Genomic DNA, 72,089 nt, shown 5'->3' on the forward strand with positions numbered 1-72,089 from the left:
TCTTTGACTTCAGTGGCTCTTTCCTTTTCTGGGATAGAAGCTAGAACTGCTCTGCTGTTGCTTATCCACTTAGTCAGATGGAATCCTCCATTCGAACACAGAGTTCTAAGGTCTCTTGACAGTGCGATGGCACCGTCTTCTGTTGACACGGACTTCAGACAGTCATCGACATAAAAGTTTCTGAAGATTGTCTCCACAGCCTCTGATGGTGCTTTGCCTTTGCCATCTTCTGCAGTTTTTCTGAGAGCGTAGCTTGCACAGCTGGGAGATGATGTGGCTCCGAACAAGTGTACGGCCATTCTACATTCCACCATCGCTTGACTAACGTCGCCATCTGGCCACCAAAGGAAACGCAGAAGATCAGCATCTTCATCAGGGATTCTGACTTGGTAGAACATTGATTCTATGTCTGCCATCATGGCAACGAGCTCTTGTCTAAACCTAGTCAAGACGCCAATGAGGGTATTAGTAAGATCAGGACCTTGAAGCAGCTGGTCATTCAGTGAAGTTCCTCTGAATGAGGCGGCGCAGTCAAACACTACACGGATCTTTTTCTTCTTTGGGTGATACACACCGTGATGAGAAATGTACCAGACTCTTCCATCGTCTCTGTTCAGCTGTTCCTCGGGCACTTTTACAGCATAGCCTTTCGCTATGATGTTTCTCATGAAGCCTTTGTAGTCTTCGTGAAAGTCGGGGTTCTTGTTCAGCTTTCTCTTTAGACTGATGGCGCGTTGCTCTGCTATGCAGCGATTGTTCGGCATCTTCGCGGTCTGTCTTCTCAGTGGCAAACCAATGTGATAGTGGCCATCAATGAACTGTGTAGACCTTGTCATCAAATCCATGAACTGATGGTCTTCTTGTGACATCTCTGTCTTTTCCTCACAGCTGCGTTCTGAAAAGTTTGCGTTGAACTGCTGTATCAACAGCTCTTCAATGCTTGCGATAGAGATGCGATTAACTGTGACATGTTGTCGTTCCTCCTTGTTCGACTTGTTGCCATCATCTCTCCTTACCGGTCCATTGACTACCCATCCAAGGGCTGTCCTGACGGCGTAGGGTCCATCATCCTTGCTGTTTATCACCTGCCATGGCTCCATAGTTTTGTAGGCATTGGTTCCAATTAATAGGCCAATTTCTGCTTCAATGTATGGGAGACGCACCTTTTCTAGATAAGGCCATCTATCCACATCCTTCTGCAGGGCTAAGTTCCCTATTCTAACAGGAATCTCCCTCTGTGTGAAAACATTAGGCAGGTCTATGAAGTCCTTCTCTTCAAGTCCACACACTTCTAAGTCTGACAGGATATAACTTTGCATTGACTTCTCATGACCCATGGTGCGTAATAGGATTTCTGTTCTTCTGCCTCTAACGTTCAGCTGTCGCATGAGTGATTCTGTGCAGAACGTTGCTGAACTACCTGGATCCATGAAGGTGTAAGTCTCCACAAGCTTCTCGCTCCTCTTAGACTTGATCTTTACTGGTACGATGGCAAGAATACAATCACTGTCACCGGCCCCAGTGAGTCCACAAGTCTCTGGTTCTAGCGACACCAGAGCACTTGAAACAACCTTCTCGTCGGTATTGTTTTCTTCACTCTTCTTAGAGACTTGTTCTTCTTTATGGATATGCAGCAGACTGGGATGTTTCCGAGTGCACTCTCTGCATGTTGTTCTTTGCTTACAGTTTCTACTCAGGTGCCCCTGAGAGAGACATCCAAAACATAGGCCGTTGTACTTCAGGAATTCGATTCTGTCCTTATGTGGCTGTGCTTTGATGTCGCTGCAGAAATCCAATGTATGATTCTTCTGGCAGAATAAGCATGGCTTCTGAAAGGCATTAGCAGGCGTCACTGTGCTGCTCTTTTTGGGAGATGAGTTCTGGGGCCTTTCTTCCTCGGCCTGAGTGACGATAGTTGCAAAGCTGCTTCCCCTGGAACCACCTTTCCTGAGAGTCTTTGATTCAACAGGCTTGGCTTTCACACTTCCATCGGTGGTCGGGCTGGCGTCCTGGATGTTTCCAAACAATGGGTCCCTAGCAATTTTAGCCTGTTTGTCTATGAAATTCACTAAGTCTGCAAACCTGGCTCTACTTTTCCGTCTCTCCATTATCTCAAAGGCTGTTCTTCTCCATTGTTCTCTCATCCTGTAAGGAAGCTTAGAGATGATGATTCTCATAGTCGTAGGATTGTCCATCTCTTCCATGAATTCAACATCCTCCATGGTGTTGCGACATCCTATGAGGAAAAGAACATATGCGTTCAATGCCTCTCCGTCCTCCGATCTGATCTGTGGCCACTTGGTAGCCTTTTCAATATATGCAGTGGCTATCTTCAGCTCGTTACCATAGTGCTCCTGCAGCAACTTCCTGGCTTCTATGTATCCCCGGTCCGGTCTCATGTGTTCACAGCTTCTGACCAGGTCTTGTGGTTTACCACTGGTGTACTGTCCCAGGTAGTACAACTTATCACTGCTGCTCTCTGTTTTGGAGTCAATGGCTTGTTCAAAGGATCTGATGAAGGGCTTATACTTGAGTGGGTCGCCTTGGAACACTATTATGTCTCTTTGAGGGAGTCGAAACAGATTCTGTTGTTTTACAAGCATCTCTGTAATTTCGTTCTGACGTTGCATCACTCGGTATAGGCTTCTCCCTGTGTCTTCAGGCCTCTGGTGGTCATCAGCAGGGTCTAGTCTAGACCGTCTGACGTCTGGGGTAGCATCACGTGCTCCTGTTAGTGGAGAGGCCACTCTTCCATGCTGTAATGCCAGGGGATTGCCTTCGGACTCTCTTGTAACTCTTGAAGGTGCCCTGGATCCAACTTTATGTGACAACATTGACTGGCAGTATTCGCTCCCGCCGTCCCGTGAGCCTTCATAATCTTCATACGCACTCAACCTGGCATCTGAGACCGCGATAGCTGTTTTTATCTCCAGCTGTTCTTTCTTTGCCTGCACCTGGGCCTGTTGGGCCTGCAGTTGGGCCTGTTGGGCCTGCAGTTGGGCCTGTTGGGCCTGTTGGGCCTGCAGTTGGGCCTCTTGGACCTGCAGTTGGGCCTCTTCCCGTTCAAGAGCTTGCTTCTCCGCTAAGGATGCTGCGTGCGCCATCAACGCCGCCCGTTCAACCTCCTCTCTCATGCGTCGCGACGAGCTTGTGGTAGAAGCGACTGACCTGCGTCCAGAAACAGAGCTACCTTCTTTTCGATTTTTGCTCGGTCTGGCGGAAGTCTCTGAAATGCTATCGTCTGGTCCGACTTCATCGTCAACTTTATCTTTCTCTGCTGTATCAGCATCTTGACGAATCTTTAACATCCACTGTTCTGTGGCCTTGATATAGTCCTTAATGCTGGTTGATTTAAGATCAAACCAGTTGTGCTGATCAGCGTTTCCCTCTTCTTCAGACAGAAGTGCTAATACATCTTCATTGAGTACATTAAATTCTTCATGCAGCTTGGAGAAATCGTAATACATTATGTCTTCAGCTTTCTTAATATTAGCATTATCTTCCATGAGACGATCAATTATCTTCATTTTTCCAGTTATCTGAGCTAATTTAGCCTTCCTTGCACCTATGCTTCTATGTAACTTCTTTTCCATTGCCTTTGCGGGGAGCTTTATTTCCCTCTTTTGGCCAGCAATCCTTCTGGCTGGGGGAAGCTCCTGGCTCCGTAAGGCCTCGGCCATTTTACCCGCAGCTCTTATTTAGCTTCTCAATAGAATGAACAAAGCAAGTAACAGTCACTGTACCTTCGCTTTCTTATATTGTCGTCTGGCTCCGTGACCATTCATGTATACGTTCGCCGACAATTCCGTCCTTTCCTTCTTAGGGAGCTAGTTTTTGACTAATGTAGTGGCGCTTCTTAGTTTCCAAACAGGCAGCCACTGAGCTGTGGGGCTTTTAACAACGAGTAGACGCGTGTCGAAATAAAACGTTCCCAAACGTAGCTTTGTCTTTTAAACTGTTTACTATAACACTTTACGAACAGAATTACAAAGCAAACACGTATAAACGAACACGTTCAAAAACTGTATTGCTCCAAACCTCACAACTTCTGCCTCCTTCAGCCACGTGGAGTTTAAACTGTAAAATGGCTGCATACCATGTGTGGCTTAGGGACTGTACCATTGTGGCAAGAATGAAGGGGGTGTCTCGGACTATACTACTGGAGCAAGAAAATAGGGGGTTTCTTAATACAATAAGTCAATCAGGTAAATTAACTGTATTATGCTATTTAACCAATATTTTAAAGTATGTTCTTAAGCTTTTATGGCTCTTACACCATCAATCAATATACTGACTTGGACGCCTACCCATTGCCACGCATTGATGATATGGTTAATAAACTGGCCGAATACAAAGTGTTCTCAACTTACGATTTAAAAAGTGCTTATCATCAGGTACCCTTGAAGGTCTCAGATAAGCAGTACACGGCCTTTGAGGCTAATGGACGGCTGTACCAATTTCGTCGCCTCCCATTCGGGGTTACTAATGGAGTGGCTGTCTTCCAACGGGCAATGGATGGCCTGGTTAAACAGGAAAACCTAAGGGACACTTTTCCCTATCTTGATAACATTACGATTGCAGGTCACGATCAACAGGAACACGACGCCAACCTCCAAAAATTTCGGGATGCCCTCCATCGCCGTAACTTAACCTTGAATGAATCTAAGTCTGTTGAGTCGCAACCGACCATCAACATCCTTGGCTACTGCGTAGGCAATGGTATCATTAAGCCAGACCCAGAAAGACTTCGCCCGCTCCAAAAGCTCCCGTCACCTAAGAATCCGGCTTCTTTACGTCGGGCTCTCCATCTGTTTGCATACTACGCTAAATGGATTCCTCATTTTTCAGACAAAATCCAACCCTTGCTGCATGCGAGATCATTTCCATTGGAAACAGCGGCTGTTGCAGCCTTTAACCTTCTCAAAAAACAGTTGGAGAAAGCGGCTCTTCACTCCATCGATGAGAATCTCCCTTTCATAGTCGAATGTGATGCCTCGGAGGTGGCGATCTCGGCTACTCTAAATCAGGAAGGTCGTCCTGTAGCATTTATGTCCAGGACCTTACAAGGTGCCGAGCTACATTATCCTCCGGTTGAGAAGGAAGCCACAGCCATCATAGAGGCAGTACGGAAGTGGAACTATTTTCTAGCTCGCCAGCACTTTACATTAATCACGGACCAGCGATCAGTCGCCTTCATGCTCGATAATCGGAAACGAACCAAAATTAAGAATAATAAAATACAACTTTGGAGGATGGAACTGGCCTCTTTTGGTTATACTATTCACTATCGACCTGGCAAGGAGAATGTGGCCCCGGACACCCTCACACGGGCATTCTGCTCCGCTATGTCGTCCTCTACTCTCATAGATGTCCATAATGGATTGTGTCATCCTGGCGTTACGCGCATGCTACATTTCGTACAATCACGGAATCTCCCTTTTTCTACTGGAGATGTAAAGAAAATATGCCCAGAATGCTGGCTTTGTGCGGAATTAAAACCTCAGTTCTTCCGCCCCTCAGATGGTATGCTCATACACGCAACCCAACCGATGCAACGGCTTAGCATCGATTTTAAGGGCCCAGTGCCCGCTTCCACTCGGAACACATATTTGCTCACCATGATTGATGAATATTCACGTTTTCCGTTTGCCTTCCCCTGCTCCAATATGCTGGCATCCACAGTGATCTGTTGCCTTGAGCAGGTATTTTCTCTCTGTGGCATGCCAGCTTATATTCACTCAGATCGGGGTCCATCCTTTATGTCAAAGGAACTCAAGGACTACCTCTCAGAATGGGGAGTTGCTACAAGCAAAACAACACCATACCAGCCCATCGGAAATGGGCAGGTAGAGAGGTATAACGGTATCATCTGGAATTCCGTACGTCTTGTTTTAAGATCTCGGGGCCTACCAGACCAGCAATGGGAAGCAGTGCTTCCGGATGCATTGCACTCTATACGGTCCCTTCTTTCTACAGCCACAAATACTACACCTCATGAGCGGTTCTTTGGATTCCAGCGTCGCTCAGCTCATGGGACATCACTCCCATCATGGCTAACTACTCCTGGACCTGTTCTACTCCGAAGATACGTTCGGACGTCTAAAAATGACCCTCTCGTAGACGAGGTCGAACTAACCGATGCCAACCCCACCTATGCAAACATACGATATCCCGACGGCCGAGAATCTACCGTATCATTACGGGATCTGGCTCCCTGCCCACCAGGACCTAGTGGGACATCGGGTGATGGTATTTCACCAGGAAACTCTTGGAACCTATCGGGTACCCCTCTCCAGGATCCTGATCGGACACCAACTAGCTTGGTGCCGGTAGAACCACGTACTCAAAGTTGCGATCCTCCCAGTACCACGCACGAAAGTACTGATCCGCCACAGACCAGCTCTGCACCTCCCTCTGAACAGAGGCAGACCGACTTTGAACCTATTGGGGCTCGTACGCGAAGCCATGACCTCCCCGACCCTTCACAGGGTAATCCAGGCCACACAGACTCTGACCAATGGCCAACCGCATGTAAGCGGACCAGCGACCCTCTACGACGGGAACCCAAACGGGTGCGACTCTTCCTTTTGTTCCGCAGCCGCCGAACGAGGAAGACCACAGCCTTCTAATCCTGCAGGAGGGAAGAATGTGATAATAATGATAACTTCCGGGAAGTTATGTGTCACTTCCTGTGAACTGTGAACTGTGAAACTATGAACTGTGAACTTTGTACATACATCACGTCCTGTCATACATCACTTCCTGTTGGACTGGTATAAATACTGAACTGTTCAGTATTGTAAGGGGCTTCTACCAGAGGCATGGTGAAGACCTCTCCTGTATATAGTGTGATTTATAAGTTGCTTAAAGCTTACTTTAAAGTTACTTAATGTGTGAGACTCCTTTTTCTTACATCACACTGCACCAATACAATTACACCAATTACAGATCTTAGATGTACCTTAGAGGTCAGGTATAAGGGACTGATCAGGTAACATTTTTAACAGCGACACAAAACTAACCGAAGCGAAGCTAACGATTTCTTACTCTGGATTTCTGGATATTTCATCATTAGAAGAAGCCCCCAGCAGATGGTAGTGGAGGTAGTTTCCGTGCCAGCAGAAAACAGGTCACTGATTGTAACCACCAGGTCGCTTTTCTGAATTTCTAAATCTTGGCCTCCTGATTCCTTCAACACAAATTAGAATAAAGAATAATGTACCACATCTTCAGACAAATATTTGGACACATAAATTGCTGGACTAATCTGTGTAACTGAGAGTGGTAGATCTCCAACCTCTGAGTCAGAAGGTTGTGGGTTCAAGCCCCACTCCAGAAACTCGAGCACATAATCCAGACTGACACTCCAGTGCAGTACTGAGGGAGCGCCGCACTGTCAGAGGGGCAGTACTGAGGGAGTGCTGCACTGTCAGAGGGGCAGTACTGAGGGAGCGCCGCACTGTCAGAGGGGCAGTACTGAGGGAGTGCTGCACTGTCAGAGGGACAGTACTGAGGGAGTGCCACACTGTCAGAGGGGCAGTACTGAGGGAGTGCCACACTGTCGGAGGGGCAGTACTGAGGGAGCGCCGCACTGTCAGAGGGACAGTACTGAGGGAGTGCCACACTGTCAGAGGGGCAGTACTGAGGGAGTGCCGCACTGTCAGAGGGGCAGTACTGAGGGAGTGCCACACTGTCAGAGGGGCAGTACTGAGGGAGTGCCACACTGTCAGAGGGGCAGTACTGAGGGAGTGCCGCACTGTCAGAGGGGCAGTACTGAGGAAGTGCTGCACTGTCAGAGGGGCAGTACTGAGGGAGTGCCACACTGTCAGAGGGGCAGTACTGAGGGAGCGCCGCACTGTCAGAGGGGCAGTACTGAGGGAGCGCCGCACTGTCAGAGGGGCAGTACTGAGGGAGTGCCACACTGTCAGAGGGGCAGTACTGAGGGAGCGCTGCACTGTCAGAGGGGCAGTACTGAGGGAGTGCCACACTGTCAGAGGGGCAGTACTGAGGGAGTGCTGCACTGTCAGAGGGGCAGTACTGAGGGAGTGCTGCACTGTCAGAGGGGCAGTACTGAGGGAGTGCTGCACTGTCGGAGGGGCAGTACTGAGGAAGTGCTGCACTGTCAGAGGGGCAGTACTGAGGGAGTGCCACACTGTCGGAGGGGGAGTACTGAGGGACTGCTGCACTGTCAGAGGTGCCGTCTTTAAGATGAGATGTTAAAATGAGGTTCGATCTGCCCTCTCAGGTGGACGTAAAAGATTGCATGGCACTAGTTGATGAAGTGCAGGGGAGTGCTCCCCGAAGTCCAGGCCAATATTTGTACCTAAACCTGGAATAGATTATCTGGTCATTATCACTTGCTATCTGTGGAACCTTGCTGTGTGCAAATTAGCTGCCAAGTTTCCCTGCGTTACCACAGTTACTACACTTCAAAAGTACATAATTGGCAGTAAAGTGCTTTGGGACGTCCTGGGATCATGAAAGGGGCCATATTACTGAACTGGACTTGAAAATACAGGGCCTAATTTCAATGGTTGCAGAAGATACGAAAATTGGAAATGTAGTAAACAATGAGGAGGATGGTACCAAACTTCAGGAGGACATAGACAGACTGGTGAAATGGGCAGAAACTGGCACGTGAAATTTAACGCAGAGAAGTGTGATATTGTGGCGACACGCCACCACTGGACATAATCCACTCACGGCGGCACGGACAGTTTAAGCAGACGCCCCCAGCCGGGGGCCCTTTCCTCCAGCAACTTGTTTCCCGCAGGGACAGGCTGCCGGGAGCACTTCCTGTCTGGGAAGTATTTAAGTGGATGCGCGGGCTTTTCCAGTTCCTCTTTGTCATGAGGTAGAATAAAAGCAGTTGTGTTTTACTAGCTCTGGTCTCGACTCCCACGTTTGCCGCGGTATCTCAACACTGGTGACCCCAACGCTCAGGACGAATCCTAAGCTAGCATGGCGGATACAAACACAGTCACGGTTAAATTACCGGACTTTTGGGAGAACCTGGCCGAAGCCTGGTTTGTTCAAGCTGAGTCCAGATTCCGGCTGAAACACATTACAGTCACCGACGACAGAACCAACCGCCAATTTCTGTGCGACACGGGCCCAGCACAGCATCACCCCCGCCTCCGCCCTCGAAATCCAACGCGGCACACGGGGTATCCCGCTGGCCGCAGCCAATGGCTCTGACATCCGCACATATGGCACCCGCATGGTCACGCTCGACCTCGCGGGCCGCCGCTACCGCTGGGAGTTCCTCACAGCCAAGGTCCTCTGCCCACTCCTCGGCGCAGACTTCCTACGCGCCCACGGCCTCCTTGTCGACATTCCGAGGCACCGCCTCGTCGACACCAACACTATGGCCCCCATCCCCGGCGCATTTACCCCGGCCCGTTCGGCCGGCCTGACGACCTACTGCCTCGCCAGAGCCACGGACGACTACTCGGCACTCCTAGCCGAGTTTCCCGCCCTTACTAACCCGACCTTTTCGGCAAAAGCCGCCAAACACGGTGTGGAGCACTATATCCCCACGCCTGCAGACTCAACCCGGCCAAGCTGGAAATCGCGCGGGCCGAGTTCACCACCATGGAACAACTCGGCATCATCCGCCGCTCCAGCAGCCCTTGGGCCTCGCCCCTCCACATCGCCCCCAAGCCTGGCGGAGGCTGGCGCCCTTGCGGGGACTACCGCCACCTTAACGACGCCACCACCCCCAACCGATACCCGGTGCCACACATCCAGGACTTCTCGGCCCGACTGGCCGGACGAACCGTCTTTTCCAAAGTCGACCTAGTGCGCGGTTACCACCAAGTCCCCATACACCCCGCAGACATCCCCAAAATGGCCGTCATCACCCCATTCGGCCTGTTCGAATTCCTGAGGATGCCCTTCGGCCTCAAGAATGCAGCCCAGGCTTTCCAGCGCCTGATGGACTCAGTCCTCCGGGACCTAAACTTCCTATTCGTCTATCTAGACGACATTCTCGTGGCCAGCTCCTCCAAACAGGAACACCTCAAACACCTTCGCATCTTGTTCGGGCGCCTAGCCCAACATGGGCTCATCCTCAGCCCGGCGAAGTGCCAATTCAGCCTAACCGAGATCGATTTTCTCAGTCACCACATCACCCCTGCTGGGGCCGTCCCCCTGCCCAACAAGGTGCAGACCGTCCAGCAATTCCCCCGCCCCACAACCATCAAGGGCCTCCAGGAGTTCCTCGGGATGGTGAACTTCTACAACAGGTTCATCCCCAGAGCGGCAGCCCTCATGAAGCCCCTATACGACTCCCTCCGAGGTAAATCCGGCAAGATGGACGTAGCCTGGACCACTGACACGTCAGCCGCCTTCGACACCACCAAAAACGCGCTTGCCGACGCCACCCTGCTCGCGCACCCGAGGGCCGATGCCCGGGTCGTGCTCACCACCGACGCCTCCGACCACGCGGTCGGCGCCGTGTTCGAGCAGTGGGTCAATGGCGCGTGGCAGCCACTTGCCTTCTACAGCCGCCAACTGCGCCCCCCGGAGGTCAAATACTCCACTTTCGACCGCGAGCTTCTCGCGCTCCACCTGTCGGTCCGCCATTTCAGGTTCCTCCTGGAAGGCCGCCCCTTCACCGCGTATGTGGACCACAAGCCGCTCACATACGCGATGGCCAAGCACACCGAACCCTGGTCCGCTAGGCAGCAACGCCAGCTCGCGGCCGTGTCCGAGTTTACTATGGACATCCAGCACATCTCCGGTAGAGACAACGTTGTCGCCGACTGCCTTTCCCGTCCCGCCATCTGCGCGAATCACCTCGCGGTCGACTACGCACAACTAGCAGCGGCCCAGCTCACGGACCCAGACCTCCTCTCGGCGGCTATCAGCCTGCCAGGGCTACGCCTAGTCAAGGTCGCGCACGGGCCCGAAGCCACGGCAGTCACTTGCGACGTCTCACTCGGCCAACCCAGGCCAGTCGCCCCTGCAACCTGGCGCCGCCGCATCTTCGACGCGCTTCACGGGCTCTCCCACCCGGGTTTCCGCGCATCCGCCAAACTCCTCTCCCAGCGTTTCATCTGGCGCGGCCTCAGCAGAGATGTTCGGACTTGGGCCACCTCCTGCCTCGCCTGCCAATGGGCTAAGGTACAGCTGCACACAAAAGCACCCCTGGGAGACTTCGAGGTACCCAGCCGTCGCTTCGACCACGTACACGTCGACATCGTCGGCCCTCTGCCGCCATCGCAAGGCCAAACTTATCTCCTCACAATGGTCGACCACTACACACGCTGTCCTGAGGCAGTGCTGCTGACCTCCACCACCACAGCCGACATCGCCAGGGCGTTCGTTAACACCTGGGTTGCGAGGTTCGGCGTACCGGCCGATATAACCTCCGACAGAGGCGCCCAGTTCACCTCCGAACTCTGGACGGCCACAGCACGCAACCTCGGGGTGAGGCTCCACCGAACCATGGCGTACCACCCGCAGGCCAACGGGCTTTGTGAACGCTTCCACAGGTCACTCAAGGCCTCACTCTGCGCCGGCCTGCAGGACAGTACCTGGACTGACCGCCTACCATGGGTGCTACTAGGCCTACGCACCGCGGTCAAGGAAGACCTCCAGTCCTCGGCAGCGGAGTTAGTCTACGGACAACCGCTGTGCGTCCCAGGCGAATTCCTTCCGGAGGCTACCACGCCTTGGTCGGCCGAACAGCAGCGGCTCAACTCTTTCTCTTCCGCTCAGCAGTTCGCCCCACTTCCGGTCAACCGACACGGCGAACTCGCACCTCACGTCCCGCCAAATTTACAGCAGGCACGCTTCGTCTTCGTGCGACACGACGTGCACCGCGGGCCCCTGCGACCCCCGTACGACGGACCGTATGAGGTGCTGCAAACCGGGGACAAGGTCTTCAAGCTGCGACTCGGCGACAGGGTCGACACAGTCTCCATCGACCGGCTCAAACCAGCACACACAGAACCAGGGGAACAGGTCCCCGTGGCACGGCCTCCAACTAGAGGCCGACCCGCCAGCAAGCCAGCACAGCCGGCGGCAAACCACCCGGCCCCACCAACTAGACCGGCGACCACTCAGAGCCGCTGCGGCAGAACCATTAGACCACCATCACGACTCGTCCACTCCTCCTAAGCGGATTCTGGGGGGAGCTCTGTGGCGACACGCCACCACTGGACATAATCCACTCACGGCGGCACGGACAGTTTAAGCAGACGCCCCCAGCCGGGGGCCCTTTCCTCCAGCAACTTGTTTCCCGCAGGGACAGGCTGCCGGGAGCACTTCCTGTCTGGGAAGTATTTAAGTGGAGGCGCGGGCTTTTCCAGTTCCTCTTTGTCATGAGGTAGAATAAAAGCAGTTGTGTTTTACTAGCTCTGGTCTCGACTCCCACGTTTGCCGCGGTATCTCAACAATATGACATATTTTGGTAGGAAGAATGAGGAGAGGCAATATGAACTAAATGGTATAATTTTAAAGGGGGTGCAAGAACAGAGAGACCTGGGAGTGTATGTACATAAATCTTTGAAAGTAGCAGGACAAGTTGGGAAGGCTGTTAAAAAAGCATACGGGACCCATGGCTTTATAAATAGAGGCATAGAGTACAAAAGCAAAGAAGTTATGATAAAACATTAGTTAGGCCACAGCTGGAGTATTGCGTTCAATTTTGGGCACCGCACTTTAGGAAGGATGTCAAGGCCTTGGAGAGGGTGCAGAAGAGATTTACTAGAATGGCACCAGGGATGAGGGACTTCAGTTATGAGAGTGTGGAGAAGCTGGGGTTGTTCCCCTTAGAGCAGAGAAGGTTAAGAGGAGATTTGGACAGGTTGGGTGATTGGGCAGAAGCATGGCAGATGCAATATAACGTGGATAAATGCGAGGTTATCCACTTTGGTGGCAAAAACAGGAAGGCAGATTATTATCTGAATGGCAATAGATTGGGAGAAGGGGAAGTGCAACGAGACCTGGTGTCCTTGTGCACCAGTCGCTGAAGGTAAGCATGCAGGTGCAGCAGGTGGTTAAGAAGGCAAATGGTATGTTGGCCTTCAGAGCGAGAGGGTTTGAGTACAGGAACAAGGATGTCTTGCTGCAGTTGTACAGGGCCTTGGTGAGGCCACATCTTGAGTATTGTGTGCAGTTTTGGTCGCCTTATCTGAGGAAGGACTGGACCGACTAGATCCAGGAAGGATGTTCCCGGTGGTCGGGGAGTCCAGAACCAGGGGTCACAGTCTAAGGATAAGGGGTAAGCCATTTAGGACAGAAATGAGGAGGAATTTCTTCACCCAGAGAGTGGTGAACCTGTGGAATTCTCTACCACAGAAGGCAGTAGAGGCCAATTCATTAAATATATTCAAGAAGGAGTTGGATATATTTCTTAAGGCTAAAGGGATCAAGGGGTATGGGGAGAAAGCAGGGACAGGGTACTGAATTTGGATGATCAGCCATGATCGCATTGAATGGCGGAGCAGGCTCGAGGGGCCGAATGGCCTACTCCTGCTCCTATCTTCTATGTTTCTATGTTTCTATTTGGTAGAGGCATTCAAAATCATGAGGGGTCTAGATAGAGTAGGTAGAGCGAAACTGTTCCCATTGCCAGAAGCATCGGTAACCAGAGGACACAGAGTTAAGGTGATTGGCAAAAGAACCAGAGGGGAGATGAGGAAACATTTTTTTTACGCAGCGAGTGGTTGTGATCTGGAATGCGCTGCTGGCAAGGGCGGTGGAAGCAGGTTCAGAGTAACATTCAAAGAGGATTGGATAAATACTCAAAGGGAAACAAATGACAGGGCTATGGGGAAAGGGCTGGAGTCTGAGCTTCAGACACTGCGACACATCAGGGAGGGGGAGAAGTACCTGGACTCTGTGTATCAGGAGGTGGTCACACCTATGAAGTTAAGTAATTCAGATGTAGCCCATGGTCAGGGACAGGACGGTGTGACTACGAGTGAGGCAGGTACGGGGATCCAGGAGGTAGAGCTGGAGGAGCCGCAGCCCTTGCTCTTGACCAACAGGTTCGAGGTTCTTACTCCCTGTGGGGACAGGAGCAGGGACTGCAGGGAGGATGAGCAACCTGGCCACAGCACCGTGGAATGGGGGGCCATTCAAGAGGGGGGAGTAAATAGAAATGTTGTAGTGGTAGGGGATAGTATTATTAGGGGGATAGATAGAGTTCTCTGCAGCCGAGAGCGAGAGTCCCAAAGGCTGTGTTGCCTACCCGGTGCCAGGGTTAAGGACATCTCCTCTGGGCTGGAAAGAAACTTGCAGTGGGAGGGGTGGATCCAGTTGTCGTGGTCCATGTTGGTACAAATGACGTAGATAGGACTAGGAAGCCGGTTCTGTTAAAGGAGTATGAGCAGCTACGGGTCAAATTAAAAAACAGAACCTCAAGGGTATTACCTGAGCCACGAGCGAATTTGGCTAGGACAAATAAAATTAGAGAGTTAAACGCGTGGCTCAAAGACTGGTGTGGGAGAAATGGGTTTTGCTTCCTGGGACACTGGCACCAGTACTGGGGCAGGAGGGAGCTGTTCCGTTGGGACGGGCTTCACTTGGCCAGTGCTGGGACTAGAGTCCTGGCGGATCGTATAACTAGGGCTGTAGAGAGGGCTTTAAACTAACTAGTGGGGGGAGGTTCCTAGAGAGCGAATAATAAAAATGACAACAGAGAAGGTCATAGACTCAGGTAGCAGTGGGGAAATTAAAAACCAGAGTGTGTCAGGAAGGGGCAGAAGGTATGGAGTAAAAGGTAAAGTAATAAAAAGGGCAAAAGCAGGAACTAAGTGTCACAAAACATATTTGAAAGTTCTCTATCTGAATGCACGTAGCATTCGTAACAAAATAGACAAGTTAATGGCACAAATAACTACATATGGGTATGATCTTGTGGCCATTACAGAAACATGGCTGCAGGGTGACAATGCCTGGGAATTAAACATACCAGGTTATTTAACGATCAGGAAGGACAGGCAGGAAGGAAGGGGAGGTGGGGTGGCTATGTTAATAAAGGAAGGAATCACTGTAATACAGAGAAATGATATTGGGTCAAAAGATCAGGATAATGAAACAGTTTGGGTGGAGGTAAGGAATAATAAGGGGAAAAAAACATTGGGCCAGAAATTCGCGGCCAAAGGCGTGAGTGCGCTCGGGGTACTCACGCATCTGGCCGTTGGAAATGCCGGCGTTCAGCATGAACAGCGCATGCGGGGAACGCCGGCATTTCCAGACCTTGAGCGCGTGCGACTGCACAGGCAGCGCTTGCGCAGTGAACTTCGTAGATTTCATTCATGAAATCCGTGAGGGTAAGTCCTCAGAATTTACACTTGAAAAAAGTAAGTGTAAAGTGGTTCATTGGCTGCGGAGGAAGAAACATTTTATCGTGGAGCTTCTGAAATGCAATATTTTTGTTTGGGAAAGGGAGGGAAGTTATTTTAAGAAATTTTAAGTAAGTTTTAAAGTTAAAATTTTTTTTTTTTTTTAAAGGGTTTACAGAACGGTAGGTAGAAGGAGCAATTGTGGGTGTGTGAATGGAATGTGAGAATGAGGTATGTATGTATGTCCACATATATTCCTTTACGTATATGTATGTATGTTTTATATTCCTTTACTAATGTGTATGAATGTATGTTTTTAATTATGATTTTCCAATAAGTTACTTTCTCTGAAAGTCATAATTAAATAATACATTCACACACATAAGTAAAGGAATATATACATAACATGCAAAGGAATATATACAGACATACATACTTTCAGAAGCTCCACGATAATAAATATCTTCCTCCGCAGCCTCTGGAGCAACTGTACCCATGCTTTTTTCATGTGTAAGTTGTAATGACTTGACCTCACTGAAAGCATTAATGAAAGCGGCGAATTATACTGCGCACGCGCTGCCTGTGCAGTCGCACGCGTTCTGCCTCTGAACCCCTTCATTCAGAGGACAGGAAATGCCGGTTTTCCCCACATGCACTGTGCATGCTGAAAACCGGCATTTCATCCAGCCAGATGCGTAAGTACCCCAACCGTACTCGCGCATTTGGAAGGGAATTACTGGGCCAACATTTTACATGTCAATAAAATGAAAAATTTAACAATTGCACGACTTGCCCCCTCGCATCTGCGACTGAGGGTCCAAGGAGGTGCATTGCGCAAGAGGTCATCATCGTACGTATCCTCACACTGTTCCCTTTGGGGAACTGTATGAAGTGGTGGAAGGATTTATGGCCGTGATTAACGCTCATTCCGTGACCGTAACCATCTTTGAACCAGCCATTAGGGTGGTTAGTCCTATGGCGGGAGGGTTTTACGGGCTCCCACAACCCATCTGAGGGGGGGGGGGCCACCAACACCCACGGACGCAAGTATCCCGCTGGATGTCCACCCAGAATTTAAAGTTGGAACTCCGACTCCACTTGCCGGGACTGTCTGGAGTGGGGTTCAAAACCCTACTCCTTCTGGTCCAGCGGCGGGGATGCTTACTGCTACGCAAAAGGCCCATTCCGCACAAAAGGTGACACCCATACGTTTCCTGCGCCTTTTCCCTCCCCGTGACTGGAGCCCTATGCTGCCATTTCACGTTGCTAATCGGATTGGGCCTTTGTCATAGCGGTAGGATCCCCGCCGCTGGGCCAGATCAGGGTAGGGTTTCGAACCCCGCTCCAGACAGTCCCGGCAAGTGGAGTCGGAGCTCCGGCTCTAAATTCTGGGTTGACATCCAGTGGGATATTTGCGTCCGTGGGTGTGGGTGGCCCCCCCTCCTTGTATAGCTTGTGGGAGCCCGTAAAACCCTCCCGCCATAGGACTAACCGCCCTAATGCCTGGTTCAAAGATGGTTACGGTCACGGAATGAGCGTTAATCATGGCCATAAATCCTTCCACCACTTCATACCGTTCCCCAAAGGGAACAGTGTGAAGACACGTATGACGACGACATTGCTAAATAAATAAATGGAATTTAAAAAATTCTTTTAGGGCTTTTAAAAGTCTTTAAATTGCTTTAATTCTGTTTAAAACTACTTCAGATTACTCAAAATAATGTAAACATTTTAAAAAGTTTATAAAAGTTACCAAAATCTTCAAAAAACTTCCAAAAACCTATTTAAACTGCTGCTTTGCATGTAAAAATGGTTAGCAGCTTGACAGAAACATTGGGGGCGTGTCCAGTGAAACTGAGACCTCAAGGGGCGTGTCTCACTTGCACTGCACGCTCCTGGCTTCGCGCTGGCTGCACTCCTGGGCGGCGTGACGTCATACACTGCCCGGGATTCTTCTTCTGGAAACACCAATTCCAGGCGTCCCTGGAGCTGATCGGCAGTAGCGCGGGGTAAGTGTAAATACGGGGCTTGCACGCGCTGCAAGCCCCGTTCTGGAATTTCTGGGCCATTAGTGGGCGTAGTCTATAGGCCTCCGAACAGTTGCAACTCTGTTGGACGGAGTATCAATCAGGAAATAGTTGAGGCTTGTAATAAGGGAACATCTATAATTATGGGGGATTTTAACTATCATATTAATTGGACAAATCAAATTGGGCAGGGCTGCCTTGAGGATGAGTTCATTGAGTGTATTAAGGATGGGTTTCTTGAGCAGTATGTAACTGAACCGACCAGGGGGCAAGCAACCTTAGATCTGGTCCTGTGTAACGAGACAGGATTAATTAAAAATGTCCTAGTAAAGGATCCCCTTGGAATGAGTGACCATAACATGGTTGAATTCCATATTCAATTAGAGGGTGAGAAGGTTGGATCTCAAACAAGCGTGCTAAGCTTGAATAAAGGAGACTATGAAGGTATGAGAGCGAAATTGAGTAGAGTGGATTGGGAAAATAGATTAAAGGGTAAGACGATACATGATCAGTGGTGTACATTTAAGGAGTTATTTTACAACTTCCAAAAAATATATATTCCACTGAGAAGAAAAGGGTGTAAAAGAAAAGACAGCCATCCGTGGCTAAGTAAAGAAATTAAGGATAGTATTCGACTAAAAACAAGGGCATATAAGGTAGCCAAATCTAGTGGGAGGATAGAGGATTGGGAAAACTTTAAAAGACAGCAAAAAGTAACAAAAAGATTGATTAAGAAAGGGAAGATAGATTATGAAAGTAAATCAGCAAAAAATATAAAAACAGATAGTAAGAGTTTTTATAGTTATATAAAAAGAAAAAGGGTGGCTAAAGTAAATGTTGGTCCCTTAGAGGATGAGACCGGGAAATTAATGGTGGGAAATATGGAGATGGCAAAAACACTGAATGAATATTTTGTATCAGTCTTTACAGTAGAGGACACTAAGAATATCCCAACACTGGACAAACAGGGGGCTATGGGGGGGAGGAGCTAAACACGATCAAAATCACTAAGGAAGTGGTACTCAGTAAAATAATGGGACTCAAGGCAGATAAATCACCTGGACCTGATGGCTTACATCCTAGGTGTAAAGTCTGTGTGTTCTAGTTGTAATTAATAACACACAGGCTACAAGATTAAAGTTCAACAGGTCTTTACTGGTTGGAGGTCAGGACGATATGAAATACAATCTTACTACACAGTGCTTATATACCGGTGGTCACCACCGGTATTACGTATACAGCAGCCAGAGAAAGTAGTACATCTCTTAAAGTGGAACAGGCTTAAGTTCTCTTAAGGTGGAACAGGTTACATACACCACAATCCTCCCTTTTTAGCTTAATAGTCATATCCCCATTTAACATAACATCATAATTATTATTTAAATGGCAATAGATTGGGAGAGGGGGAAGTACAGAGAGACCTGGGTGTTCTTGTACACCAGTCACTGAAGGCGAGCATGCAGGTGCAACAGGCGGTCAAGAAGGCAAACGGTATGCTGGCCTTCATAGCAAAAGGGTTAGAATACAGGAACAGGGATACCTTGCTGCAGCTGTACAGGGCACTGGTGAGACCACACCTCGAGTACTGTGTACAGTTTTGGTCGCCTCATCTGAGGAAGGATGTTCTTGCCATGGAGGGGGTGCAGCGGCGATTCACCAGGCTGATACCAGGAATGGCGGGAATGACCTATGAGGAGAGACTATGTAGTTTAGGGATGTACACACTGGAGTTTAGAAGATTGAGAGGGGACCTCATAGAAGTGTATAAAATTCTGACAGGTCTAGACAGACTGGATGCAGAAGGAATGTTTCCCTTGGCGGGTGAGAACAGAACTAGAGGACATAATTTAAGGATAAGGGCTAAACCATTTAGGACAGAGATGAGGGGGAATTTCTTCACTCAGAGAGTGGTGAACCTGTGGAACTCATTGCCACAGAGGGCAGTGTACGCCAGCTCATTAAATATATTTAAGAGGGAATTAGATATATTTCTACGGGCAAAAGGGGTTAAGGGTTACGGAGAGAAGGCGGGGACGGGATACTGAATTAAAGGATCAGCCATGATCTCATTAAATGGCGGAGCAGGCACGAAGGGCCGAATGGCCTACTCCTGCTCCTATCTTCTATGTATCTATGTATCTATAACATATATACATATATAACTTCAGGTATAAACAGTTCAAAGGTTCAGTCTCTCAGGAGGCCTTCTGATTCGGTCTGGATAACGCCTTTCAGTGGTCTCTGATTCTTGTTGCTGAGGTGACTCTTCTTGTTGGTCTCCTATGTATTGGACGTCATCATCAGGCACAGTCACTGCCGAGGTAGATGCTTCAGGTTCATTAACGTCTTCCACAGTTGTCTCTGTCGCAACCATGGGTTCGACCCTTGCTCTTGATTCTACCAGTTGATCCGCATGACGCCTTATCACATTGTTACCAATATCTACTGTGTACATCAGAGGTCCTTGTCTGGCCCGGATTGTTCCGGGCTGCCATTTTTTGTTTCCATAGCCCCTTGCCAACACTGGTTGTCCTACTTCAAAACTTCGAGTGGACTTGTTATTAATATGCCGGAACTGTTTGTTTTCCACTTCCCTCCGCACATTTGGTTTTAACAAGTCCAACCTGGACCGCAACCTCCTGTTATAAAACATCATGGCAGGACTTTGGTTAGTCACTGCATGAGCGGCGTTTCGATACGCCATTAGGAAATTGTCCACCTTGTGCTGTAACGGAATCTGGTCATCGTTCATGGCCTTTATTGCCTTTTTGAATGTTTGGACAAATCTCTCGGCCAACCCGTTTGTCGCCGGATGATATGGGGCAGAGGTATAATGTTTCACCCCATTCTTCTTTAAGAATTTTTGGAATTCTTCCGACACGAACTGTGGTCCGTTGTCCGAACAGATCTGTTCTGGCAATCCGTTCCTTGCGAATATTGTTCTTAACACCGCAATTGTCTTTTCTGAAGTAGTGGTATTCATCTTGATCACTTCTGGCCATTTGGAATGTGTGTCCACCGCAATTAGGAACATGGAGTCCATGAATGGACCAGCAAAGTCAATATGTACACGTTGCCATGGGGCTGAAGGCCATTCCCATGGGTGTAGTGGTGCGATCGGAGGTGCATTTTGCACTTTTTGGCACCCAGCGCAGCTTTTCGTCAACTCCTCTATCTGTTGGTCAATACCCGGCCACCATACATAAGCCCTAGCAAGACTTTTCATCTTAACTCCCCCCAGATGACCTTCATGCAGTTCTTTTAGAACTCTTTCCCTTAACTTGGGAGGAATAATCACTCTTGTCCCGTACATCAAAGTACCATGGCAGACGGACAGCTGGTCTCGCCTTGCCGAGAATGCCGGTAACAGAGGATCACCACGTGTTGGCCATCCTTTCACTGTCACCTCGTAGACTCTGGACAGTGTCGGGTCGTTCCTGGTTTCTCTTTCAATACTTGCATTGGTGACTGGTAAACACTCGATGATGGTCGAATGAAATAACTCAACAGGGTCAACTTTCGTCGTTTCTTCTTCTTCAGGTAGTGGCAGGCGCGACAGCCCATCAGCATTGCCATGCTGCTTCGTACCTTTGAATTCTATTTGATATTGATGTGCCCCTAGGAAAAGGGACCATCTCTGGAGACGCTGTGCTGTCATCACTGAAACACCCTTCTTAGGGTTAAAAATGGATACCAACGGCTGATGGTCTGTCAGAAGTGTGAATTTTTGGCCCTGCAGGTAATGATTAAACTTCTTCACTCCCCATACAAGGCTGAGAGCCTCCCTATCGATCTGCGCATAGTTGCGCTCAGCGGAGGTCAATGATCTGGATGCAAACGCGACTGGCCTTTCCGTGCCGTTTGGCAACTTGTGTGAGAGTACTGCCCCAATACCATATGGAGAAGCATCACAAGCCAACCGAATAGGCAGTGCCGGGTTGAAGTGAGCCAACATTTCCTCTGAGGTGATCAATTCTTTGCTTTTGCGAAATGCCTTCTTACAGTTTTTGCTCCATTCCCATGGTACCCCCTTCTGTAAAAGAGCGTTTAGCGGGTGCAGTACCGTGGATAGATTTGGTAGAAATTTATGGTAATAGTTAATCAATCCTAGAAACGACCTCAACTGAGAGACATTATCTGGAGCGGGAGCCTTTACAACTGCCTCTATCTTGTCAGGAGACTTATGAAGCCCCTCCCGGTCAATGACATGACCACAGTACGAGATCCGCTTCTGGAAGAACTCGCATTTCTGCCGATTAACTCTAAGTCCATACTCTTTCAGTCTGTTGAGCACCAGTTCCAAGTTTGCGAGGTGTTCTTCATCACCATCACCTGTAATCAGGATATCGTCCAGGTAACATTGTGTGCCTGGAATTCCCTGTAATACCTGCTCCGTGGCCCTCTGCCAAATTGCTGGAGCCGATGCCACTCCAAAAACCAGTCTATTGTACCGGTACAAACCTCGATGCGTGTTGATCGTGAGGTATTGGCGTGACTCTTCTTCAACCTCCATCTGCAAGTACGCCTGCGCCAGGTCTATCTTGGTGAAGTGTTTCCCGCCAGACAACGAAGCAAAAATATCCTCAATCCGCGGAAGCGGATACTGCACCGTGTGAAGCACCGGATTAACGGTGATTTTGAAATCTCCACAGATGCGAACCTTCCCTGGTTCTCCTGGCTTGTTGCTCGAAGGACGTTTCATAACGGGAACAATGGGTGTAGCCCACTCACTCCAATCTACCTTAGACAGTACACCTGAACGTTCTAGCGCTTCCAGTTCCGCTTCTACAGTAGGTCGTATTGCATAGGGTACCGGTCTGGCTTTAAAAAATTTTGGTTGTGCATGTTCATCAATCTTGATGTTTGCCGTAATTCCTCTCAGTGTTCCCAGTCCCTGCTGGAACACCTCTTTAGCATCATCCAATATTCTGGACAATCGTTTAGGTTTGACATCTGTTTCCCCGGAATCTACCGTTAGTGCCTTCAAGGAATGCCAGTCCATATTCATTTTCCTAATCCACTCCCGTCCCAGTAGTGGTGGACCTCCTTCAGGTAGCACATATAAGTCCATTACTTGGCTTTCTTCGCCCTTGTGGACCACTTTTACCTCTATCTTTCCGACGGGGTACACTCTTTGCCCCGTGTATGTTTTCAATATAATCTCCGTATCCCGTAGGGGAATATGTTGGAATAACCTTTTGTAATCTTTCTTATTCATGACCGTCAATGCCGATCCAGTGTCCAATTCCATCTTTACTTGGACTCCTGCTATCTGAAGGGTGACCCAAATTGTCTGGAGATCTGCATCCTTACCAACGTTGTGTACTCTTAAGCTATCCAGTTCATTACTGCTAGCGTCTGAATCTGACTTCTGTTCGGTCGAACTGTTCTTTGTCACCTTGTGTACCTTTATGTATTTTCCTTGCGGTGACTTTTTGTTGCTGGTCTTCTTTCCTGACCGGCATACTTTAGCTATGTGGCCAAGCCTGCCACACGTTCTGCATTCTTGGTTTTTAAACCAACACTGGTTCTGATCGTGCGTTGTCTTTCTGCAACGATAACATTTTACAGTACTCAAACCCAATTTATTTGTACTGAGTTCCGGTGACCGTAGCTGCATTACTGCCGTGCCTCTCGCTGCGGCTTCGTGTGCTGCTGCCATAGTGACCGCTTTCTCAAGCGTCAGCTCATTCTCCTCGAGCAATCGCTTTTGTGTATCTTCTTTCAATAAACCACACACAAATTTATCTCGTAGCGCCTCTGTCAATCTCGTTCCGAATTGACAGTACTTTGCTAGCTTACGCAATTCCATTAAATATTCAGCATTGCTTTCATCCTTCAGCTGCCTTCTGCTGTAAAATTTAAATCGTTCCGCTAGCATCAGCGGCGTGGGGTTTAGGTGATTTTTCAGGACAGTAACAATCTCCTCGAACGTCTTATCCGCCGGTTCATCTGGTGATACAAGGTGTTTCAATTGCCCGTATGTCTTCGCACCCATTAAGTTTAATAATGTTAGTGCTTTCTCTGCATCTGGGATTTTATTTGCTTTACAATAATTTTGTATGCGTTCTACATACATAGCCCAATCTTCGATGTCGCTATCAAAGGTATTAATGTTCCCATGTTTAGGCATCGTTGCAATTTAATTTATTTAAATTTTTATCCAAGATGGCGGCTTCTGCGCTCTTGTCTTCGTCCTCCGCCTACAAAATGGCGGTTTTCCCGCGCTTGGCGGTCTTCACCCTTCCCCCGACGCTGTCTCCGCTTCACCGCGGCTCTCACGCCTTCAGTTGCCCCCAGACGCTGCGCCTTTTTAGCCCGAATGCGGCCCGGCCCTTATCACCAGCCACAATCGATGTCCCCGCGCTGCGCCTTTCGGCCCGAATGCGGCCCGGCCCTTATCTCCGGTCGCGATCGATCTCACCGCCCTTATTCCTCCGTCTTCCCTCCCCATCTGTACAGCCAACGTGGCCGATTTTCTGGTCGCGTCGCTGCCCGGCTTACCCACTACCGAGGTAGAAAGAAGATAGCTGACAGCCACTGATGGAGGCTTCGAGTTCAGGATGTCTTCTGCACTCTGGTTTCTCGATGTCTGCCGCGCGACGTGTCTTCCAGCAGGGTGATGAGGGTCGAAACCTCTCTTCGACGTCCGTTCTGTGGACGAAGCCGCCATGGATATAACTGCCGCAGGGTAAGAATCTGACTCGTCGCTACTGTAAAGTCTGTGTGTTCTAGTTGTAATTAATAACACACAGGCTACAAGATTAAAGTTCAACAGGTCTTTACTGGTTGGAGGTCAGGACGATATGAAATACAATCTTACTACACAGTGCTTATATACTGGTGGTCACCACCGGTATTACGTATACAGCAGCCAGAGAAAGTAGTACATCTCTTAAGGTGGAACAGGCTTAAGTTCTCTTAAGGTGGAACAGGTTACAAACACCACACTAGGGTCTTGAGGGAAGTGGCGGTAGGGATTGTGGATGCATTGGTAATAATTTTCCAAAACTCCCTGGAATCAGCAAAGGTCCCGGCAGACTGGAAAACTGCTAATGTAATGCCCTTATTTAAAAAGGGCAGTAGACAGAAGGCTGGAAACTATAGACCGGTTAGCCTAACATCTGTGGTAGGTAAAATATTGGAGTCCATTATTAAGGAGACAGTAACAGGACATTTGGATAATCATAATTTAATAGGACAAAGTCAGCATGGTTTTATGAAGGGGAAGTCATGTTTGACAAATTTGCTGGAGTTCTTTGAGGAAGTAACATATAGGGTGGATAAAGGGGAACCAGTGGACGTAGTGTATTTAGACTTCCAAAAGGCATTTGACAAGGTGCCACACAAAAGATTATTGCTTAAGATAAAAAATCACGGGATTGGGGGTAATATTCTGGCATGGATAGAGGATTGGCTATCTAACAGAAGGCAGAGAGTTGAGATAAATGGTTCATTCTCGGACTGGCAATCAGTAACTAGTGGTGTTCCACAGGGGTCAGTGCTGGGTCCCCAACTCTTTACAATCTATATTAACGATTTGGAGGAGGGGACCGAGTGTAACATATCAAAGTTTGCAGATGATACTAAGATGGGAGGGAAAGTAGTGAGTGAGGAGGACATAAAAAACCTGCAAGGGGACATAGACAGGCTAAGTAAGTGGGCAGAGATTTGGCAGATGGAATACAATACTGGAAAGTGTGAGGTTATGCACTTTGGCAGGAAAAATCGTAGAGCAAGTTATTATCTTAATGGCAAGAAACTGGAAAGTACTGAAGTACAAAGGGATCTGGGGGTCCTGGTGCACGAAACTCAAAAGGTTAGTATGCAGGTGCAGCAAGTGATTAAGAAGGCCAATGGAATGTTGGCTTTCATTGCTAGGGGGATAGAATATAAAAATAGGGAGGTATTGCTTCAGTTGTACAAGGTATTGGTGAGACCGCACCTGGAATACTGCATACAGTTTTGGTGTCCATACTTAAGAAAAGACATACTTGCTCTCGAGTCAGTACAAAGAAGGTTCACTCGGTTAATCCCGGGGATGAGGGGATGGACATATGAGGAGAGGTTGAGTAGATTGGGACTCTACTCATTGGAGTTCAGAAGAATGAGAGGCGATCTTATTGAAACATATAAGATTGTGAAGGGGTTGGATCGGGTGGATGCGGGGAGGATGTTCCCGATGATGGGTGAAACTAGAACTAGGGGGCATAGTCTTAGAATAAGGGGCTGCTCTTTCAAAACTGAGATGAGGAGGAACTACTTCACTCAGAGGGTGGTAGGTCCATGGAATATGCTGCCCCAAAAAGCTGTAGAAGCTACATCATTACATAAATTTAAAACAGAAATAGACAGTTTCCTAGAAGTAAAGGGAATAAAGGGTTATGGGGAACAGGCAGGAATTTGGACATGAGTCTAGGTTCGGATCGGTCATGGCCCTGTGGGTAGCGGAGCGGGCCCAGGGGCCGTGTAGCCTGACCTGCTCCTATTTCATGTGTCTAATTCTGTTAGATTCAGGAGATGGTTCAGTGATAGTAGATTGGCGGTTAGGATCAGATCAGCCATGATCTTATTGAATGGCGGAGCAGGCTCGAGGGGCCGATTGGCCTACTCCTGCTCCTATTTCTTATGTTCTTATGTTCTTATGAATGGGATTAATTGAACAGCTCTACCAAAGAACCGACACAGGCAAGTTGGGCCGAATGGTCTCCTTCTGCGCTGAATCTTTTTATGATTCTATGAAGGAAGGTTCATTCTCCTTTCTGAATTCACCATTAGGCTTTAATGCATTCTGATAGCAAACCAATGCTTAAGGGGTTGGTTTTAATTAAGTTAAGTTATAAATCCATTCATCTTAAAGAGGTTAACATCTCCAATAAAGTGAGAGGAGCATGTAGGTTCAAATTTCGAGATCATTTTTAATGAAAATCTAATATATAGCCTAGGGTGTACAATTATATTATGACAAGATTAAACTCACGCACCACCAATGTTATACATTGGACACAATGGCCAGCATCTATTCCCCATCCCTAATTGCCCTGAAGAAGGTGGCGGTGAGATGGCCTAGTTGTATACAAGACGGCAGTTCAGAGGCACATATTGTAAGGTTCGCAAAATTCTGCAGATTCCCCCAAACCAAGAAGAGAAGAGATTTTTGGACTGTTTAAAAGAATATTGGGCCAAAAAGGGGCTTAAAGTTAAAACCTCAGGATTTTGGCTATTTTAAAAAGGACATGTCCAGGCCTGTGGAAGGCTGCGACAAAGGAGTTGGGATGGGCCTCTGTAAAACAAACAGTTTGAGTATTGGCATAGGCCAGATTGTCTGGGAATGTTCTGGGCCATCTCAGTCATTCATACATAATGACAATAGGCCTACGGAAGGACAGTTCCCACCAAAGTTACAGAGCCATCAAGAATATGAATAATACAGTACATGCCACTGATCAACAAAAGGGACCCTGGCCCCAGCAGGAAAAGACAGAACTCACTAATCGAACAAAAGTTTAAACAGCCATTAAAAACCAATTTAGGTTTCGACGGACCATCCCGAAACTAGTTTACACCAACTTAAGTCAATTAAAAGTAAATGGGACCAGCCCGTAACTCATTAAAGAATTTCAAAACTATTAAAGTTAATGAGCCCATCAAAATTAACAATGGGCCAGAGAAGATTTGGTGCGCAGAAAAGCAAAGCCTCAAACGGTATAATTGAGGCCTGCTTTTACATAGAAACAGTCAGAGGCCTAGAAATTGGGTTGGGGCGCCAAAGTGGCGCAAAAGTCGGCGGAGCGCAGGATTTAGCGCAGCGATCAGAGTGATACCGATCGCCAGAAATTCAGTTTCAGTGCCGCTCGAGGGAGACGGGGCGAGGCTCGAGGCGCTCCGCATCCCTCTTAGGGCGCTGAAACTGATTATCGCAGCGCAACGTGCCGTAGCGCCACATGCTGCGGCACGGCACGCTGCAGTACTGCAGGCCTTCCTCCCACTGTTAAGGGGAAGGTGCCTGCAACAGCGCGATCCCCGATCGCGAGTGCCGGCAAATGAGCCCGGCACCAAGGAGAAGTGCCGGGCTCTCGGGAAATAACCGGCAATGCCGCGGGGGGGGGGGTTAGGAGGCCGGGGACGGAGATGCTGGCAGGCGGCCACCGAAAAAGCGGCTGCCCCGCACCTCCACCTTAACTTGCGCCGCTGCCGGCACAGTAAGGCCCCGTGAACCGGGCGCGGGTAGCGAGTGGTGCAACTGCGGCGTTCGCTACCAAATATCGCGAACGGGGCACGAATGGGGCGCTGCGCACACCGATGACGTCATCGGTGGCGGCGCAGCGCAAATGCCTAACGCCACCATTAGCGCCCCTACTGAATATCGCCGCAGACGCAGCCAGTGGCGCTACAGCCACTGACTGCCTCTTTAGGCGCTAACAGCTGGCGCTACTCACCCAATTTCTCCCCCAGAGAGTCATACGGACAGTCAGTGAAGGTTATTCGGACGGTGTGTGAACTTGAAGGTACAGTTCATACAGACAGAGGCACAGCTCATTCGAAACACATCAGCCTCGGGACAATCAATCGACGAAAGGACAACAGGAGGAGAACGGGAGGAATCAACGGCAACCAAGGGCCCCAAGAAACAAACAACCAACAATATTACCAACAACTAGGTAATATTGGGCCACCGCGACCAACAGGAAACCACCTCGGAAGAAACCGAAGATCTGCAAGTTTTTCCCACTCTACGAACTATTCCTGCGGTTGGCGAGCATTTCCCTGGTCCTCTGGAATCCAACTTAGTCAGTGTAGTGGGATTGGGGCGGGTGAAGTATTTTGTCTATTGTCATTCTCCCTCGTATATTCCGAAGTGTTCCCCCTTTTTAGAGTGATAAGATTATTGTGATGTGTATATTTTCTTGTCTCAAATAAAAACCAAAGCTCTCGTATCAAATTCAGTTGTTTGCTGCAATTTCATTACATCCCCCAAATAAGTCCAGGTCTAGAACCAAGGGAGTGGGAGCGATTCGAACCGCTCAGGAGTCAGAGGCAAAGCTGACCACACACACCACCCCTTACAATATAGACAAGATTGGGTAAAGACAGCAGATTTCCTTCAAGGGCATTAGTAAACCAGATGGATTTTTACAACAATCTAGTAGTTTCATGGCCACCATTACTGATACTAGCTTTTTATTCCCGATTTATTTAATTAAACTGAATTTAAATTTCCCAGCCATGGTGGTGGTGGGAGTTTGAATGCGTGTCCCTGGATTACTAGTCCAGTAACATAACCATTATGCTACCGCTCCCTATACATTTACACCATGGCCCAGAAATTCGGGTCGGGGGCTTCCCGCGGGTGCAAGCCCTCGACCTGCACTTAGCTACCGCGCCGGCCGTTAAGCTGTGGGCCCACGTGGAATTACGATCCTGGGCCTCCTCCAACTGCCGGCGCGCAGTGCTTGTGTATCCCAGGGGCGCAGTTAGTTCGATGCGTCCCCTGGGATCACGTGGGCCATGGGGAGCCAATGGTAGCAGGGAATGCTTCATTCATAAGTTTCACAGGAAGACCTGTCAAATCTATAAATACTATAAGCCCCAAAACATCACTAAATCTTCAAATAAATTTTTTTTTAAATCACATTTTTAAAATAAACTATAAATTACATGAAATAACTATTTTAAACAATAATTTAAATTTTTGAAAAAAATAATTTTATTTTCTAACGGGGCTGAAAATAAACTTACCTTTCTTTAAAGTATTTAAAAATAATAAACCTGTGGAAAAAATGTTTTCATTTTAATTAATTCACCACTTACCTTGTAAAAAGCCGGCCTTGTCCAACTTCTGGAGACTTACCTTCCCGGGAAAACCTGGAAAAAAAACGTAAGTTCGACGCGCACGCGCTGCCTCTCCCGCGCATGCGTTCAACTTCTGAACCCCTTCTTTCAGGGGAACAGAAGTGCCGGTTTCCCGCACATGCGCAGTGCATGCACGAAACCGGCACTTCCATTGGGCCTACGGGTGAGTACCCCGTGCGTACTCACCCGTGGAGACCCGAATTTCTGGGCCATGCATGTAATTAACATAGAAACATAGAAGATAGGAGCAGGAGTAGGCCATTCGGCCCTTCGAGCCTGCTCCGCCATTCAATGAGATCATGGCTGATCATCCAAATTCAGTACCCTGTCCCTGCCTTCTCCCCCTATCCCTTGATCCCTTTAGCCTTAAGAAATATATCCAACTCTTTCTTGAATATATTTAATGAACTGGCCTCCACCGCCCTCTGTGGCAGAGAATTCCACAGGTTCACCACTCTCTGGGTGAAGAAATTCCTCCTCATTTCAGTCCTAAATGGCTTACCCCTTATCCTTAGACTATGACCCCTGGTTCTGGACTCCCCAGCCATCAGAAACATCCTTCCTGCATCTAGTCTGTCCAGGCCTGACAGAATTTTATAGGTTTCGATGAGATCCCCTCTCAATCTTCTAAACTCCAGTGAGTATAAGCCCAATCGACACAATCTCTCCTCATACGTCATTCCTGCCATCCCAGGTATCAGCCTAGTGAATCTTCGCTGCACTCCCTCCGTGGCAAGAACGTCCTTCCTCAGGTAAGGCGACCAAAACTGCACACAATACTCAAGGTGTGGTCTCACCAAGGCCCTGTACAACTGCAGCAAGACATCCTTGTTCCTGTACTCGAGCCCTCTTGCTACAAAGGCCAACATACCATTTGCCTTCTTAACCGCCTGCTGCACCTGCATGCTTACCTTCAGCGACTGGTGCACAAGAACACCCAGGTCTCTTTGTACTTCCCCTTCTCCCAATCTATTGCCATTCAAATAATAATCTGCCTTCACTGCAAACAGTTGTTAGAAATACAGTCAGGCACAATGGGCACTTTGGGCTCTACAGTAGTGGTTCTTTTACTTAACGAGTGAGAGGATTGCCTGATATAATAGCAGACACTTCCTCACGCAATGTCAGAAATGTAGCAAAGTTTCCTTTCCTACTGAAAAGGTGAGTCACTGTACCTGTTGTTTTATGATTAATGCCTCGCTGAGGCTCTGGATGCTGTTCTGACTCAGCGTTTCTTGGGTTGCTTTGAAGAACTTGTTAAAGATGTCGTGCATCTTCTGTTGATTTTTCATAATTTTGTGGCGATTCGGAATCAGAAATCCCAAAAATGGGTAAGAATTGTACAGCTGAATTGGAAGAAAAAACAACAAGCTCGGGCATTCAGTTACTTCGTGATGGGCTCGTTTATGATCGATGCATGTAACAAGTAGCTTTCAGTGATGGGGTAAAACGGGAGATAGCAGACTGGCCGCCCATTAGGCACCCCGACCGAATTTCCTTTCCACTGGGGGTACGTTTCAACTTTTGGCAACAATTTATAAGGGACGGCCTATCCGATATCGCCTGTTTTACACTATTAGCAAAAATTGGACGGGTGTAAAATGGGGTCTGACTCGAACCCACCCATTTGCTACCGGATGGGTTTTGTTAAAATGGGGCAAGGAGCAGCGGGTGTCTTGCAGCGTCCTGGTACTTCCCTTCCATTAATTTAGTTGGGCGGACACTAGCGTGCGAATTGAATTTTCATTAGAATTTTGCCATAAATGAGGGATTACAGCTACGAATATTATGAAAAGTTAACAACTTGCATTTATATAGCGCCTTTAACGTACCAAAACGTCCCAGGAGCGTGGAAAACAACATTTGACACTGAGCCACGTCAGGAGATATTAGGGCAGGTGACCAAAAGCTTGGTCAAAGAGGCAGGTTTTCAGGAGCGTCTTAAAGGAGGAAAGAGAGGCGGAGAGGTTTAGGGAGGGAATTCCAGAGCTTAGGGTCTTGGCAGTTGAAAAATCGGGGATGCTCAAGAGGCTAGAATTAGAGAAGCGCAGCTATCTCAGAGGGTTGTGGGGCTGGAGGAGATTACAGAAATAGGGAGGGATGAGGCAATGGAGGGATCTGAAAACAAGGATGAGAATTTTTAAAACGGGAGCTAATGTAGGTCAGCGAGCACAGGGGTGATGGGTGAACGGGACTTGGTGCGAGTTAGGACATGGGAAGCCGAGTTTTGGATGAGTTTCCCAAGAGTAGAACTTGGGAAGTTGGCCAGGAGTCCGTTGGAATAGTTAAGTCTAGAGGTAGCAAAGGCATGGATGAAGGTTTCAGCAGCAGATGAGCTGAAGCAGAGCAGAGTTGAGAAATGTTCTGGAGGTGGAAATAGGCGGTCTTAGTGATGCTGTGGATATATGGTTGGAAGCTCATCTCAGGGTCAAATATGACACCAAGGTTGCGAACAGTGTGTTTCAGCCTCAGACAGATGCCAGGGAGAGGGCTGGAGTCGGTGACTAGGGAACGGAGTTGGTGGCGGGGACCGAAGACAATGGCTTCGGTCTTCCCAATCTTTAGTTGGAGGAAATTTCTGCTCATCCAATACTGGATGTTGGACAAGCAGTCTGACAAATTAAAGACAGTGGAGGGGTCGAGAGAGGTGGTGGTGAGGTAGAGCTGAGTGTTATCAGCAGCCATGTGGAAACTGACGCTGTGTTTTTGGATGCTGCCACCTAGGGGCAGCATGTAGATGAGAAATAGGAGGGGGCCAAGGATAGATCCTTGGAAGACTCCAGAGGTTAACAGTGCGGGAGCGGGAAGAGAAGCCATTGCAGGCAATTCACTGGCTACGATTAGATAGATAAGCATGGAACCAGACGAGTGCAGTCCCACCCAGCTGGACGACAGTGGAGAAGCGTTGGAGAAGGATGGAGTGGTCAACCATGTAAAAGGTTGCAGACAGGTCATGTAGAAAATTGTGATAGTCTGTTTCTCTTGCTTGGAGAGATCACTACCAGAGCATGAACTTAAGAATGAAGGGTGGCGAAAATCATCTTGGACAGTAACACAACACGGGTGATAGCGAATCAATGTTTATACTACAATTGAATACATGCAAGTTCCCCCCTCCCCCCACACATTGTAACATACATCGCCGAAACACATCTTCTCAATGTTTAGAAAAACTCTCAGCCTGTAAGAGTCAGTTGAGGAAATGATCATGTATATGATCGTGCATGCAATCCAAAGAGCTAACAATATTACCATAATATAGAAAGACAATGACCTGTATTGTAGCTGATCCAGCCAGTCTAACATTCTCATTATTCATGTTTGTTAAGCTGATAAATGTTTCATCGTCATAATCAAAACGGTCTCCAAATATGATTGAGCAGATGATGTTGCTCACAGCAGAATTCATAATCTGTGTTGTTTCAAATGGCTGACCTGTTAATAAGCACATTATTCAACATAAAAATAAGGCTATAATTAGGCAGTGTCCGCTGTGGCTCAGTTGATAGCATTTTTGCCTCTGAGTCAGAAGGTTGGGGTTCCGAGTCCCGCGCCAGAGACTTCAGCACAAAAAATCCAGGCTGACACCCCCAGTGCAGTACAGAGGGAGTGCTGCACTGTCGGAGGTGCCGTCTTTCAGATGAGTGTTAAAGCGAGGCCCCGTCTGGCCTCTCAGGCGGATGTAAAAGATCCCATGCACTATTTCGAAGAAGAGCAGGGTCAAAGCGATGTCCTGGCCCATATTTATCCCTCAACCAACATCACTAAAAACAGATGATCTTGTCATTATCACATTGCTGTTTGTGGGATCGTGCTGTGTGCAAATTGGCTGCCGCATTTCCCACATCACAACAGTGACTACACTTCAAAAAGTACTTCATTGGCTGTAATGAGTTTTGGGACGTCCGGTGGTCGTGAAAGGGGCTGTATAAATGCAAGTCCTTCTTTCTTTTCATAAATATCAATAATACTTAAAGCAATGTTTTTTTTTAAATTCACAAGTTAGACAAACGGCAGGGTTGCCAATACAGGATGTCACAAAACTTGAGAAAACTAGGGAAGAACGGAGGTAAATCAGGAAGCTGCGATTCGCTGGGGGCAAGTTTGAGTTTAAAAGCCTGAATATTGGGGGAGGAACAAAAGATACAGACAGGTAAGGAGCAGAGCATTTTTTATGTCCTTGGAAGTAATGAATTAGAGCACAACAATAAGATGGTGAGTTTTCATTTTGAGATATCCAATAGAAGAGGAACGATATGTCGGACCATGGGGGTGAAGTTTGTCTTGGGCCGGAGCGCAAATCGAGCAAAGGTCTTTCTACCCCGAACATTGGGAAGAGTGTGAAATAGGCTGCAGATGCACTAGAGCTGGTTCTGCAGTACCTCCCAAAATAAAAGAATATGAGAAGCGCATTGAAGGGAACCGGAGTGAATTTTCACTTTTACCGTCGGGCGGGGACCATACAGTCTTGGATCAGTCGTTGGTTTCACACACCGTCCCCAGGTATAAAAGGGACAGCTGAGCTGCTACTGCCCAATTAACTCCAGGAGATAAAACTGAAAACTCACCTCTATAGAATTTCACATTATTAAAGAGGCCATTTGCCCCTCTGCAGCTATTCCGGCACCCTGAAAGAGCTATTCACATAGAGTCATAGAGTTATACAGCACAGAAATAGGCCCTGCGCCGGCCATCAAGCCCTGTCTATTCTAATCCCATTTTCCAGCACTTGGTCCGTAGCCTTGTATGCTATGGCGTTTCAAGTGCTCATCTAAATGCTTCTTGAATGTTGTGAGGGTTCCTGCCTCTACCACCCTTTCAGGCAGTGAGTTCCAGATTCCAACCACCCTCTGGGTGAAAAAGTTTTTCCTCAAATCCCCTCTAAACCTCCTGCCCCTTACCTTGAAACTATGCCCCCTGGTTATTGACCCATCTACTAAGGGGAAGAGTTCCTTTCTATCTACCCTATCTATGCCCCTCATAATTTTGTACACCTCAATCAGGTCTCCCCTCAGCCTTCTCTGCTCTAAGGAAAACAACCCCATAGCTGAAGCGCTCCAGCCCAGGTAACATCCTGGTGAATCTCCTCTGCACCCTCTCCAATGCAATCACATCCCTCAAATGTGGCGACCAGAACTGCACACAGTATTCCAGCTGTGGCCTAACTAGCATTTTGCACAGCTCCATCATAACCTCCCTGCTCTTATATTCTATGCCTCGGCTAATGAAGGCAAGTATCCCATATGCCTTTTTAACCACCTTATCTACCTGTCCTGCTGCCTTCAGGGATCTATGTACATGCACACCAAGGTCCCTCTGATCCTCTGTCCTTCCTAGGGTCCTACCATTCATTGTGTATTCCCTTGCCTTGTTAGTCCTCCTAAAATGCATCACCTCACACTTTTCAGGGTTAAATTCCATTTGCCACTGTTCTGCCCATCTGACCAACCCACCTATGTCGTCCTGTAGCCTGAGGCTTCCCTCCTCGCTATTTACCACTCCACCAATTTTCGTGTCATCTGCGAACTTACTGATCATACCTCCTACATTCATATCTAAATCATTAATGTACACTACAAACAGCAAATGACCCAGCACCGATCCCTGCGGTACACCACTGGACACAGGCTTCCAGTCACAAAAACAACCTTCGACCATCACCCTCTGCCTCCTGCCACTAAGCCAATTTTGGATCCAATGTGCCAAATTGCCCTGAATCCCATGGGCTCTTACCTTCTTGACCAGTCTCCCATGTGGAACTTTGTCAAAAGCCTTACTGAAGTCCATGTAAACTACATCAACTGCACTACCCTCATCCACACACCTAGTCACCCCCTCGAAAAATTCAATCAAATTGGTTAGACATGATTGTGATGAAATATATTCCATTCATCACTGCCTGTTTTCTGTGTCTTGTAACTGCCTGCTTTCTGTGTCTTTTCCCTTCCCCCAGTCCTCATGTATTATGTATTGGAATGTGCTGGAACTGGTTGTGTGCAGGGCTCCGCCCATACCTGGCTCCTTTGTAATCTAACTTCAGTCGGGTTCAGCCTCCTGAAGGTAGACATCTCTCTATTTTACGTGTTATGTTCTGAGTTAATAAAAGCCTTACTTTTGTTCTGCTAACTTCGAGTCTCGGAATAATTGAGGCACATCAATGATCTCCCCCTGACAAAGCCATGCTGACTATTCTTGATTAATCCTTGCCTCTCCAAGTGGAGACTAATTCTGTCCCTCAGAATTTTTCCAATAATTTCCCTACCACTGATGTTAGGCTCACTGGCCTGTAATTCCCTGGTTTATCCCTACTACCCTTCTTGAATAATGGTACTATGTTAGCTGTCCTCCAGTCCTCTGGCACCTCCCCTGTGGCCAGAGATTTTCTGAAAATTTGTGTCAGAGCCCCTGCAATCTCCTCCCTTGCCTCACACAGCAGCCTGGAATACATCTCGTCTGGGCCTGGGGATTTATCCACTTTTAAGCCCGCTAAAACCGTTAGTACCTCCTCCCTCTCAATACTAATTTGTTCAAGTATATCACAATCCCCCTGCCTGATTTCTATGCCTACATCGTCCTTCTCCATAGGGAACACAGATGCAAAATATTCATTTAAAACCTCACCTACATCTTCCGGCTCTACACACAGATTACCACTTTGGTCCCGAATGGGTCCTACTCTTTCCCTGGTTATCCTCTCGTCCTTAATATACTTATAAAACATCTTGGGGTTTTCCTTTATTTTGCCCGCCAGTGTTTTTTCATGCCCCCTCTTCGCTCTCCTAATTTATTTTTTAAGTACCCCCTGCGTTTTCTATACTCCTCTAGGGCTTCCACTGTTTTTAGTCCTTTGTATCTGCCAAAAGCCTCCCTTTTTTTCCTAATCCATTCTTGTATATCCCTTGACATCCAGGGTTCCCTGGGCTTGTTGGTCCCACCCTTGTCCTTTACGGGAAAATTTTGGCGTTGTACTCTCTCTATTTCCTCTCTGAAAGACTCCCACTGCTCTGATGTGGATTTTCCTACAAGTAGCTGATTCCAGTCCACTGTGGCCAGATCCTGCCTTATCATATTAAAATCGGCCTTCCCCCAATTTAGAACCTTTATTTCTGGTCCATCTTTGTCCTTTTCCAGGACTACCTTAAATCTCACCGAATTATGGTCACCATCATCAAAATGCTCTCCTACTGACACTTCTACCACTTGCCCGGCTACATTCCCTAGAATTAGATCCAGTACCGCCCCCTGTCTTGTAGGACTTTCTACATGCTGGCTCAAAAAACTCTCCTGGATGCACTTTAAGAATTCCACACCCTCTAAGCCTTTCACACTCTGGCTACCCCAGTTAATATTGGGGAAGTTGAAATCCCCCACTATTATTACCTTATTATTTCTACACTTCTCTGAGATTTGCCTACATATCTGTTCCTCTACCTCCCCCTGACTGTTTGGGGGCCTATAGTACACTCCCAGCAATGTGCTTGCCCCCTTTTTGTTTTTAAGTTCTACCCATATGGCCTCATTAGAGGAACCTGCTAAGATATCATCCCTCCTTACAGCAGTAATGGAGTGGGCCTTTGGCGTAGCGGTAGCATCCCCGCCGCTGGGCCAGAAGGTGTAGGGTTTCGAACCCCGCTCCAGACAGTCCCGGCAAGTGGAGTCGGAGCTCCGGCTCTAAATTCTGGGTTGACATCCAGCAGGATACTTGCGTCCGTGGGTGTGGGTGGCCCCCACCCCCTCGTATGGGTTGTGGGAGCCCGTAAAACCCTCCCGCCATAGGACTAACCACCCTAATGGCTGGTATGTAGATGGTAACGGTCACGGAAGGAGTGTTAACACGACCAGAAATCCTTCCACCACTTCATACAGTTCCCCAAAGGGAATAGTGTGAAGACACGTACGACGACTACGACGACGACGACCGCAGTAATTGACTCCTTGATTAATATTGCGACACCCCCTCCTCTTTTACACCCCCCTCTGTCTCGCCTGAAGACTCTATACCCCGAAATATTGAGCTGCCAGTCCTGCCCCTCCCTCAACCATGTCTCTGTGATAGCAACAATATCATACTCCCATGTGTTCATCAACACCTTTCATTCATCTGCCTTACTCTCAAGACACCTTGCACTAAAATAAATGCCATCCTCCCTTGTTACATATTGCTCTGCCTTCCAGGCTGACTTGTTTTTTCCTCTATATTTGGCTGTGCATCACCCCCTACTATATCTCCACTCCGTATCCTATCCCCCTGCCAAGTTAGTTTAAACGCCCCCCAACAGTACCAGCAAACCTCCCTGCAAGGATGTTGGTCCGGTTCAGGTGCAAACATATGAACATAAGAACATAAGAAATAGGAGCAGGAGTAGGCCAATCGGCCCCTCGAGCCTGCTCCACCATTCAATAAGATCATGGCTGATCTGATCCTAACCTCAAATCTACTATCACTCTACAACCCACCCGAACCCATGTGATCTCCTGGGAGAGGCGAAAAACCAGATACAAAACCCAATGGCCAATTTGGGAGAAAAATTCTGGGAAATTCCTCTCCGACCCATCTAGGCGATCGAAACTCGTCCAGGAGATCACTCTGTCCCTATATTTTCTACAGTACTTATCTTCTGTAAAGGCGATCTCCACCCCAGCCAGGAACAGGAATAAAACCATCTCCTGAAATCTAACACAGAATTAGAACACAAGAAGTAGGAGCAGAACCAGGCTACACGGCCCCTGGGCCCGCTCCACTACCCACAGAGCCACGACCATTCCGAACCTAGACTCATGTCCAATTTCCTGCCCGCTCCCCGTAACCCCTAATTCCCTTTACTTCTAGGAAACTATCTATTTCTGTTTTAAATTTATTTAATGATGTAGCTTCCACAGCTTTCTGGGGCAGCAAATTCCACAAACCTACCACCCTCTGAGTGAAGAAGTTTCTCCTCATCTCAGTTTTGAAAGAGCAGCCCCTTATTCTAAGATTATGCCCCCTAGTTCTAGATTCAGCCATCATTGGGAACATCCTTACTCAACCTCTCTTCATATGTCCACCCCCTCATCCCCGGAATTAACCGAGTAAACCTTCTTTGTACTGTAATCATAATCCCATGTTTCTGCCCTTTTCCCACGCTTTTTAAAAAAATCTAACATTTATCCACTTCCCTTTTAAAAGCTATTCTGGATTCAGCTTCTACCACTTCCAACAGAATACTCAATGTCCTTAAAACCCGATGGCTAAACAAAACTGCAGTTAACCTTTACCTTCATTTTTTTGGTCATGTCCATAAACTTAAGCTCTCCTCACCAACTCACTAACCAGTAAAAATAGCTTTGGTCACCAATTCTTTTGTGAAACCCTCTCAGAGTTTTGAGCTCCTCTATTAGCTTTCCTCTTATCCTTCTTTGTTCAACTAAAAGGCCCCGAGTTTTTCTAATCCAACCTTATACCCAACACCTCCAATTCCTGTTACCACCTTAGTGACTCTGAGAGAGATCTTGGGGTAACTTTTCAATTTGCCGCACACACACGGATCTGGCGACCGCACGTTATGAAACCGATCCGATTTTTATTTTCATCGACATCAATGCCATAAAAATCTGTCCGTTTTTATGGCCGGCAGATCCGGGTGACAAGTTAAAAATTTACTCCATCAATTTATTTGTCTTAATGCAATTGAAGGAAGTTCATTTTTATTCAAATGAGGATCATTCGCGCAGATGAGAATTTCAATTGAATGATTAACCGCAACATTCCATGTGTCTCACAGACAAAGCTCTCACCTTTATGACTCTCAAGCACCTTTAACAGAAAACTGGTTTCTTCAATAATCTTGTCTTCAATGGATTTCTTGCCCATCCCAAAGCCACGGTGAGTTGATATCACGAACCTTCGTGCGTCCTGCCAATGCTTCCCTTCACTGAATAGGACACCTGAAAATGTGACAAAAACAACTGATCAAATAGTTTGTACAATGGGAGTTTAAGTAAATGATGTGGCGGTACCACTGGTTGTCCCTTACATTGAGACACATAATTCCCTTTAACTTACCTTACTGTATGTTTAACTTACCTTTTGGGGCCGTTGCCCTTTTAACTTACCTGTTGGGGCCATTGCCCCTTTAAGACGCGCCCTAGCGCGCTGACATCACGTCACATACAACGTGATGTGCGTGCGCCGGCACAGCCCGGCCTAGCGTCTTCGGCCTCCACGGCCAGCCGACGGGAGCGACGCGATCTTCCGCTCCCGCGGCTGTTGTGTATGTACCTTTAAGGGAATAACTGGTCTCAGACTGCAGTACCGGCAGTGACCACCCCTGTATAAAAGGCGCTAGCAAGCTTCTGTAGTTTCAGTTTCCCGATTGTCTCCATTCAGTAAAGACTTGTTATAATCAACTCCTGCTGTCCATGTCTCAATTATACGCGGACATAATATTGACGACGAGCAGATACGAACTTACCTACAGTCTGCATCACCTCATGGGATCCATTCCTGAAGCGAAGTGAGCAGGGGTCGAGGCCAGAAGGAAGAAAGAAGCAGTAGAAACGGGCGTCGACCATGGGCATCCGCCCCTGAGTCAGCGGAGTTGAAGATTACAGGAGAAGCTGTCGAGAGCGGGGCCTGGTTCCTGTCGACGGTGCTTCAGCTAATCGGGCTGGTGGCAGGTAGTACACTGATCCTTCCTGGGCTGCGGCGGTCGAGAACTCGAGCGGGTGGCTTGCAACGGGGCCGAGCAGCGTTGTCGGGAAGAGGAGAGAGAGAGAGGGTGGAGCACACAGGGCGCGGCCGGTGCTACAAAGCCGGGCAGCGTACGGACCCGAGAAGAGGGAGGCAAGAGTCCCACAGGGTTGTTCCACGACGGGAAAATAATAAAATTTAAAAAAGACATATTAAACGAGCAGAAAACCGCGAGGAGCTGCAGGTTGCAACGGAAACCACGGAAAGCAGCGCTAGCAACAGCGGGGAAGAAGGCAAAGCATGGGAGGCGCCATCTTAATCAGCGGGGAAGAAGGCAAAGCGCGGGAGGTGCCATTTTGTTAAATCGGGGAAGAAGGCAAAGTGCGGGAGGCGCCATTTTAGATTTTCAAGATGCCGAAGACTGGCTGTATCACTGCCTTTGATAATGCAATAGAGGACTGGACCACGTATGTGGAAAGAGTCGAGGTATATTGCGAGGCAAACGAAATAGCTGATGAGAAAAAGGCATCGGTATTGCTAAACTTAATGGGCGCTAGAACGTACGGCCTATTGCAGGACCTGATTACTCCAGCCAAACCGAAGGCGAAGAGTTTTAACGAAATTGTTGCTATCCTACAGGAACACCTAAACCCTGCACCACTGCTGATAGCAGAAAGATTTAAATTCCACAGGAGAACTCAGCATAAAGATGAGAGCAATGCTGAGTACCTTACGGAACTACGCAAGCTATCAAAGCACTGCCAGTTCGGAGCAGGACTGGCAGATACCCTACGGGACAAATTTGTCTGTGGACTCTTAAGTGAAGGAACACAGAAGAAGTTACTCTCAGAGAAAGAGCTGACGCTAGATAAGGCTTTCAGCGTGGCAGTATCGTAGGAAGCAGAGCCAGGGGAGCTGCGGAAATACAACAAAAGCCACAGGAATACGGCACCCATGAAATGACACGGGGATTTGCAAAATGTTATCGCTGTGGCAGAACTAACCATGACCAGAAGGACTGCTGGTCCAAGGACAAAATATGCAGGCAATGCGGAAAGATGGGACACATTGCACGAGTTTGCAGGTCTGGGAAGAAGACCAATGACAACAAAAAGGCTACTAAGGAACCGTACAAGAAAGTACAAAAGATGACGGACAGTAGTTCCAAAGACCAGATGAGCGATAGTGAATCCGGGAACAAGAGACTAAGCTGTCTCAAACTTCACAATGTAATCGCAAAAGAGGATCACCGAACCATTTGGGTCACCCTCACGATAGCAGGGTCCCAAGTTAAAATGGAATTGGATACAGGATCAGCGCTAACCGTCATGAATCGACGAGACTACGAGCGGCTATTCTCACACATACCCTTGAGAGAGACATCCATCGTCTTGACGACGTATACGGGGCAAAAAGTATACCCCAGAGGAAAAATGAGGGTGCCTGTCGAATACAACGGCAAGAAAATACGGAAATTGTATCTCTACATTCTGCAAAATGGTGGACCACCGTTATTGGGACGTGAACGGATCAGAAAGATAAGCTTCGATTGGCACTCCATTCATGCAATGACGGTGGATGGTAAAAAAGATGAAGACGTCACTCCTGGACGATTGTCAAAAATCTTAGCTAACGCCAAAGAGGTATTTCAACAAGAACTGGGCACTCTTAAAGGCGTAACCGCCTCGATAAAAATAGAAGAGAATGCAATTCCCAAGTTTTTCAAAGCAAGACCGGTACCATATGCAATTCGCCTAGCCGTCGAGGCAGAGCTGGAGAATCTGGAGAATGCAGGCGTGTTGTCTAAGGTAGACTGGAGCGAGTGGGCGACACCCATCGTTCCTGTCATGAAGAAAACGTTAAGCAATAAGTCTGAGGAGCCAAGGAAGGTTCGCATCTGTGGGGACTTCAAGGTGACGGTGAACCCAGTCCTTCACACAGTACAATATCCTCTTCCAAGGATAGAAGACATCTTCGCCTCACTATCTGGAGGGAAGCGTTTTACAAAAATTGACCTAGCACAAGCGTATTTGCAGATGGAGGTTGAAGAATCCTCTAGGAAGTACCTCACGATAAACACTCACAAGGGTCTTTACCAGTATCATCGATTGGTATTCGGAGTAGCATCCGCTCCGGCGATATGGCAAAGAGCAATGGAACAAGTCCTGCAAGGGATTCCGGGGACTCAGTGTTACTTGGACGACATCCTAGTGACAGGTGAAGATGACAGTGAACACCTTAACAACCTAGAACAGGTGCTCACTTGACTACGGGAACATGGGCTACGAGCCAACCGCCCCAAGTGCGAGTTTTTTAAGAAACAGATATCGTATTGTGGCCACGTGATTGATGAAGAGGGGTTACATAAGTCCCCTGACAAAATTGAAGCGGTTGTTAAGGCCCCAGCGCCTGAAAATGTGTCGCAACTGAGGTCATTCCTCGGATTGGTGAATTACTACCATAAGTTTTTACCGAATTTGTCCACAATTCTGCACCCACTGAACGCCCTACTACGAACGGGAGTAGCATGGAAATGGAGCAATGACTGTAAGCGGGCCTTTCCGAAGAGTAAGGACCTAATCACTTCAAGAGAAGTATTGGCTCACTACAACCCATCACTACCGATAAGACTGGCGTGTGATGCGTCTCCCTACGGCATTGGAGCGGTACTGTCACATAAATTCCTTGATGGTTCAGAGAGGCCGATAGCTTTTGCGTCACGCTCGTTAACTTCAGCCGAGCGTAACTACACTCAGATTGACAGAGAGGCCCTCAGCCTGGTGTGGGGGGTGAAGAAGTTCAATCACTACCTGCAAGGTCAAAAATTTACTCTACTAACTGATCATCAACCTCTTGTCTCCATTTTCAACCCTCAGAAGGGCGTACCGATTGTGGTAAACCACTTTTATCGTTCACTATCGTTACACTATGGTTATCACTGTTTATATCGTTACACTATGGTTATCACTGTTTACACTGTTGTATCACTACACAAGGTCACCTCTTGTCACGCTGTTATACCTGGGCTGACCACAGCTGACTCCGCCCATGACTCTGCCTGCTTGCCCAGGTATAAAGGTGGTCGACTGGCTGGTATTCCTCCTTGTTGGACCCGATCACCCACGAGGGTGGGCTCTGTTATTTAGCCAATAAAAACCTATAGTTACTATCTTAACTCGTCGCTTTTCATTGGATGAATTGATAGGTATATCACCGATAATGACAGCACAACGGCTACAGAGGTGGTCCCTTTTCCTAGGGGCACACCAATATGACATCGAGTACAAAGGAACTAAACAGCATGGGAATGCTGATGGATTGTCGCGCCTACCGTTGCCGACGGTGGAAGAAGAACTTGCAGTGGATCCAATGGAGATATTCCACTCGACCATAGTCGAATGTCTCCCTGTGACGAATGCAAACATAGAAAAGGAAACACGGAATGACCCGACACTATTCCGAGTCTATGATTTAACGGTGAAGGGATGGCCAGCACATGGCGAACCACTGCTGCCAGCATTCTCGCCGAGAAGAGAACAGCTGTCAGTGTGCAGAGGAACCTTGATGTGTGGATCCAGAGTAGTAATTCCACCCAAATTGAAGGATAGAGTGCTCAATGAGCTTCATGAGGGTCATCTGGGAGGGGTTAAAATGAAGAACTTAGCCAGAGCGTTTGTGTGGTGGCCGGGAATCGATAGAGAAATCGAAGAGATGACCAAGAGCTGTACAGGATGCCAGAAGGTCCAAAACGCCCCACCACAAGCCCCTCTACATCCATGGGAGTGGCCCTCATCTCCCTGGCAAAGGGTGCACATTGATTTTGCTGGTCCCTTCATGGACTCGATGTTTTTAATTGCGGTGGATGCACATTCAAAGTGGCCAGAGGTAATAAAAATGTCCTCAACCACCACAGAAAAAACTATCACAGTCTTACAAACCATATTCGCCAGGAATGGGCTGCCTGAACAGATTTGCTCTGACAATGGACCACAGTTTGTGTCTGAAGAGTTCCGGAGGTTCTTAAAAAACAATGGTGTTAAGCATTACACATCTGCCCCATATCATCCAGCCACTAATGGATTGGCCGAGAGGTTTGTTCAAACATTCAAGAAGGCTATCAAGGCAATGTGTAATGAAGAGATACCCCTACAACACAAGGTGGACAACTTCTTGTTTGCCTACCGGAATGCGACACATGCGGTTACCAACCAAACTCCAGCCATGATGTTCTTCAATCGAAGACTACGATGCCGCTTGGATTTGGTTAAGCCAAACGTCCGAAGAGAGGTGGAGAACAGGCAGTTTCAGAATATGAATGAAAGGCCGACCAGGGGTTTTAAGATAGGTCAACCAGTTTTGGCCCGGGACTACCGCACGGAGAAATGGCAGCCAGGAACGATTTGTACACGGCAAGGACCTCTCATGTATACCGTGGACGTTGGAGAGAGCATTGTAAGATGCCATGCTGACCAGATTCTGGAGTCACTGGAAAACATCAACTCCACACCACGATCTGATACACCTGGCGATGAAACCGACGTACCAATTGCAGCTACCGCAGAATCGGTGATATTGGAAGCAGATGAACCAAACAACGACATTGATCCCGACTCAACCTTGCCAGAAGAACCTGATACCCCAAAGAGGCGTTATCCAGACAGAATCAGGAAGCCTCCTCAAAGACTGAACTTATAATTGCTTAACCTCAACCAATGTATCGAGCAACCGTAATTGTGATTGTAATTAGTTATCATTTAGTTGTTAAATGAATGTTATGTACTGTTTATCTAAAAGGGGAGGAATTGTGTATGTACCTTTAAGGGAATAACTGGTCTCAGACTGCAGTACCGGCAGTGACCACCCCTGTATAAAAGGCGCTAGCAAGCTTCTGTAGTTTCAGTTTCCCGATTGTCTCCATTCAGTAAAGACTTGTTATAATGAACTCCTGCTGTCCGTGTCTCAATTATACGCGGCCATAATAGCGGCAAGCACCGGCACAGCCCGGCCTCCCGACTTCGGCCTCAACGGCCAGCGACGCGCATCACGTGACGCCCTAAGCGCGGGAAACGCGAACATCGTGATGACGTCACAACACAAACGCGATGACGTCATCACGCTCCCCACAGGACTGCGAACTCAGTCCTCGTGGAGTCCCCGCTGGGACAAGACCTACACCACGGTGCTCCTACAGTCAGCCATCTTACCTGCTTTCTTACCTGATGTAATTAGTCTGTTCCTGTAAATAAACAACTTATTTATAGTTCGTCGAAGTCAAACTCTCTTATTTATTGGCGATCTACACGAACCGCTACAATGACATAAATGACTATTCAGGCCCAGATCTCTATTGTCCTTCCCAATGGTGTTTGTTGAATATAGAAGGTAAGTAGACCAATCACTTAGAATCATAGGCCTAGAAATTGGCCTGAGGCGCCCAAGCGGCGCAAAGTTCGCTTGTGTGCTGGAATTTGCGCCGCGATCGCCGCATTAGAGATCGTCGCAAATTCAGTTGAAGTGCCCCGAGAGTGAGACGGGGCGCGGCTCGAGGCGCTCCGCGTCCCTCTTAGGGCGCTGAAAGTGAATTTCGCAGCGCTACATGCCGCAGCGCCACACGCTGCGGCACGGCACGCTGCGGTACTGCAGGCCTTCCTCCCACTGTTAAGGGGGAGGGGCCTGCAACAGCGCGAGCCCCGATCGCGAGTGCCGGCAAAAGAGCCCGGCACCGAGGAGAAGTGCCGAGCTCTCGGGAAACAGCCGGCAATGCCACGGGGGGGGGGGGGGGGGGGCGGGGGACCAGGAGGCCGGGGACGGAGGTGCTGGCAGGCGGCCGCCCCGCACCTCCACCTTAACTTGCGCCTTTGCCGGAGCAGCAAGGCCCCGTGAACCGGGCGCGGGTAGCGAACGGCGCTACAGCGGCATTCGCTACCAAATATCGCGATCGGGCCGCGAATGGGGTGCTGCGCACACCGATGACATCATCAGTGGTGGCGCAGCGCAAAAGGCTAACGCCACCATTAGCGCCCCTGCTGAATATCGCGGGAGGCGCGGCCAGTGGCGCTACAGCCACTGACTGCCTCTTTAGGCGCTAACAGGTGGCGCTACTCACCCAATTTCTCCCCCATAAAATCTTACAGCACAGAAGGAGGCCATTCGGCCCATCGTGCCTGTGCCGGCTCTTTGAAGGAGCAATCCAATTAGTCCCACACCCCCGCCCTTTCCCCATAGCCCTGCAAATATATTCTTTTCCAGTATATAGCCAATTCCCTTTTGAAAGTTACTATTGAACCTGCTTCCATCGCCCTTTCAGGCAGTGCATTCCAGATCAGAACAATTTGCATTAAAACATCTCATCATCTCCCCTCTGGTTCTTTTACCAATTATCTTAAAACTTAACTTGAGTTTTATCAGTTCATATGTTAGAGAGGGTCCCACAATAGACTGAGGCAGCACAGCAAGGAACTAGGTTTGTCAATCTAACATTGACCAGCGTGAATGTTTCACATGAAGATTGTAGTTATCTCTTAACAATAATTCTCATGTTCAAGCAATACTAATATTTAAAGTCCCACAAGAATCATTAGTGCTGTGGTGTTAGGTGTATAATGGCCATAGAAAGTTTGCAAGATGTTGCTTTTCCATTACTATTTCATGGCGCTTGGTATTCAAAGACTGACGTTATATAGGCGTGTGTGAGACAGGAATCCAATACCTTTATACAGCAAGCATTGGGGAAATAGCCCAATTCGGACAGCAAAGGCTACTCGATTTGTTGATGACTACAAACTACCAGTACAGCAGTTTTTGGCTGCCATCCTAGCAGCTTACAAGAAGATAGGGATGTGTTATCAGTTCAAGATCTGTTCTCTGTAATTAGCACGCAGAACAATCCAATATAAGGAAATCCGAACCCCCAGTCAGGTAGAGCTCTCGGGGTGATTAGTGACGCTGCTGCCATGGATAGGAGGAAGATTGATCACCTTTGAGTCCTGGGCACAAATATTGAGGTTGTACTGTTTATATCCGGGTATGTTAGATTTATGTGTAGCCAAGTGGGAAAATGCAGTGAATATTTAAGTCCACTAGATGGCGCGGTTCATTTTCCCCTTTAGAATTTGAAAAAAGGAGAAAAGGTTTATGGGAAGGGCCATGTGATGCCAAAGGAACCTCCCCTTTCTTCACAGCCTCCATTTTCTAGATGCAGCGTGGGGGGTGTGCTCTGAGGAGAGTTCGGGTGAATATGACTTTTGAAATGAACTTAGTCTGCGTAAAGTACAACTAAAACAGCATTTAGTGCAGCCAGACATAGTTTTAAAGTGATATTGTTTCCCAAATCACTCGATATCACGGGGATGCTTGTAGATTGTCCCACCATGTGCTGGTGTTAACCTTTGTTAAAATTGTTGTTGAGTCCTTGGGGCTACGTTTCGAACGAGTTTAATACTTTCTGTTTGCTTGTAAGAGGTGACAAGTGATAACGGGACATACGAATGTATGGTATGATATGTTTTGTTTTGTATAATGATTGTTAGTTAATTAACTGCCTTCACCTGTGGTTTGCCTCATGTTCTGTTTTGCAGCAAGCCACTGCCGTATTTTGTCGACTGTGTTTTATGTATTTACAATTTCATCCTAAACCTAGACCCAAGTTATTAATACAGAATAAAAAACCCCAAAAAACGAAAGTTCGTGTCCTGTGCTGCTCCATTTCGCCAGGCTACATATGTTTTAGTGTAATGCTTGTAATTCATAGTAACATTTTTGTTCAAGTAAGTTAATGGCCCAGAAATTCGGGTCTCCACGGGTGAGTACGCACGGGGTGCTCACCCGTAAGCTCAATGGAAGTGCTGGTTTCCTGCATGCACTGCGCATGCGCGGGAAACCGGCACTTCTGTTCCCCTGAAAGCAGGGGTTCAGAGGTCGAACGCGTGCGCGGGAGAGGCAGCGCGTGCGCATCGAACTTAGTTTTTTTTTTACAGGTTTTCCGGGAGGGCAAGTCTCCAGAAGTTAGACATTTAAAAAGCAGGCGTAAGGCCTGCTTTTAACAAGGTAAGTGGTGAATTAATTAAAATCAAAACATTTTTTCCACAGGTTTATTATTTTTAAATACTTTAAAGAAAGGTAAGTTTATTTTTAGCCCCGTTAGAATTTTTTTTTTTAAAAATCAAAAATTTTAATTATTGTTTAAAATAGTTATTTCATGTAATTTATAGTTTATTTTAAAAATGTGATTTTAAAAAAAAAATGTATTTGAAGATTTAGTGATGTTTTGGGGCCCGTAGTATTTCTAAGTTTTGACAGCACTCCCTGTCAAACTTATGAATGGAGCACTCCCTGCTCCGATTGGCTCCCCATGGCCCACGTGATCCCAGTGGATGCATCGAACTAACTGCGCCCCTGGGATACGCAAGCACTGCGCGCCGACAGTTGGAGCAGGCCCAGGATCGGAATCCCACGTGGGCCCACAGCTCAACGGCCGGCGCGCTAGGTAAGTGCAGGTCGGGGGCTTGCACCCGCGGGAAGCCCCCGACCCGAATTTCTGGGCCATTAAAACTATATCTATCCAGTCTATATTTATTCGATACCGAATGGGCAAATATGATTAAATCACCCCACAATGTGTTTGTGCTTTGCCTTCATTCCCAGTTTTTTCAATAAATTGAAATTTTAGAGCTATTTAATTCATTTTACACTGGTAATGTAGGTATGGATGCGCAGCGCAAAGAAATTCTCACTCCTGCTAATGAGTCGTGTGCAGTTTGTACTATGAGTTTCAAACACAATGGGGGTAATTCTGATTTTTGCTGATAGTACAAATGGGGCGATATCGGATTGGCCACCCGCTGTGCCCCTCTCCCGATTTTTCCATTGAAGTGAATGAAAATTGGGAGGGGTGCACAATGAGCAGCTGATCCGATATCGCCCGTTTTACATTATCCCCCAAAGTTAAAATTACCCCCATTCACTAGTAAATTGTGCTCTCTAATTTATTTAATCTGCGAAGGGAAGGTCATTCATCAAGATGGAAATCTCTGATTGATCTTTAGTCCCAAATCAAGGAACCAATGATATAGAGGAAGGCCATTATCCTCCGATTGATTGTGCACCAGAGGTAATACTGCCTGGCCTGATAACAGGCAGAGTTCTGGTTAATATTTTGCTTCAACTTTCACTGTTTGCATTGCTAAAACCTCGTCTATTGGGATTTTGGAACCATAGAGAGGGCGTTCACTGGTTTCGATTTAGGAAGGCGAGACTGGAGGCCGGGGTGGGTGATCATTGGGTGTCGAGACCATTGCGGAACTCAGCCATGCAACTGGATAATGCATATTGTCACGCTCAAAATCAGATCATAGCGCCAATCACAGTTGAAGTGCAGTGGCTGATTCAGTTCAGACCAACATAGGAGACATTCGGATCCCAGCAACCACCCACACACGGCAAAGGGATCGTCGATATTCGACAATTGATCCGAGCCTTTTGATGTCTGATATTCATTGATTTTTCTTTGTTCCTGGGATGTAGGCCAGCATTTATTGCCCATCTCTAGTTGCCCTTGAGAAGGTGGTGGTGAGCCGCCTTCTTGAACCTCCGCAGTCTATGTGGTGAAGGTGCTCCCACAGTGCTGTTAGGGAGGGAGTTCCAGGATTTTGACCCAGTGACAATGAAGGAACAGCCGATATACTTCTAAGTCAGGATGGTGTGCGACTTGGAGGGGAACTTGGAGGTGATGATTTTCCCATGCGCCTGCTGCCCTTGTCCTTCTAAGTAGTAGAGGTCAAAGGCTTGGGAGGTGCTGTCGAAGACGCCTTGGCGAGTTGCTGGAGTGCATCTTGTAGATGGTACACACTGCAGCCACGGTACGCTGGTGGTAGAGGGAGTGAATGTTGAAGGTGGTGGATGGGGTGCCAATCAAGTGGGCTACTTTATCCTGAATGGTGTCGAGCTTCTTGAGTGTTGTTGGAGCTGCACTCATCCAGGCAAGTGGAGAGTATTCCATCACACTCCGGACTTTTGCCTTGTAGATGGTGGAAAGGCTTTGGGGAGTCAGGAGGTAAGACACTCGCCGCAGAATTCCCAGCCTCTGACCTGCTCTTGTTGCCACAGTATTTATGTGGCTGGTCCAGTTAAGTTTCTGGTCAATGGTGACACCCCCAGGATGTTGATGGTGGGGGATTCGGTGATGGTAATGCCATTGAATGTTATGGGGTGGTGGTTATACTCTCTCTTGTTGGAGATAGTCATTGCCTGGCACTTGTATGGTGTGAATGTTTCTTGCCACTTATCAACACAAGCCTGAATGCTGTCCATTCTTGCTGCATTATCTGAGGACTTATGAATGGAACTGAACACTGCAGTCATCAGCGAACATCCCCATTTCTGACCTTCTGATGGAGGGAAGGTCATTGATGAAACAGCTGAAGATGGTTGGGCCTAGGACACTGCCCTGACGAACTCCTGCAGTGATGTCCTGGAGCTCAGATGGTTGATCTCCAACAACCACAACCATCTTCCTTTGTGCTAGGTATGACTCCAGCTAGTGGAGAGTTTTCCCCCTGATTCCCATTGACTTCAGTTTTACTAGGGCTCCTTGATGCCACACTCGGTCAAATGCTGCCTTGATGTCAAGGGCAGTCACTCTCACCTCACCTCTGGAATTCAGCTCCTTTGTCCGTGTTTGGACCAAGGCTGTAATGAGGTTTGGAGCCAAGTGGACCTGACAGAACCCAAACTAAGCATCGGTGAACAGGTTATTGGTGAGTAAGTGCTGTTTGATAGCTCTGTTGATGATATCTTCCATCACTTTGCTGATGATTGAGAGTAGACTGATGAGGCAGTAATTGGCTGGATTGGATTTGTCCTGCTTTTTGTGGACAGGACATACCTGGGCAGTTTTCCACATTGTCAGGTAGATGTCAGTGTTGTAGCTGTACTGGAACAGCTTGGCTAGAGATGCAGCTAGTTCTGGAGCACAAGTCTTCAGTACGATAGCCGGGAAGTTGTCAGGGCCCGTAGCCTTTGCTGTATCCAGTGTGCTCAGCTGTTTCTTGATATCACGTGGAGTGAATCGAATTGGCTGAAGACTGGCTTCTGTGATGTTGGGGACGTCAGGAGGAGGCCAATATTTTCTGTGATGGTGGGGACATCAGGAGGAGACCAATATTTTGCACTCGTGTACTGGGCTCTACCATCATTGAGGATGGGAATATTCATGGAGCCTCCTCCTCCTGTTAGTTGTTTAATTGTCCACCACCATTCATGACTGGATGTGGCAGGACTGCAGAGCTTTGATCTGATCTGTTGATTGTGGGATCGCTTAGCCCTGTCTATAGCATGCTGCTTTCGCTGTTTAGCATGCATATAGTCCTGTGTTGCAGCTTCCCCAGTTTGCCACCTCATTTTTACGTATGCCTGGTGCTGCTCCTGGCATACTCTTCTGCACTCCTTATTGAACCAGGGTTGGTCCCCTGGCTTGATGGTGATGGTAGAGTGAAGGATATGCCGGGCCATGAGGTTACAGATTGTGGTGGAATACAATTCTGCTGCTGCTGATGGCCCACAGCGCTTCATGGATGCCCAGTTTTGAGCTGCTAGATCTGTTCTGAATCTATCCCATTTAGCACGGTGGTAGTGCCATACAACATGATGGAAGGTGCCCTCAGTGTGAAGATGGGGCTTCATCTCCACAGTGACTCTGCGGTGGTCACTGCTATCAATACTGTCATGGACAGATGCATCTGCAACAGGTTGATTGGTGAGGACAAGGTCAAGTAGGTTTGTCCCTCATGATTGAAGGAGAAGTATTGGTAAAGGAACCGGGGAACCTCTTCTTCAAAGACCATCCACCTGAACAAACAAACAGGTTTAAAGTCTTAAAGGCATGCACTGTAAAGGGGCATTCCCCCCACCCCCCGCCATAGTACTGCACCTAGATGAAGGACTGAAATCCAGTAACAGGTTCCAGCTCACAATCTTCGGATTCACCAGAAGCAAGAGCGCTACTGACAGAATAACTACCTGTAGTCTAGGTACACAAGCGAGTGGCTGCCAGCTAGATTTTGGCATAGCCTAGGAATGTTGGGAATGGGGAACCGAGCCTTTATCAAAAAAACTCAGAGGGTGGTAGGTCCATGGAATATGCTGCCCCAAAAAGCTGTAGAAGCTACATCATTACATAAATTTAAAACAGAAATAGACAGTTTCCTAGAAGTAAAGGGAATTAAGGATTACGGGGAGCGGGCAGGAATTTGGACATGAGTCTAGGTTCGGATCGGTCATGGCCCTGTGGGTAGCGGAGCGGGCCCAGGGGCCGTGTAGCCTGATCCTGCTCCTATTTCGTGTGTCTAATTCTGTTAGATTCAGGAGATGGTTCTGTGATAGTAGATTGGCGGTTAGGATCAGATCAGCCATGATCTTATTGAATGGCGGAGCAGGCTCGAGGGGCCGATTGGCCTACTCCTGCTCCTATTTCTTATGTTCTTATGTTCTTATGAATACCTACGACTCAACGTTTTTAGCAATAACACGAGATATTTATGGCTGAATTTGAGACATTTGGCCGTTAGCAGAACGGAAAGAGAAGACGGTCTATGGGCCAGAACTCAATTCCGGAATATTTTGTCCCACTTCGATCATCGCAACAAGCTGACAGCAACGAAGAAAGGAATCAGGCAAACATGGATCAAAATGTCAAATTACCACGTCGAAATGTAAATTCGTCGAATATAGGTATGTGCGGCCTCCCGGAGAACTGATCGGCGTGGTTCACGAGGGCGTCTTTCACCGTCTGGTAGCCGGTTAGCACCACCGCTTTCTGCGTCCCGATCGCCACTGAAAATACCATTCCATATTTCTCTGAGAGCTAACAAAGGAAGATTTGCTTAATGAGACGGAAGTTTCGTTTCTAGTGAGCTGTAACAAAGCACAAGTCAGGGAAACAAATGAGTGAAAACTGGAGTTAAAAACTAGCAATTACTTCAACCGTAAAGGGTAGACCCTCAATCCAGTGAAGGTAGATTGTCTCAGTCCTGTCCAACTATATCGGCAAAGTTATACATAATCATATACATAATGGCTTTCATTGCTAGGGGGATAGAATATAAAAATAGGGAGGTATTGCTTCAGTTGTACAAGGTATTGGTGAGACCGCACCTGGAATACTGCGTACAGTTTTGGTGTCCATACTTAAGAAAAGACATACTTGCTCTCGAGTCAGTACAAAGAAGGTTCACTCGGTTAATCCCGGGGATGAGGGGATGGACATATGAGGAGAGGTTGAGTAGATTGGGACTCTACTCATTGGAGATCAGAAGAATGAGAGGCGATCTTATTGAAACATATAAGATTGTGAAGGGGTTGGATCGGGTGGATACGGGGAGGATGTTCCCGATGATGGGTGAAACTAGAACTAGGGGGCATAGTCTTAGAATAAGGGGCTGCTCTTTCAAAACTGAGATGAGGAGGAACTACTTCACTCAGAGGGTGGTAGGTCCATGGAATATGCTGCCCCAAAAAGCTGTAGAAGCTACATCATTACATAAATTTAAAACAGAAATAGACAGTTTCCTAGAAGTAAAGGGAGTTAAGGGTTACGGGGAGCGGGCAGGAATTTGGACATGAGTCTAGGTTCGGAGCGGTCATGGCCCTGTGGGTAGCGGAGCGGGCCCAGGGGCCGTGTAGCCTGATCCTGCTCCTATTTCGTGTGTCTAATTCTGTTAGATTCAGGAGATGGTTCTGTGATAGTGGATTGGCGGTTAGGATCAGATCAGCCATGATCTTATTGAATGGCGGAGCAGGCTCGAGGGGCCGATTGGCCTACTCCTGCTCCTATTTCTTATGTTCTTATGTTCTTATAATCGTCGCAATTAATAGACATTGTCTTCCCTCTACTCGAAGTCCTTAATCTCATAGAATCGTAGAATCATAGAATGGTTACAGCACAGAAGGAGGCCATTCGGCCCATCGAGCCCGTGCCAGCTCTCTGCAAGAGCACTTCAGTCAGTCCCACTCCCCCTGCCCTTTCCCCATAGCCCTGCAACATTTTTTCCTTCAGGTACTTATCCAATCCCTTTTTGAAAGCCTTGATTGAATCTGCCTCCATCACCCTTTCAGGCAGTGCATTCCAGGTCCTAACCACTCGCTGCGCAAAAAAGTTTTTCCTCATGTCGCCTTTGGTTATTCTGCCAATCACCTTAAATCTGTGTCCTCTGGTTCTCGACCCTTCCGCCAATGGGAACAGTTTCTCTCTATCTACTCTGTCCAGACCCCTCATGATTTTGAACTCCTCTATCAAATCTCCTCTCAATCTTCTCTGCTCCAAGGAGAACAACCCCAGCTTCTCCAGTCTATCCATGTAACTGAAGTCCCTCATCCCTGGAACCATTCTTGTAAATCTTTCCTGCACCCTCTCGAAGGCCTTCACATCCTTCCTAAAGTGCGGTGCCCAGAATTGGACACAATACTCCAGGGTTTTATAAAGGTTTATCATAACTTCCTTGCTTTTATGCCTCTATTTATGAAGCCCAGGATCCCGTATGCTTTTTAACCGCTTTCTCAACCTGTCCTGCCACCTTCAATGATTTGTGCACATATACCCCCAGGTCTCTCTGTTCATGCACACCCTTTAGGATTGTACCCTTTAATTGATATGGCCTAAATATAAAATCAATTCCAGTAGTAATGTAATCCATGTACACGTACTGTGTATCCGACTGAAATGAACTCTTTGACTAACCAGTAACCAATCAAGCATAACATTTCCGGCCGGGATGATCCGTCCCGTTACCACCCAGACTTTTAACTCCGAATTCTTGGCAAGTGAAGTTTAGGAGAAATGAACACGAGCAAAATAATAACGTGGCTTCAGTGAAGCTGCAAATTGCCAGCCAGTTTTATGTTAAATAGTGTTCCTTAAGTTTAATGGAACCAGTCCCCGGGCCTCTCCGCTCCCGGGATAGACCTGCTGAGCGGCCCCCTTTTCCAGTCCTGATATTTGCTGCAGTCGGCTCCCTCTGAGTGAGAACCATGATCTGAACTCGACGGGACACTTTGGGGGAAAAATTCGGTATCGCCCCGTTTCGGGCGCCATTATTGGCGGTGCGCAAAGTTTAGCGCCTGGCGCTAATTATCGCCTCCGACAGCAAACTTTTATCGCCCCTGGAGGTGATTGGAACGCTAAATCAGGCGCTTCACACCTGTCTTAAGGCGCAAAGGCCGAGGAGTGAGGCGCTACCTCAGAGCGCTGGCGAAGCAAGGAAGGGCAAATCCGAATGAACCTGCAAAGTGCTGCTCAGTACCCAAAACTCCTTCACACAGCGTTGAATCTCTCCAGAAGTCTCTCTCTCTCTCTCTCTCTCTCTCTCAGACTGCGTGGTGCAATAAATGTCACCGACAAAAAAAGGCAGGAAGCGGTCGCCTTTAAATAGCGCTCCCCCAGTCCCTTTCTGACAGCATAACGCTCCCCTCAACCTGTCGTTGCTAGCGGCAGGCGGTAAGGCAGGGGGCGCCACTCAATATCCAGTCCGGGGCGTTGCGCACTCGACTTATGTCACAATCTGCCGGCGCAGGAGATCGTGGCGGTAGTGTTTAGTGCCACCGCAAAATGTCTCGTTAATTTCACGAGCGGCGCAAACATCGCCGCGCCCGGGCGCTAGTTGCTTTGCGCCCCAATTGGCGCCCTCTTAAGGCGCTAATGGGAGGCGCAAACAACTGAATTTTTCCCACTTTATGCGGTGAACTAGTGTTGCTCTTTCTGATCGCGGCTGGCTCAGTCACAGGGCGCCCCCGCAATCACCGAGAACCCCTCGATTCACAGGCTCAGGGAGTCTCACTCACCTCCATGAGGGACCTGTCGAGCCGCTTCAGGTCCAGTTGATGCAGGTTGCCGATCAGTGGAAGCGGAGTGGGTCCAGGAGGAAAGTTGGCCGCGGCTTTGGGTTTACGTCCAATGATCGAGAGAAACAGAAGGAGCAGCAACAGCGCCGAGGTGCAGTCTGTGGGAAAGGGACTGAAGAGAGCCATCGCCGACCCATCCACCTGTGGTGGAAAACACACGCATTTCTTCCCTGGTCTTATATTGCGGGTTGTCCTTCAGATATTCCCCCCTCTATTGGTTTACGCAGAACCACCTCAATTACTTCATTCTTGTTACTGATTGTTGTTAATATTTTGCTTCAGCTTACACTGTATTGCTAAAACCTCGTCTACTGAAGAAAGTCCAGTGGGATTTTGGAACCATAGAGAGAGAGGGCGTTCACTGGTTTCGATTTAGGAAGGAGAGACTGGAGGTCGGGGTGGGTGATCATTGGGAGTCGAGACCATTGCGGAACTCAGCCATGCAACTGGATAATGCATATTGTCACGCTCAAAATCAGATCATAGCGCCAATCACAGTTGAAGTGCAGTGGCTGATTCAGTTCAGGCCAACATAGGAGACATTCGGATCCCAGCAACCTCCCACACACGGCAATGGGATCATCGATATTCGACAATTGATCCGAGCCTTTTGATGTCTGATATTCATTGATTTTTCTTCATTCCTGGGATGTAGGCGTCGCTGGCAAGGCCAGCATTTATTGCCCATCTCTAGTTGCCCTTGAGAAGGTGGTGGTGAGCCGCCTTCTTGAACCGCTGCAGTCCGTGTGGCGAAGGTACTCCCACAGTGATGTTAGGGAGAGAGTTCCAGGATTTTGACCCAGCGACGATGAAGGATCGGCCGATATACTTCTAAGTCAGGATGGTGTGTGACTTGGAGGGGAACTTGGAGGTGATGGTGTTCCCATGCGCCTGCTGTCCTTGTCCTTCTAAGTACAGGAAACTCTTTGGTATCCGGCACCGACGGGACCGGGATGGTGCCAGTTAATTAAAAATTCCGGATGACGGAGAGGGTTATCTACCGAGGCTATTTTTAACAAACAAAAAGAAAAAAATCAAGAAATGTGCAGTATACAGTAATTGGGTGCTCACCTACAGAATGTTGTGTTAAATGGATGGTGGAAGATGCTTGATTAAGTACAGTACTGCCAGTTGAGGGTAATCCATAACTCTTTAATTACTTAACAGTAAAACAAAATTATACAGTAAACAGAAAAATGGCGGATCGGAAGAGACTACCGGCAGCGCGGGAGAGTCAGACTCCTGTTATTGAGGTGTTCGGACTTCCGACAGCGCCAAGAAGCCGAGTAGTGGCAGTTTGGAGAACTACCCCCACTGACTAACTCGGCCACCGCAGGAGACTCGGACTCGGACACATTGCCAGTTATTTGAGGTGTTGTTTTTGGAGTGAGAATTTTGCCGGTTAATAGAGAATTCTGGATATTTAGGTGCCGTTTAAACGAGAGCTTCCTGTAGTAGAGGTCGTGGGTTTGGGAGGTGCTGTCGGAGAAGCCTTGGCGAGTTGCTGCAGTGCATCTTGTAGATGGTACACACTGCAGCCACGGTACGCCGGTGGTGGAGGGAGTGGAATGTATAAGGTGTTACAGAGCAGGAAAGTGGCACGAGGGTGATATGTGGAACATAGGAACATAGAAATGGGACTAAACGATTCAGCGCCTCGAGCCTGTTCTACCATTCAATTAGATTATGTCTGATTTGTATCTCAATTCAATTTATCCGCCTTGGTTCTGTGGACTTGAACAGAGTGTTTTTTGGAGGAATTTGGAAAGAGTGGAAATTTCTGGTAAGTATTGGGTAAGTGGAAGCTATAAAAAGTGAAATTTAGTTTAACATTTTGATTTTAACCTAGAACTTTAAAAACTGTCGTTAACAGAAGCTGCCTTCCAGTGGCAGTTAACGGTCGGTCAGCGGTAAGTGTTTGTCTTGAATAGGTGCCAATGAGTGGACTTGAACAGTGTTTTATTTGGGAATTTGGAATGAGTGGGGATTTGGAGAAGAGGGGCAACGAGCTGCTACTTTTTGCCTACACTACATGTAGTGCTTTGTGTTAGAGGTAGATATTTAATTTCAGTACCCTTAACTTAATCTAGATCAAGTAAGTAGTCAAGAAACTACACTGTAAACTAAGTTACCTAATTACACATTTAATTCAATTTAATTAAATAAAACAATGTTGGGATCGACAGAAATCAACAGGCTGAGACTTTCTTTTGGTAAAGGACAAAACGTGTCCTGCTTTTATCACATCTCCACATGGAATGAAAAACCTCAGCCCCGTGCAGGGTTACAAGCAGGGGCTGATGAGTCATCACGTAACCCGACACTCTTAAAGGGCCCGACACTCTTAAAGGGGCCCTGCACCAATAACCCAACCCAGCATGTATACATACCACAGCATTGCTATACAAAGTGAATTGTGTTAGGTACATATAACAGCATTGGGTACGCATTGTGTTATTGTCCCTTTGTGGCCTCCGCCACAACAAGGTCATATAGGGATAGCAGTGCAGGTGGTGTGTCGCAACTGCAGCATGTGGGAGTTTGTGGAGAGCATTGTGATCCCGGATGCAGTGGGGAAAGAGTTAAACTGACATCGCTGGCAGTTTCACTGAATAGTGTAAGAACTTCACCTGACGAAGGAGCAGCGCTCCGAAAGCTTGTGATTTCAAATAAAACTGTTGGACTATAACCTGGTGTTGTGTGACTTCTTACATTAGTGTAAGAAAGACAGGGGCTAACATGAACGGCCACATCCATAAAGATGCGGTCAAGATAAGCTGACCTTTGAAGGCAAAAAAACCAATTAAGTGGAGACAGGGGCCTAGAAATTCAGTTTGGGGCGGCCAGCTCGCTCGCGCCCAGAAAGTACCGCTGCGCGCGGAGCCACTTGCGCCCGCCGGAAATTCAGTTTCAGCGCCCCAACTCGAAGGCGGCCGCTATTCAAGAGTTTCAGCGCCCCCGCTTGGGGCGCTGAAACTGAATATCGGCGCGCTAGGTGCCGCAGCGCCACCCGCTGCGGAGAGGCAGGCTGCGGTACTGCAGGCCTTCCTCCCTCTCTTAAGGGGGAGGTGCCTGCAACAGCAAGATCGCAGCTCGCTAGTGCCGGCAAATGAGCCCGGCACCACGGAGAAGTGCCGGGCTCCCGGAAAACAGCCGGCAATGCCGCGGGGGGGGGGGGGGGGTGGAGGAGGCCGGGGAAGGAGGTGCAGGCAGGCGGCCGCCGAAAAAGCGGCCGACCGCACCGCCGCCTTAACTCGCCCCACTAACGCTACAGGACAGCCCCGTTTTCTGATCGCTGTTTGCGGCCGCTGCGGAAGAGGCGGCCGCAACTAAATATGGCGGTCGGGCCGGTAGCGGGGCACTGCGCACACCGATGACGTCATCGGTGGCGGCGCAGCGCTACTGGCTAACGCCGCCATTACCGCAGCGCTGAATATCGGCGAAAGCTCAGCAAGTGGCGCAAAAGCCCTCTTTGGGCGAAAACTGGGCGCAAAGCCTACTGAATTTCTAGGCCATGGTGTCTAGAATTTCAACTGCCCGTAAGAACTTTATATCTAGGTCGCATTCCAAGGTATCTTTTAATCAGCATTCAGCAGTTTGAGTGATTGATTGAGGAGGCAGTTTACACATGTTTATATTAAGATTCGGAACCAATCCGTGAAGGTGCATAGAAACATAGAAACATAGAAGATAGGAGCAGGAGTAGGCCATTCGGCCCCTCGAGCCTGCTCCGCCATTCAATGCGATCATGGCTGATCATCCAAATTCAGTACCCTGTCCCTGCCTTCTCCCCATATCCCTTGATCCCTTTAGCCTTAAGAAATATATCCAACTCCTTCTTGAATATATTTAATGAATTGGCCTCTACTGCCTTCTGTGGTAGAGAATTCCACAGGTTCACCACTCTCTGGGTGAAGAAATTCCTCCTCATCTCGGTCCTAAATGGCTTACCCCTTATCCATAGACGGTGACCCCTGGTTCTGGACTCCCCGGCCATCGGGAACATCCTCCCTGCATCTAGTCTGTCTAGTCTGGTTAGAATTTTATAGGTTTCAATGAGATCCCCTCTCATTCTTCTAAACTCCAGCGAATATAAGCCTAATCGACCCAATCTCTCCTCATACGTCATTCCTGCCATCCCAGGTATCAGTCTGGTGAATCTTCGCTGAACTCCCTCCATGGCAAGAACATCCTTCCTCAGATAAGGCGACCAAAACTGCACACAATACTCAAGGTGTGGTCTCACCAAGGTCCATCATTTGTCTCTTTAATCTCGATAACTCTCGCTCAATTGAATCCAAATCGTTTTGCATCCCTCTAAGATTATTTTCCATTCTTTGCAATATGTCTCCTGCTTGTTCTCGAGTTCATGCATTAAACGCTGCTCCCTTACACTGAGAATCTGGTGCATTCTTGCGAATTCGGATGCAATATGCTTCTCTATCCCACTCGACACGCTCTAGCAAGTGAAATGTTATCTCTAAGCAGCGAGAAAGCGGAACAAAACTAACTGAGGTCTAAGAAAATCAACACAGAGAGAGGGAGAGAGAAGACACTGTGACAAACCGTACAAGAGCATATAGGCCATGATGAACATCTTTGGTTAGGTTACATTTGAGTAGCACAGTGTTTAACATAGTGGTTAGCACTGTTGCCTCACAGCGCCAGGGACCCGGGTTCGAATCCGGCCTCGGGTGACTGTCTGTGTGGAGTTTGCACATTCTCCCCGTGTTTGCGTGGGTTTTCTCCGGGTGCTCCGGTTTCCTCCCACAGTCCAAAGATGTGCGGGTTAGGTTGATTGGCTATGATAAATTGACCCTTAGTGTTAGGGGGATTAAATACGTGGGGTTACGGGGATAGGGTGGGATATGTGTTGGTGTAGGGGTTACGGGGATCGGGTGGGATATGTGTCGGTGCAGGCTCGATGGGCCGAAATGGCCTCTATCTGCACTGTGGGGTTTCTGTGATTCTGTGATACTGTGTCCATTTCTGGATGCCACAGCATAGAAAGGATGTTGCCAGCAATAGGAAACTCTTTTCTTCTTAGGCAGTCCCTCGGAACCGAGGATGACTTGCTTCCACCTTAAAAATGAGTTCTCAGGTGACTGATGAGTCCAATGCGGGACCTACAGTCTCTGTCACAGGTGGGGCAGACGGTGGTTGAAGGGGTGGGTGGGTGGGGTGCTTGGGTTGACGTGCGCTCCTTGCCCTGCCTGCACTTGGCTTCCGCTTGCTCCCGTCGAAGAGACTCGAGGTGTTCGATGCCTTCCCGGATGCTTCTCCTCCACTTTGTGCGGTCTTGGGCCAGGGATTCCCAGGTGTCAGTGGGAATGTTACACTTTTTCAAGGAGGCTTTGAGGGTGTCCTTGAAGCGTTTCCTCTGCCCACCTGGGGCTCTCTTGCCGGGTCGGAGCTCCGAGTAGAGTGCTTGATTTGGGAGTCTCGTATCGGGCATGCGGACAATGTGACCCGTCCATCCGAGCTGATCGAGCGTGGTCAGAGCTTAGATGCTGGGGATGTTGGCCTGAGCGAGGACACTGATGTAGGTGCGCCTATCCTGCGGAGGCAGCGTTGGTGGTACCTCTCCAGTGCTTTGAGGTGCCTGCTGTACATGGTCCATGTCTCTGGGGCATACAGCAGGGCGGGTATCACTGCTGCTCTGTAGACCATGAGCTTGGTGCCGGGTTTGAGGTCCTGGTCTTCAAACACTCTCTTCCTCAGGCGACCGAAGGCTGCACTGGCACACTGAAGGCGGTGTTGGACTTCGTCGTTGACAGTAGGCTCCCGAGGTATGGAAAGTGGCCCATGTTGTCCAAGGCCTTGTCGTGGATTTTGATAATCGGGGGGCAGCACTGTGTGGCGGGGGCAGGTTGGTAGAGGACCTTTGTCTTACACACTAATAGGAAACTATCGTTAGGAGGAGACACATGAGACTATGTCACGGCAGCAGATAGGACTGATCAATTAAATGGTGGTATTTTAAAACTGTGAAGGATTTTAAGAGGATTAAAAGGACAATGTCCTCTGGTTGGGGGCAGTGATTAAGGATTATCAATTTAAAATTGTCTTCAGGAGAACGAAGAGGCTCGGAGTAATTTCTTTACATAGAGGGTTCATCGAGCGGGGGAATTGTGGTCGAGGCCATTGCATGTATTACGGAGAAATTAGGTTACTGAAGCTGATAAGGAAAGGGTGCTGTGGGGACCGAACAGGCAGTGAGATTGATTTTTGATCGATCTAGCAAAGACTAACAGACATACAATTTGGCTGAATGGCCTTGTCCCGTGCTGTAAATTCGACAATTCTATGGTTGTAACTTACTTTAATTTCTGAAATCTTCGCCTTTTGATTAAAGGTAGCTTCGAGATTATCCATCCTTCTTTTTGCAAGCAAATGCAACGAAAGATTCAGCTTACTCTGCAATGAAAGTATAAAATAAGCAGGAGAAAAATTTCGTTAAAGATGCAAATTAAAAATACAACTTACAAACTAAACCTCTGCCAAGGTCTATGCAATTTCACCTTGTAGATCTCTACCGCTTCCTTCACTGGATAGAATCTGTGCTTGTCGTGATCTCGTCCATCTCTACAAATAAGACAGATAAGTTTCTGGTCAGTGTCACAGAACAGCTTCAGTTCTTCCCAGTATTCCTGGCAGTAATGACTGCCATCTCCCTCCTCGGGACTCAGGCTAATTTTTTCAGCTTTGTCGACCAGAATCGCCAACGCCAGGTTGGCCTGCAGATTGCTGTCGTGGAACAAAGCACGACAGGTCGGAGATTGGGGAGACCAAACGCAGATTGGGTGACCGCTTTGCGGAAAACCCCCGTTCAGTCCGTAAGGATGACCCCGAGCTCCCGGTCGGCCTGTCATTTTAATTCGCCGCCCCATTCCCACTTAGACCTCACTGTCCTCGGCCTCTTGCATTGTTCCACGGAAGCTCACCGTAAACTCGAGGAACAGCACCTCATCTTCCGATTAGGCAGTCTGCAGCCTTCCGGACTCAATATCGAGTTCAACAATTTCAGATCATAACCTCGGCCCCTATTACATTTTTACATATACTTTTTATCCACACCTTTGTTTTGGCCCTTCCCCCCCCCCCTTTTTTCTCTCTCCCACATGGCAGCTGTCTCCCATTCTGCCAGCGCATTTCACACCTAATCTAGAGCCGTCTTTTGTCTCCACTAGTCCTATCACCATCTCGTCTGGTTTTGAATACCTCTTAATGTCTCTTCACTTCTCTTTTGTTCTCTCCCAGCCCCCACACTGGCCTTTTAATCTATTTCATTTCCTGTGCTTTTTCAGTCTTGACAAAGGGTTTTCACCCGAAACGTTGACTCTATTTTCTCTCCACGGATGTTGCCTGGCCTGCTGAGTTTTTCCAGCATTTTCTGTTGTTATTTCGGATTTCCAGCATCTGCAGTATATTGCTATCGTACGACAAGTCGGACAATCGTTTCTCTTCTTCGACCAGTACAGTGTGATACAGAAGTGGCAGAAGTTGTGGCCGTAGGGCAGTGTGGCCGGGCGGTTAAACGGTTCAAGACAAATCGGGCAAATTCATTCCTCTTTCCAGCTCTCGACCCATAGTCTGGAAGCCATTTTCACTTTTGGTACCTGCTGATTAAAGGTGCTTTTGGTTTCAGGGTGTCGGTGCCTCTGTGTGTGTGTGTGTGTGTGTGTGTGTGTGTGTGGACAAGGCGAGGGTGGGTGTAATCACAGAATCATAGAATGGTTACAGCACAGAAGGAGGCCATTCGGCCCGTCGAGCTCTCTGCAAGAGCACCTCAGCTACTCCCACTCCCCCGCCCTTTCCCCGTAGCCCTGCAATTTTTTTTTCTCTTCAGGTACTTATCCAATCCCCTTTTGAAAGCCGTGATTAAGTCTGCCTCCACCACCCTTTCAGGCAGTGCATTCCAGATCCTAACCACTCACTGCGTAAACAAGTTTTCCCTCATGTCACCTTTGGTTCTTCTGCCAATCACCTTGAATCTGTGTTCTCTGGTTCTCACCCTTCCACCAATGGGAACAGTTTCTCTCTACCTACTCTGTCCAGACCCCTTGTGATTTTAAACACCTCTATCAAATCTCCTCTCAACCTTCTCTGCTCCAAGAAGAACAACCCCAGCTTCTCCAATCTATCCACATAACTGAAGTCCCTCATCCCTGGAATAATTCTTGTAAAAAGTAGAACTGCAGCATGGTACACAATTCTTAATTTATGTCCATTCTTGATGGGCAGTGAATTTCAGATTGAAGCAGATGTTTCTGTGCATGTTGAAGAAACATAGAAGATAGGAGCAGGAGGAGGCCATTCGGCCCCTCGAGCCTGCTCCGCCATTCAATGAGATCATGGCTGATCATCCAAATTCAGTACCCTGTCCCTGCCTTCTCCCCATATCCCTTGATCCCTTTAGCCTTAAGAAATATATCTAACTCCTTCTTGAATATATTTAATGAATTGGCCTCTACTGCCTTCTGTGGTAGAGAATTCCACAGGTTCACCACTCTCTGGGTGAAGAAATTCCTCCTCATCTCAGTCCTAAATGGCTTACCCCTTATCCTTAGACTGTGACCCCTGGTTCTGGACTCCCCCGACCATCGGGAACATCCTTCCTGCATCTAGTCTGTCTAGATCAGTTATTTACAGAATTCATTTATTTCATTCCTTCATTCGCCAGCTTCAACCTGGCCAACAACACAGATTTCGAGTAACAAATAGCCAACCAAAACCTGGTAAAATGAGGTAACAGAAAATGTTGCCAAATCCCAACATACCCGCCAGGTCTGTAAAAAAAAAAAAGTCATGAAAAAAAAAAGTCATGTTATGGTGTCGGGTGTTCATCCAGAACTGGAAACTGCAAGGCGAAGGAGTCCTTTAATAATCAAATCAAATCAAATCAAATCAAATCAACTTTTATTGTCATTGTTAGTGCACAAGTGCAGTACAACGAAATGTAGGCTTGCGGCTCCCGAGAGTGTACAATTTGGATTAGGACACTTAAACATTTCAACATACATTTGTACATATATATTAGCATAAATATGACCATAATAAAGTGCATCGGCAGATGTGCAGGCTTTAGAGTTTATTTGTGGAGTTCAGTAGGATGACAGCCCTGGGAAAGAAGCTGTTCCTAAATCTGGTCGTACGGGTGCGAATGCATCTGTAGCGTCTTCCGGATGGTAGGAGGGCGAACAGACTGTGGCTGGGGTGGGTAGGGTCTTTGATGATGGACCGTGCCCTCCGTAGGCAGCGTTTCTGATATATATGTTCTATGGTCGGTAGCCGGGTGCCGGTAATGCGTTGGGCAGTTTTGACTACCCGCTGCAGGGCTTTCCGGTCATGGGAGCTACAGCCGCCATACCATACTGTGATACAGTTTGTCAGGATGCTCTCTATAGTGCAGCGGTAGAAGTTAGAGAGGATCGGGGGTGACAGATTACATCCCTTCAGCCTCCTCAAGAAATATAGGCGCTGCTGGGCCTTCTTCACCAGAGAGGAGGTGTTGAGGGACCAGGAGAGGTCTTCCGTGATGTGGACTCCGAGGAACTTATTAAATAATAATAATAATAATAATAATCAACTTTTATTGTCATTGTTAGTGCACAAGTGCAGTACAACGAAATGTAGGCTTGCGGCTCCCGAGAGTGTACATTTAGATTAAGACATTTAAACATTCAACATTCATTTGGCTTGTAATATATTAACATAAACATAACCATAATAAAGTGCATTGGCAGATGTGCAGGCTTTAGAGTTTATTTGTGGAGTTCAGTAGGATGACAGCCCTGGGAAAGAAGCTGTTCCTAAATCTGGTCGTACGGGTGCGAATGCATCTGTAGCATCTCCCAGATGGCAGGAGGGCGAACAGACTGTGGCTGGGGTGGGTAGGGTCTTTGATGATGGTCAGTGACCTCCGTAAACAGCGTTTACGGGGAGAAGAAGAGAAATAACGGGGTATAAATCTTGACATAAGAGAACTACTAAGCACTTGATTTGAGTATAAAACAAGGCTTTAATCAACTGTTTCACAACCATGAGATTCTAGTTACATCACTAGTTCCTGGTTACAAAAACGTCCTGGGCAAGCTGGGCCCACGTCCGAGTATTTATACTCCTTGGACGGCACCCCCAGCTGGCCGCCCAGTGTTATTTCATGAGTCATTTCTTCATGAATGATGAGATTCATGACAAATTCGACTTGGGTGGTGACGCAAAACGGGCATTGGTGATCGGCAGTCTGTTTTGCAGCGCTCAATTTTCTAAAGAATGTGAGTGAATCAACGCTGCACCCTTTCTAAGGCCACTGTACCCACTGAAATATCAATTTAGTCTGTTAATCATACATCAAATGTGACTCTAATGAGCTACAGTGAGCTCAATATAAAATTATATCTGGGCTTTAGCACAAAGTGAGTACAAGGGTTTCTCATGTAACCTTTACCTTTGGAACTGATTACACCGGAGATATCATTAACTTTTGGGTGGAATTCACAGGAGTCAGGAAGGTGCCAGTGACCAAGAGAAGCGTCAAGCTCCACTCATACACTGGTCTAAATTCAATGGAGGTATTTTAACTTTACACACTTCATTAAGTCCAGGGGACGCAGACTTGAATGTTTATGGTGGACAACTATTGCAACCATTCATCGCCAGAACTGGCTGGACCACATAAAGCACAGTCAGGCCCTGCTCTCCACTGATTAAAGTGTTCACTATTCCAAGATCATCTTGGAATTCAAAGATAACCCTGGCTTCACTTCACTACAATCCATCTTCTGAACACCTATCCTCCCGGCCCTCCCCACCACCCTCCCCGCCCTCCCCACTCCTCCCTCCCCACCCTCCCCACTCCTCCCTCCCCACCCTCCCCGCCCCACCACCACAACCATCCCCACTCCACCCAACACCCACCACCCTCCCCACCACCCTCCCCACCCCACCCCACCCCACTCCACCCACTCTCCCCACCCCACTCCACCCACTCTCCCCGCCCCACCCACCACCCACCACCACCCCACCACCCTCCCCACCCCACCCGACACCACCCTCCCCACCCCACCCCACCCCACTCACCCACTCTCCCCACCCCACTCCACCCACTCTCCCCGCCCCACCCACCACCACCCCACCACCCTCCCACCCCACCCGACACCACCCTCCCCACCCCACTCTCCACACTCCCACCCCAACACCCACCACCCTCCCCACTCCACCCGCCACCACCACCCTCCCCACCACCCACCCCACCCCACTCCACCCACTCTCCCACCCCACTCCACCCACTCTCCCACCCACCCACCACCCACCCCACCACCCTCCCCACCCCACCCGACACCACCCTCCCACCCACTCTCCCCACTCCACCCAACACCACCCACCCTCCACCACTCTCCCCACTCCACCCAACACCCTCCACCCTCCCACCACCCTCCCACCCCACCCCACTCCACCCACTCTCCCCACCCACTCCACCACTCTCCCCACCCCACTCCACTCACTCTCCCCGCCCCACCCACCACCACCCCACCACCTCCTCACTCCTCCCTCCCCACCCACCACCCCACCCGCCAGCACAACCTCCCCACTCCACCCCACCCTCCCCACTCCTCCCTCCCCACCCTCACCACTCCACCTTTCCCACCCCACCACCCTCCCCACTCCTCCCTCCCCACTCCACCCTCCCCTCCCCACCCTCACCACTCCACCTTTCCCACCCCACCACCCTCCCCACTCCTCCCTCCCCACTCCACCCTCCCCTCCCCACCCTCACCACTCCACCTTTCCCACCCCACCACCCTCCCCACTCCTCCCTCCACCCTCCCCACCCGCCAGCACAACCTCCCCACCCACCACCCTCCCCACCCCGCCCCACTACACCCAACCTCCCGGCCCCACCCCACCCCACCCCACCCCATCACCACAACCATCCACCCACCCTCCCCACCACCACAACCATCCACCCGCCATCACGCTCCCCATCCCACCCACCACCACCCACCCTCCCGGCCCCACCCACCACAACAACCATCCAGCCACCCTCCCCGCCCCACCCACCAGCACAACCTCCCCACTCCACCCCACTACACCACCCTCCCTACCCCACCCCACCACCCCACCACCCTCCACCCTCCACACCCACCGCCCTCCTCACCCCACTACCACCCTCCCCACCCCACCCACCTCACCCACCACCCTCCTCACCCCACCACCCTCCTCACCCCACCACCACCCACCTCACCCACCACCCTCCTCACCCCACCACCCTCCTCACCCCACCCCACCCACCACCCACCTCACCCCACCACCCTCCTCACCCCACCCCACCCACCACCCACCTCACCCCACCACCCTCCTCACCCCACCACCCTCCTCACCCCACCCCACCCACCACCCTCCTCACCCCACCACTCTCCTCACCCCTCCTCACCCCACCACCCTCCTCACCCCACCTCACCCACCACCCTCCTCACCCCACCACCCTCCTCACCCCACCACTCTCCTCACCCCTCCTCACCCCACCACCCTCCTCACCCCACCTCACCCACCACCCTCCTCACCCCACCACTCTCCTCACCCCTCCTCACCCCACCACCCTCCTCACCCCACCTCACCCACCACCCTCCTCACCCCACCACCCTCCTCACCCCACCCCACCCACCACCCTCCTCACCCCACCCCACCCACCACCCTCCTCACCCCACCACCCTCCTCACCCCACCCCACCCACCACCCTCCTCACCCCACCACTCTCCTCACCCCTCCTCACCCCACCACCCTCCTCACCCCACCTCACCCCACCACCCTCCTCACCCCTCCTCACCCCACCTACCACCCTCCTCACCCCACCACCCTCCCCACCCCACCATCCACCACCCTCCCCACCCCACCCACCACCCTCCCCACCCCACCCACTACCCTCCCCACCCCACCTCCTCCCCACCCCACCCCACCCCCCACCTACCACCCACCCTCCCCTGGTTCCATTCTTATCTGTCCAGTCATTGCAACGGCTTCTCTTCCCGCTCCCACACTGTTACCTCTGGAGTCCCCCAAGGATCTATCCTTGGCCCCCTCCTATTTCTCATCGACATGCTGCCCCTTGGCGACATCATCCAAAAACACAGCACCAGTTTCCACATGTACGCTGATAACACCCAGCTCTACCTCACCACCACTTCTCTCGACCCCTCCACGGTCTCTAAATTGTCAGACTGCTTGTCCGACATCCAGTACTGGATGAGCAGAAATGTCCTCTAACTAAATATTGGGAAGACCCAAGCCATTGTCTTCAGTCCCTGCCACAAACTCCGTTCCCAAGCCACCGACTCCATCCCTCTCCCTGGCAACTGTCTGAGGCTGATCCAGAAATCGCAACATTGGCATCCAACTTGAACCTGAGATGAGCTTTCGACCACATATCCGCGCCATCACCAAAACCACCTATTTCCACCTCCGTAGCATCACCTGTCTCCGCCCCTGCCTCAGCTCATCTGCTGCTGAAACCCTCATCCAAGCCTTTGTTACCTCTAAACTTGACGATCCCAAAGCTCTCCTGGCCGGTTTTCCAGTTTCACCCTCCATATAAACAAATTCATCCAAAACTCTGCAGCCCATATCTTAACTCGCACCAAGTCCCATTCGCCCATCTCCCCTGTGCTCGCCGACCTACGTTGGCTCTGGGTCCAGCAATGCCTCAATTTTAAAATTAACATCCTTGTTTTCAAATCCCTCCATGGCCTCACCCCCCCCCCCGCCTATCTCTGTAACCTCCTCCAGCCCTACAACCCTCCCTATCTCTGTAACCTCTTCCAGCCCTACAACCCTCCCTATCTCTGTAACCTCCTCCAGCCCTACAACCCTCCCTATCTCTGTAATCTCCTCCAGCCCCCGCAACCCTCCCTATCTCTGTAATCTCCTCCAGCCTTACAACCCTCCCTATCTCTGTAACCTCCTCCAGCCCTCTCTATCTCTGTAATCTCCTCCAGCCCTACAACCCTCCCTATCTCTGTAACCTCCTTCGCCCTACAACCCCCCTATCTCTGTAACCTCCTTCAGCCTTACAACCCTCCCTATCTCTGTAGCCTCCTCCAGCCCTACAACCCTCCCTATCTCTGTAACCTCCTGCAGCCCTACAAACCTCTCTATCTCTATAACCTCCTCCAGTCCTACAACCCTCCCTATTTCTGTAACCTCCTGCAGCCCTACAACCCTCCCTATCTCTGTAACCTCCTCCAGCCCTACAAACCTCTCTATCTCTGTAACCTCCTCCAGTCCTACAAGCCTCCCTATCTCTGTAACCTCCTGCAGCCCTACAACCCTCCCTATCTCTGTAACCTCCTCCAGCCCTACAACCCTCTCTATCTCTGTAACCTCCTCCAGCCCTACAACCCTCCCTATCTCTGTAACCTCCTCCAGCCCTACAACCCTCTCTATCTCTGTAACCTCCTCCAGCCCTACAACCCTCTCTATCTCTGTAACCTCCTCCAGCCCTACAACCCTCCCTATCTCTGTAACCTCCTCCAGCCCTACAACCCTCTCTATCTCTGTAACCTCCTCCAGCCCTACAACCCTCCCTATCTCTGTAACCTCCTCCAGCCCTACAACCCTCTCTATCTCTGTAACCTCCTCCAGCCCTACAACCCTCCCTATCTCTGTAACCTCCTCCAGCCCTACAACCCTCTCTATCTCTGTAACCTCCTCCAGCCCTACAACCCTCCCTATCTCTGTAACCTCCTCCAGCCCTACAATCCTCCCTATCTCTGTAACCTCCTCCAGCCCTACAGCCCTCCCTATCTCTGTAACCTCCTCCGGCCCTACAACCCTCCCTATCTCTGTAACCTCCTCCAGCCCCACAACCCTCCCTATCTCTGTAACCTCCTCCAGCCCTACAACCCTCCCTATCTCTGTAACCTCCTCCAGCCCCTACAACCCTCCCAAATCTCTGTGTTCCTCCAATTCTGGCCTCTTGCGCACCCCGATTTTAATCGCTCCACCATTGGTGGTCGTGCCTTCAGCTGCCAAGGCCCTAAGCTTTGGAATTCTCACCCTAAACCTCTCTGCCTCTCTTTCTCACTCTCCTCCTTTAAGATGCTCCTTAAAACATACCATTGCCTTGCCCTAATATCTCCTTATCAATGTTCCCTGTAATTTATTTTGGTTGCACGGGCCCCTTAACTGGCTGCGTTGCCCAGTCAATTTTTTGCACCTGGGCGGTTATATCCTTTGTAAAGCTGGTGAGCGGCCTGCGTGGGACGGGAACATTGCTCTTTATGCAGCTTGGTGTCAAATTATGTTTACTAGCACCTCTGTGAAGCACCTTGGGACATTTTCCTACGTTAAATGCGCTATATAAATGCAAATTGTTGCTGTTGTGTAAAATAAGCAATAGCGAAGTAGCTGGCCATTATACACCAGGCCATATTTTCCTTTCTACGGAATTTAATGGAAGGGACAGTCAGGCGGGTTAAAGGTTTTGCTATGGGAACCCACATGGGTCCTAGCCTTGCCTGCCTTTTTGTGGGATATGTGGAATATTCTTTGTTCCTGTCCTACTCAGGTCCCCTCACCTCTTTTTCCGGTACATTGATGACTGTATTGGTGTCGTTTCCTGCTCTCACCCTGAACTAGAAAATTTCATTCACTTTGCTTCCAATTTCCACCCTTCCCTCAACTTTACATGGTCCATCTCCGACTCTTCCCTTCCCTTCCTCGACTTCTCTGTCTTCATCTCCGGGGATAGGCTATTGACAAATATTCACTATAAGCCCACTGACTCCCACAGCTACCTGGACTACACTTCCTCCCACCCCGCTTCCTGTAAGGACTCAATTCCATTCTCCCAGTTTCTCTGTCTTCGCCGCATCTGCTCTGACGATGCCACCTTCCACACCAGTGCTTCCGACATGTCTTCCTTTTTCCTCAACCGAGGATTCCCCTCTACCATGCCTACAAGTCCCTACATGCTTCAAGACCGCTACCATTATTCCTGTGCCAAAACAAGCGGCTGTGACGTGCCTGAACGACTATCGACCTGTCGCACTCACACCCATCATAATGAAGTGTTTCGAGAGACTGGTCCTGGCTCACATCAAAGCCAGTGTTCCCGCCTCTCTTGACCAACACCAGTTTGCCTATCGTGCAAACAGATCAATGGAGGATGCAATCACAACTGCTCTACACTCTGCACTGAATCACTTAGATGGTAAGGAGACCTACATCAGAATGCTGTTCATAGACTACAGCTCAGCATTCAACACTATCGTCCCCAACAAGCTGGCCACCAAACTCCAAACTCTTGGCCTGAACACTTCCCTCTGCAACTGGACTCTGGACTTCCTAACA

General features: G+C 48.7%; 1 protein-coding gene across 1 annotated transcript; it reads right to left on the reverse strand.

Moving 5' to 3' along the window:
- Positions 1–7,000: 7,000 nt before the first annotated feature.
- LOC147096482 (cytochrome P450 2K4-like) lies at positions 7,001–39,339 on the reverse strand. The gene is made up of 4 exons (XM_085973829.1): positions 38,954–39,339; positions 32,454–32,614; positions 30,355–30,525; positions 7,001–7,189 (listed from the first exon to the last, which is right to left on the reverse strand). The coding sequence occupies exons 1-4, from the start codon at positions 39,027–39,029 to the stop codon at positions 7,001–7,003; spliced, it is 597 nt and encodes a 198-aa protein (XP_085829955.1). The 5' UTR covers positions 39,030–39,339.
- Between the last annotated feature and the right edge of the window lie 32,750 nt (positions 39,340–72,089).

This window comes from Somniosus microcephalus, unplaced genomic scaffold, assembly GCF_052327205.1.
Source record: "Somniosus microcephalus isolate GS21.2 unplaced genomic scaffold, FLI_Smic_1.0 unresolved_chr1, whole genome shotgun sequence".
NCBI classification, from domain to species: domain Eukaryota; kingdom Metazoa; phylum Chordata; class Chondrichthyes; order Squaliformes; family Somniosidae; genus Somniosus; species Somniosus microcephalus.

Bases quoted from the DNA above. Each gene is read 5' to 3' on its own strand.
- LOC147096482 (XM_085973829.1), bottom strand. From the start codon at position 39,029: ATGGGCAAGAAATCCATTGAAGACAAGATTATTGAAGAAACCAGTTTT. The intron at 32,615-38,953 runs GTGAGAGCTTTG...GCTTATTAACAG, and splicing joins GGTGCTTGAGAGTCATAAAG to GTCAGCCATTTGAAACAACA. The intron at 30,526-32,453 runs GTCATTGTCTTT...CTTCCAATTCAG, and splicing joins CTGGATCAGCTACAATACAG to CTGTACAATTCTTACCCATT.